The 72,089-nt window shown below is 40.4% G+C and overlaps 2 protein-coding genes across 3 annotated transcripts; one reads left to right on the top strand and one right to left on the bottom strand.

The window, feature by feature from the left end:
• Nucleotides 1-17,920: 17,920 nt before the first annotated feature.
• LOC105463008 lies at nt 17,921-22,887 on the bottom strand. 2 transcript variants are annotated; one of them, XM_011709999.1, is made up of 6 exons: nt 22,843-22,887; nt 21,512-21,819; nt 20,750-20,900; nt 20,589-20,671; nt 19,926-20,070; nt 17,921-19,357 (listed from the first exon to the last, which is right to left on the bottom strand). In XM_011709999.1, exons 2-6 carry the CDS (start codon nt 21,581-21,583, stop codon nt 19,149-19,151), a joined length of 660 nt encoding a protein of 219 aa, XP_011708301.1. In that variant the 5' UTR covers nt 21,584-21,819; nt 22,843-22,887; the 3' UTR covers nt 17,921-19,148. The 2 variants fall into 2 exon arrangements, with proteins under 2 accessions (XP_011708301.1, XP_011708300.1); XM_011709998.1 differs by lacking the exon at nt 22,843-22,887 and having other exon boundaries at nt 21,512-21,950.
• A 12-nt stretch (nt 22,888-22,899) lies between these two features.
• LOC105463009 (probable ATP-dependent RNA helicase DDX31) lies at nt 22,900-38,295 on the top strand. Its single transcript, XM_011710000.1, has 9 exons — nt 22,900-23,103; nt 23,270-24,385; nt 24,462-24,728; nt 24,804-25,024; nt 25,220-25,796; nt 25,907-26,137; nt 30,349-30,691; nt 34,526-34,727; nt 37,496-38,295. The coding sequence occupies exons 1-9, from the start codon at nt 23,059-23,061 to the stop codon at nt 37,629-37,631; spliced, it is 3,138 nt and encodes a 1,045-aa protein (XP_011708302.1). The 5' UTR covers nt 22,900-23,058; the 3' UTR covers nt 37,632-38,295.
• The last annotated feature ends 33,794 nt before the right edge of the window (nt 38,296-72,089 follow it).

The following is a 72,089-nucleotide window of genomic DNA, read 5'->3' as shown; positions in this document are numbered from 1 at the left end:
ATCTCGTCACGCGGTCTCCCCGAATGAATGATCGTTAGCACAATTCGCGCGACTCGCCGAATCCTTTGGCCGTGTCGAATCGGATCGAGGGAGGTATGTGTCGAAGCCGATTTCAGCGTAATTTTTGGAAAGTACAGCCGGTCGCGTATCGACGCGCGCGCGGGCGCGCGCGCGATAATCCGTCGCAGCGACCATTGTCGACGTGAAATTGTATTTCGTCAATTAGATTTTCGGCGTTTACGGTTGGTTTAATCCAACGCGCCGGGGCCCACAATGGGCGCACGCCACGTGGACAGCTGTACACGTCGCGATACATACTTCTGCTCGCGCCAGATCACCCACCCTCAGGGACTTCGGCCGATTCTCGCATTATTATAATGTGGCCTCGGGCCTAATTTTACCAGATCACGAGCCCGTGCCTAATTCATTGTCCGTATTCAGGGTCGCGACGAGTGCGAGATCAGTCAGTGGATCCGGATAATTGGTGGCTATTCCACTTCGACTAATTCGCGATGATTGAAACGAGAGGCGTAGAATGATTCAAATATTTGTTTATTCCGATTGAATGTAGCAAGTAGAACCGAACAAGACCTTTAGTATAATATACTGATCATGAATTTAATGATAAATATTACCAATCTAATTTATTAAAACTGGTAAATCTGTACAATCTGAAGAAACGTTGAAACATATATATTTTTTTCGGGCTATTTATATAGCGAAGGTATTATAAGATTTTTCTCGTGATGCGCGGTTTCGTTATTTATCTCGTTTACCTCGTTCGTAATTTACGGTAGTGAAGTGTTTAATACGATTTCAAATCGGGATATTAAGGATCGAGATCGAATAAAAATTCCTCGAGAGAATTTCCTCCTGTCGAGACGTTCGACAGCGAAAGAAAAGCACCGACGAGTCCTTCGGCGGCACTTTGCTCTTAATTGAAATGCCTCGAAGATCGTCGCCCGAACGGACGGCGGATTTGAATATTCCTTCGGCTAATTCCCGACCGACAAAAGATGTTATTCTCCCTCCCCCCCCCCCTCCGGTCTCGAACTCGCGAACCTCTTCCTCGCTCTTTCGTCCCGTGTTCCCTAGGGGGGAGTCGAAGTTTGCGCCGAGCGTCTTGGTTAATCACTATAATTGATATTCCGCTGATATCACCGTCGCGAGTAACGGAGTAACGCGGTAACGAAGTAACCCGATTAAAGGGGGCCTCTTATTGGCTCGCTCGCTCATTCTCTTGGATTGAATTATATTATTACCGCCGGGATAGAGCGAGAAGGAGAAAGAGAAAACGGGTGAGACAGTTTCCTGTCGCGAACTAGACTACGATCTTCGAATCGCAGAATACCGGCGAACAAACACTTGATGAGGTCGACGTCGTATTCCCATTGATGCCCTCGCCTGCAGTTTATTATTCACAAAATGTGCTGATTCACTCGATATAAATCGACAGAGAAATTGAACGGATCATTGCAAGAGAACATATATATGAGAGCATATTTTTGTTAAAAGCTAATGTAAAGAAGTATTGTACCTAATTTAACGTAAATAATTAAATATTTATATTTTAAATAATTAAATATTTGTGTTTAAATAATTGTGATCAAGGAATTAATCACAGAAAAGATGTAAATAAAGTATAACTGTATCTTAACATAATATAAAATGGCACTGTAAATAGAAAATTACAATTAATGCAGTTTTTCCACTTTTTTAATAAAACTATGCATTGTTTCGAACGTCAATTACCTGTTTGCGTAATAATGCTTTAATTTACTACGCTAAATAATCGATAACACGATGCCATCTATCGTAACGACAGCATTATCCTTGACTATAACAATGTCACTATTATCTTCAGAGTGAAATATAGAGCGATCGCATTTACGAACCGAAAATGATCATTATCCCGAAGCCGGGCTCGCGCGTTTCCAAGAGCCGAGACAAAGGTGTCGTGACACCCGTTCTTTCCGGCAGCAGCGATTCGTTTAGCAGGAACAATGACGTATCGGCGACTTCCGGCACGCGGGGCCGACCGCCGGAATCCTCTGCGCGCGGCGTACAGGACTCCATTGCGGCAGATCCTGGGGAACCGCATCACGCAAGGGCGGTTACGAGTACGGGCCGCTGATTTCCGACGTTAATGACATATTTGCGACAATAATGTTCTGTGTAAACGAGTATATTATATAATGGCGAAATGTGCGCCGCCGCGGGAAACCGAGAGGTGCGCTCAGGCTCGGACTAAAAAAAATCTTTTAATAAAATATATATACATATATGTATGTATATATAAATCTTTAACTTGAATAATACCAATATATATAAATTTAAATTATATATATAAAAACGAGATAATGGATATAAAAATTAAATTTTTTATACCGATTTTTTTTAGTCGAGTTTTTACATATAAATATAAGACATTAGATAATCCAATGAAAATTCTAGATACGCCTGCAAGTTCTAATTTTAATTTTTAATTTTTTGAGAATGATATACTTGCTATTATTATTATTATTCTAAATTTAGTTACTTTAAATTGAAGAATTTTCATTTAATTTCTAAAATATTGATACTATTGCAGCTCGTAATTTTAAGAATGAAAAAGAAACTGCAAACATTATAAATAAGAGTAAATAATTATTTACTCTTATTATATATTTTATATTAATTTCAACATTTCTAAGATGCGTTTTTAATATATTACAAAATTTACATTTTTGATATTACGTATGTTGCTGAGTTCGCAATTCAGCTTAAAATTTGCAATTTGCGTAATACAGAATAAAGAGATACACGAACGCGAGTAATGTCGCGTTGCTTCTGATGTCGTTGAAAAATTTCTCATTACACTGTCTGTCCAGTCCGACCCTGAATGCGTTTATGAAACGTACGCGTGTGGACGTGCGCAGGTCGTTACATACCGGTCGTGTACATATCGTGCACACGAAGTACCACTCGTGCGTGTACACGCACGGGCCGACACGCGTGCGTTTTCCTTGCCGCGCCGCAGCGTGGGTGGAAGATACTCACGGTCGCAGGAAACAGCGCATCATGGTAATAACCGTCATCAAACGACAACCACTTAGAACCGGGTCGAGTTCCACGTGGAAAATTCGTTGTTTTACATCCGAATGCATGGGCACGATGCACCGTGAATCGCTGAAAAGCAACGCGGGAAAGCAGTTGCAAAGTTTTACCAATGCTTTAATTTTTGCATTAAAAGACAATTACGAAACAATATAATCGTAACATAATTTTTTAATGATTAAAATATTAATAAATAATTAACAATCGATATCGTAATGCTGTAAACAATTTTAAACGCAGTAAGTGTACGTAAGAAATATTTCATTGTCATGACTAATTGGCTGAAACAAGCTGCAATTTTACGAATCAATTATTTTTGCTTCTTTTCAAAATTATGTTGATAGATTTTTTATTAGTATTATATTAATAATTTTTTAAAGTCATTAAGTTGAAGCTATATTAAAATGTTTCAACTCTCACATATTTTGTATTATTTAGTGACCTTATTTAAATAATTGATTCTGGAAGCTGCTCGATTCGTTTCCGCTTTTTAAACTGTCTTCAGATAATCAAAAAAAGACTCATATTCAGGATGTGAATAGAGCACTTTTTTCAGATAATAGATAATAAGTAAGCAGGCAGCAATAAGCTCCCTCCCCCAGTCACGTTCTCAGCTCGCATCCAAAAATAATCGAAAAAAAGGTGATAATTTAATGACACACTTCGATTTGACGTTTATTGCCTTTTTGCGGGAATATCTGTAATTCCAAGCATGGAATGCCGTGTTGATTTTGTACCAGACATGCTCGTTCACGGACGCAGGAAACGGCGCATCATGGTAATAACCGTCATCACACGGCAACCAGTTAGAGCCGAGATAGGAAGATTCGCGGAAAATTCACCACAGCTACTACGGTGAAACAATATTTCAAAATAATCTAACAGAGATATATCCCCAATTGAAATAAGACAGTTTAAAATAGAGATATCCGTATATCTAACGGTTATTGCGTAATTTATTTTTTGTTAGAAACATACTTCAAATTTCATGCATTTCTCATAGTAGAAGAGAGAGAAAAGAGAGTTAGAGAACTCAAATGTATAGCCGCATGCTAACAATCTGGTTTTTTGTTAGAAACATACTTTAAATTTTATGCATTTCTCATAGGAGAGAGAGAGAGAGAGTTAGAGAACTCAAATTTATAGTCGCATGTTAACAATATAAATTCTAGGTTTTTTTCGAGCTTATTTAAATATAATTTTATATGCAGCATTCAACATATAATATAACTTTATTCAAATTCTACTTTCCCGCGTGACATACCACAAGCAAAATTCTTGATAATAAACCATGTTTAAGTCTTTTTCTTAAATCAAAATTAACATGATGATTTGAAAAAGTTATTGCAAAGATAATAAATTAAGGCTGCGGTTGCAGTCGAATATAAAAGTCATCGACAATAAGTCGCCGAGAGCAGAAACGAGTAAACTGATAAACCCATCAGTTGGTTAATGTCACTAGCTGATTACGCGAAACCCACAAGGTGAATTTGATTTAACTGAAGCATCGTTCGCTAACGAGCGGTCGTGATGTTGGCGCGGCATTAAACTGTCCGCGATATCCGCCATTTGAAAACGGGCCGCGAACGAAATAGGGGAACAAAAAGAAAAAATGAGAGCGGGATAGAGACCCCCGCGAGGGAAGAGAGAAAGAGAAAACGAGACGGGACGGACGGACAGAGAAATTACAGCCGCATGCTGCATTCAGGAAACGGCGCATTCTATTGTGCTTTTGTCATAGTTAAACTGTCAGGCCGATTCTGCGTCAAGCCAATTTATGCTCACGTGTCCCGATTCGCCCGCGATCCTCTTGCTGCTACACGTACCGGCGCGCGGCGCGGCGCACGTTATGCTGCCCCGCATAATTCCACGGAATTTTCTGCGGCTGCATACGAGACGTAACAAAAAAGAAACGGCGAACAACGGTGCTCGACATTGCGGAACAATTTGCGTGGGTGCCAAGTGCTCGTTCACACTCGCACGGTAATTTCTTTTGCGCAGGATTGCACAGATATTCATTTATCATTCCATGATTGGATTAATAATTTGTGAAACTAGCAAAATGTCGTCCCAATAAAAAAAAAGTAAATTCTTGCTCGTAAATTTGCAGATATATAATGTATATACATATACACTATACGCATAGCCTTTTAATAAATTTCCATTTAAATACAATTTTTATATATCTACTATTTATACAACTATAAAAATATAGCAAATACTATAATTATAATTATAAAAAATGCTTGTACATCTCAATCAACACAAACATTTAAAACAGACATCTAATAGACGTTTGAAAAACGTCTTAAAAGTTAGAAATATTTTCATCATTTTTCTGATATTTTTCTTAAATATTTCTAATCCTGACATTTTCTATGGTAAAAAATATTATAGGACATTTTTAATGAAAAATGTTCGAGTAACGTTTTAAAAACATGAAAAGAAGATTATACAACGAGCAAGAAAAATGTGGTGATATCAAAAAAATTGCGACTACGGCAATTTGCATAATGTTCGGGTAAATTAATTAGCGCATTGCTACCTAGCGACGATGATCACATCCGAGCGAGCCCGATTCGTTTGGTACCCGCGAAGTTTATTCCAGCTTAACGATCGCCGCTCCCCCGGACGGCTCGCAAATCGCAAGAGGCCGGGACTCGGCGGCGGGCAATTAGCGTAATTAAATAATAATTGAAAGGAGAGAACGGTTGGTCGAGAGCTAGTAATCGAGCCACGCCCCGAGCGTTCGTGATATGCCGACCAATCGGGCAGGACGACAATTTCCTCCCGACTTGTCTTGATCGAAACTTCATAAAGAGTGTGCTCTTCCAACAAGAGCACTCTCTAAATCCAATAAGCTTCATTCGCGAGCCTCACGGTCGCTAACTAGTTGAACTGAACTTTTTAAATTATGCATTAGGTAATGATTATAGCTTCATAACTATGTCTATTGATCGTCGTATTTATTGTATAAAGAATGAACTATTCTAAAATTAATAATCATGACATGATTTGATCGATAAGCGGTAAATAAATTAACGAATTAATCAAATCTATCTGAACTTTAGACATTCGAATAAATAATAAACAATTTATTAATTTTGAGAAAAGACTTAGATTAAAATTTAATTATAGTTATTATAGGAGTTTTAATAAAAATGTAATGCTATAGAAATTTTTAATTATAAATTTTAGTGGAGAACGATTCTCTCAAGAAAACATTTATTGCAATTTGTTCGTAAATATCTTTTATGATTCAATTCTCTTGCAGTTATTAAAACACGTTTTATTATTCTCTTGCAGTTATTAAAATCCGCTTCATTATTCGAAATTCGATGAATTGGGCAGGATGGAGGGGAGATTTGCTCCTATACTGTACATATTTTAAATTATTCCCTGAAATAAATTGCAACACCGCGAAAGTATCGGAAGTGCGAAACGATCAGCAGAGACTTTCATTCGCGGCACGTAACCAGGCAATTAGTCGAGGTGCTAAAATATTCTATGGTTTCAAGGAAAAGTGGTTTATACGCACATAAATATAGGCGATTCTGCTCGGCCGACGCTTTCGATGGACGCGATGTGCATGAATAAAACATTATTTCAAGGGGTTCAAGAAACAGACAAGCTTTAAAAAAACACTACTTCTCAAAAGTAACATAATTCCTTCCGCGCGTTAATAGCTACATAATATCACGATTACATCATATAGGTATCATGTATATCTACGAGGTATCTACATAATGTATCAAAAACATTGCAATTTCCTGTCAGTTTTTTTGTTACAGTCGATTCTTTTTTAACAAAATTTAATGGCAGAAATATGTCGGCGAGTGACTCAATCATTAAAAACCTTAAACTAAATATCTCAAATTTTAAAAATGCATTTTTACTTATCTATACTTTTTAAACTTAATTCACAAAAATTTCTCAATTTTTTGATATCACGTAATTTAATAATTCTTGTAATATCAACGCTGAAATAGCAATTATTCTTTTAATGTGATGCTTAGAAGAATCTTTCATGGAATAAAATTCTATCTCGTGTATCATATATCATATTGATAAATGAGTGATATCGCTTAAAGTAGGTCGGAGGAACAATTATGATTTGAGTAACATCCAATGGTTTTAAACGTGTAACGAAACAAATATATGACGACTATCGCAAAGGGTGGGCTTCGACATCTAGACACCCGGTTCAGGAAATTACGTTGTGCCAGCGGGATACCTGTGATTGTAGTCGATGACGTCAGCAGCATCGGTCGTATAATGGAATATTCCAGTGTATGGCGTGCATTAACGATTCCATCAAAGCATTAGTCGAGGAGTTTACCTTCGTATAATGCAGACGTAACGGTCCGAAATTCTTGAAAATTATTGTCATAAAAGGTTATTTTAGTTATTTATGTAAAATAATTTTGTAGCAAAAAATTATCTTAGGACCATTTAGCATTTAGAAAAATAAACAGTCAGTTTCTCTTTAAAAACATTAAAATAAAAAAAATACGAAGAAATGCTAAAATTATTTTCTCAAAAGTAAGTATAATGTTTAGTTCAAAAGCATTTCTGCTTCTGAATAGAAATCCTATGTAATGGTATAAAAATAACAATCAAAAATGAAGAACGGCTCATTGTCAGTTGCTTGATGTAGCGGCGACTTGCAGGTTCGCGAGAATATACAAGAATTGCTACGTTGTACATTCTCACGGTTAATTGACTTTTATTGGCGTTACGTCATCCGAATGTATACGGAAATGCGATCGCTGCTTATTTCTCGGTCTTAAGGTTTCTAAGGATTTCACGGGCCCGGAGCCCGTGCTCGTTTCCCGGGAGAAAAACGGAACGATAAAGTGTCTTCACGACCATTTTGGTGGCGCGCGCGGGTGGCAATTGTTTGGGTATAAAGTATACGCTCTCTTTTCTAGTGTCTCCGGTGATTGCCGGGGGTGCCGAAGTACCCCAGGCGACGATGACGACGGCAACGACAGGCGATGGGTGAGTGGGTGGGTGGCCCTCGTGTGTGCGGTATGGTGTGCGTGTGGCTCTTCGAGCGGCACCAGGATCTTCCAATGAAATCGCAGCGCATATATACATCGGGTGGTACGACCCGGCGCAGACGCGTTAGACAAGCCGAACCGGGCGGGAGAGGGTGCGTACTTCCACCCTCTCGACTTGGTGTGGCGGTGCCGTCGCCGTCGCTGCCGCTGCCGCCGCCGCCGCGGCCGGGGTGTGAAAATCAGGAGCGCGAGCTGCGGAGGAGCGAGATGAGGTTGGCGGGGAGTACCGACGGTGAGTGAGAAACTGAAACACCCTCCGGGGTCCAGTGGACTGTGGGAGTAGGCGAGGGACGTGGGTAGGAAAGGGGGTAGTGGGAGCGGGAAGAGGGAGGATGAGGACGCGGGGGATGGTTGGCGGCCGCTCGAGTGAGAGGGAGAGATTGCCGCCATTTTACAGTGGCGCGGATCTGCATAACGATCAGAGACTGTCGTGTTTATCAAAGCTTTTCTCCGCCATCTGCATAATTTTCTGCCGCGCCGGGGATGGCGAGAAGGGGCGGCTGGATGGGAGGGAGCGAGAACGGCGCGACGGGATAGAGAGGTGGCGCGAGGGGGGAGAACGGGGGGGTGGACACTCTTACTCTCCATTCTCGACTGCATTTTATGTGCACGACTTATGAAACTTTAACGCCCTTACGAATAAATTACGCGGGTAAGCACCAACCGCTGCACCAACCCCCCTCCCTTCCCCCGCGTCCCCCCTTCTCTCCCCGAACGCGTGATTGAGCCATTTGCATTCGAAGCGAAAACAGAGTTAGTAAAAAAAATATATACTCGGCCTTAAATGTAGGAACTATCTTTATGTAAAGCTTTGATCTGGTTTTAGCGACCTGATAAAACTAACGTAGGAACGGTTTTTATTCATCGCGCGTTGTCTCAGAAAAAGTACAGAGCAAAGTACAAATTTTCCTTAATCTTCACAGTTTACATCTTGGGAAATATATTTTCAGTCGAAAGAAATAAATATCTCAAAATTATCAATAAGCTAAAATATATTATTACGTTTAACGTGAGAATAATCTTAACAAATTAAAAAGATATATCTGATTTCAACGCACCTTTGAATGAAGTGGTTAGGCAAAATTTAACTTATCTGAATCTTTTTTATCAAGTATCAAAAACATGAAAATCGATCTTTGTCGAAAATAAGCCGTCAGTCGAGGACATATGCGTCACGGCATCACGGACGAATTCCCAGAGCAGCCGTTGAGGAAGAAAAATATTTAGTGACAGTCCCCACATACCGAAGGGGTGGGGTACCCGTTATTAGGGCTCTTATTAGCCCAGCATATGGACCAGAAGGGCGACTTCCGATAGCGATCGCGCCAGTTCGGCCCTCTTAGCGATCGCAGATATATACAAGCAGCAGTTTACAGTAACAGGTCCTATTTCAAGGGATTACAGATAGTCGCGTAATCTGCATCGGCCATCTTCCGCCTTTCGATCCGGTCGGGAGAGAAATGCAAATGCGCGCTCCTTTCCGACCGCAAGGGACGACAGGAGAAAAAAAAATGAAATAAAACCGCGACGAGAGAGTAACGTTACACTTCATCCCCCTGGTGGTGTATCGTTTCGTATATTCCGAGATCCGTCGATCGCGACGATAAAACATACTTGATATTTCATAACGTCATCGGGCAATACGAGTCACTTGCATTGCAAGCCGGTGCGTCATATTTTGGATGAATCACTTCGTTAACCGGCAATAGCTCTTGTAATTTTTACTTTGACAGTTAAAAAGAAAAAAGGTCCTTCGTATAATAAAGATTTTTGGAACCTCTATTTTTGTAATCCTGCATTTTTATCCACTATAAAAGATAAACACATTTTATGATAGATAAAAATAATATCTTAAGTAGTACATAATGTCACTTTATATCGAAGAGAATGAAACAAAAACATTTTGTTATATTTATTTAGAATTTTATGATTTTATTGAAGCCCATAAAGACAGTTACTTTACTTTGTAATGTTTGATTATTCACTCTGTGTATCCTACTTTTATATCGACAAAAGGGAAGCTGGAAATAGAAGCTTGACCGGTTTATCGAACGAAAAGGTGTCAAGGCCCCTAATACGCACATAATGGCGTGAACAAATTCAAATTAAACCACTAGGGTGTTTATCGGCGAACCCGAACGAACGGAACGGTCGAACGGTTACCGCGTTAGTTCACCTGATTTGGAGGCTTAATGAGCCCGTTGACACTTTGATGCAGGGCGTACCCCGCGTACCGCGTGTCGCCGGGGAATTGCCAGCTCAATAATTCAGAGCCGGCCGTAATGGAACTTGTCCGCGGGACTCGATCTATCATAGGAAATTGCACGGAGCCCTTTTACCGGCGCTCATAAGAAACATACATATTAGAGGAATAACGGCCAGCTCGCTCGCCTCGCTTGCTCGTAACCCGCTCGTCTGTCGTTTCGCCTTCCGAGAATTGATTAGATCCCGGAAATCAAACGAACTAACGTGTGGGTGCATTCGCGCGCGCCCGCGCTCGCATGGGTGTGTACGTAAGCCCAAAGAACGGTTTTCTGCGAAAAACGTAATATCGATGAAAAATACAACGTGTATCGTTGATACACTTGCAGTATAACGTGATACGCCCTCGCAAATCATGACGCGCATATAATACACCTAACATTTCGTCTAAAGTGAAGTCTATCTGAAATTAAATGAAAAATAAGAAAGTTGCATATTTCCAAGTTAATTTCTACAAATCCTTAGATTTCCAGACGCACATATCATTCGAGAACAACGCATCTTGAAAAAATCTTCTTCTGTAGCTTTTTGCTACGAATAAATCGAATCGGAATTGACGAAAGCGTCCGCATGTGAAAAGACGTGGTGCGAAGCCGGAGCGCTTCTCTCTGTAGCGCGCTCCATCTCGACCGAAGCCGAAGTCGACCAGACTTTAGCGACACACCTCTCCCGCCCGTCGACAGCGCGAAATGCCTCGGCATCAAAAGCAAAGCTCAGAGGCAATCATGAGCTTTCGAATGCAAAACAGCAGCTTTCGCCTAGCGGCACTCGGCACTTTTACATTTAAATGTAAACTTGCTGAGTGCGCGCCGCAGAGCCGCCTCGCCGTATCCTCCTTCCCCTTCTGGGGCAGCTTCCAACCCCTTTCCGCTCTCTTCTATCGCCCTCTCCCCTTCCTCCGCTCTCACCGTCTCTCTTTCTCTCTCGTTTCCTCTATCCTCCTCCCAGCCGAGGACGTAGGCGATATGGCGGAGGCGCCTGGATTTAATATTTTACACCTCAAATGTTCGGCGCGCGCGCGAGAAATGCAAAACAGCCCGACAGCCACCCTTCTATTCCCTTTCCCCCCGCGCGTTCTCGTTCCCATCCCCCCGCGCGGCATAGCCATCCACAACGACTCCCCCTTTCAGCACGGATTGGATTTAAAACGCGCTAATTTGTCGAGCACGACACGACCCACGCTTACAGACTCTTACGTGTGGCCCCGCGTGGGTTTCGCGCGCGCCACACGAACGCGTGCATGCGCGCGGCGCGACGCGGCGCGGCGCGGCAGCGCGGGCGCGGGCGTGTGTAGATGGGCCACAGTGGGCCGCATCTAAATTTAAAATCTGCTTTGCATAATGCCCGACCCCGTCGCTGCGCCCGTCGTCGACCCCGGGACCGCCTAATTGCGGGCTCGTTCGAGCCTCGTGTCCCTTCGACACCTACGGCGGCAGCCGTTCCCGAAAAACCGGCTCCTTCCGCCTCCGCCCCCCCCCTCCCCTCCGGCTCACTTCCGTCGCTTTGAATCGCCAGGCGAGATAACGCCAGTGTCTTTCTGTCTTTTACGTGGTATAATCGATACGTGCCCCTCCGCGAGGGGCGAAAACTCGAGCGTTAAGTAAGTGACCGATGTGCTTACTTAACACCCAGATTCTTGTAAGTTTCAGTTTGTTCTGCAAGTGTGCGTAGCATATTTGACTGCATTGATCTTTTCTTGGTGCTTTCTGTGAGCGATTGCTTTGTCTAACAAAAACTAAAATGGAATTGTGATTTAATTAATTGCTAATAAATGTTAATATCGCTATTTTGAATTGTTACAACTTATGATACAATGCGTGATGGAAATCATTCTATTGCGTCTCGAGAACTATTAGACTACTGGCTGCGCCAATTGCGGAATAAACAAGGCGCTATTAGAAGCGTTTCGATAACAGAGTCTTTACATCAAATTGATGGCAAACATTTCTGGCCTGGTGTTCATTGCGATTCAATTCGCACGCACGCGCACTCGGGCGATCGCGTGAAAGCCTGGTAGCGATTTTTACGCTAATTTCCAGCATAGCATCGCGCGTAATGGCAATGCGCCATTGAATGGTAATTAAAATTGCTCGCTGAATATTCAGAGCGACCGCTTTAAAGGTGAATTTGCCGTCGGACACGGTACGCCGCCCCATAATTTACATCCATATAAGTGCGTCATTGGCGCGCGATATTGCGCGGCCAATTGCCAACAATTACCAATTACCAATTACGTAGCGCGGTAACGAGGCGGAGCGCGTGCAATTGCTCAAACTGCCGCAAACCGGCGTACGTGCGAGAACGTCGATGCCTCCTTTGCTCCTCGAGAGGCCGGAAGTCGATCGAAGGAAACTCATTTCGAACAGTTCTTTCCTGCCCGGAGGATAACGATTGCGGCAATTTGGTCCGACGTTGCAACGCAATCTAAACTGATACATCGAGTACGTATTATACGCCGATACGTCGTAGATCAAGATACAGTATTTCCTCGTAATTGAACGCAAAGAAAGAACTTGTTTCTCCTTTACGGAACGGCGTAGCGTATCATTTTCAAGTGATTACGGCGAGTTGAAGCCAAATATTTGCTTCTACATTTGTTCGCGATTTTATGAACGGTAAAACGGTAGATGTGTTTGATATTAGTTCTTCGAAGCAATTGACAATTTTTATTTCCTGGCGCGACGCGGAAATTTAGCTTCATTCAATGTAAATAAGTTGATAATCTTACCGAGCAATTCCGGCAAACTTACTGATCTTTAATATTATTGACCGAATACGTTGACTGCGTTATCTGAAGATTAATGCTGATTACTTTGACGATCCAATTAAACTATCGTTGTTATCAAATCATTGCAAACCTTTTCATTCCAGTCATAAAATACTTAGTATTGCTAATGCTCGGAAAAATTTCAAGATAATGAATATATACTCTGCTCCAAAATTAAACTCAAGAAAATATATTTAAAAAAATATTTGTTTTTCAAATCTTTACTACGCTTTAATTTGTTGCTTGATTTCTAATTAATAGAAATTTGATCAAAATACAGTTAATAAATATACACGGTCAACAATAATTTTTGCACACGCCCGTAAGATTTTCATCCCTCTGTGGGGGACGCGTGTCCGGATGTGATCATTGTGTCCTGCTGTCCAAGGAAAAGTTCGTCACGGCGGTCACGACCGAGGTCATTCCGCGATGTGCTTAATGTACTATTAAACGCAGCCATTGTGTCGGCGGCCGTCCATCGCGCTCACAAATTTACTTCCGCCGCACCCCCTCCGCCCCTTCCACATTCGTCCTGTAGGTCCGTTCTTATACATACGGCCTTGAAGGACAAAGATAAAGAAAATGAGCACGTGCCATCCTCATTCCAACGATGGAGATACACCCGAGATTCTCCCCACCCCGTGTTCACCAAACTTCCGGTCATCAGTCCGCGTTTTCGAATTTCCATTCACGGGGGAATGGGGAAAAAATCGTATATCTCGCGGGACAGAGGCGGCATTCATATGCTAAGGCGTTTGGCTGAAATCTCTGGACGGTCCTTGCAGAACGAACTTTTCGACACGGGACTCGCGCAATTTTATTTTATTTCGTAAACTAAAATTTTCCCTACTTCTTTTGCGGAATTTATTTATGGATTATTCTTATATTTATCGATATTAAATGTCAGATTTATGTTTTTGTATTCTTAATTGTTCTTGTAACTTAATGTTATGTTGCTTAATGCAATGTTAAAAATGCGCAGAAAAACCGATAAGAAAAGATTTCTCTATCAGTAATGTCATAACAGTTCCAACGTCTAACAAAAATTTTATCTTAATTCTTACCAGTAGAATGGCATTCTGGTGCACGAGAGAAATTACTATAATATAATCAGAATTCAAAATATAGTGAAATTTTTCTTTACTGTATCTACTTGTAAACATGGTATTTCGGTGTGTGTCGAAGATTTTTGCTTTTTGATGAAATAAAAATCGCTAACAGCCGAAATTAACAAAATTATTAAGAAAGTTGCCAGTAAGAATGATATATCTCTCTCCCAAAACACAGAACGATGATGATCCAATGTTAAACGCATTAACAAACCAGAAATTACCGGAAATTATGTATTATAGACAGAGTATATCCTGACAATTAAACGTTGACAAATTTTTGATTTCCCAAAAATTCAAGAAACCTGACACATTCTTTAATGAAAAGAACTACCCCCCCCCCCAGCTGTATAAGTCGCATATAGTAATAGCCAGATGAAAGTCCAATGTAATGTTGCAATTTTTATTTTGCCGTAAGTTATTGAATCTTGCAAATTTCTCGAAGTCGTTCAGCGGACAATCACTGAATAGAGGCAAAGCGGAGAACGCTAATGTAGCATCGCAAATGCTGCAATTACCGAGTCGATGATGAATCGACTTTCATAAGCGGGAAAAGATGAGCATTGCCGAAGGAAATAGAGATTTGCACACGGAAGTTTGTTCAACGGAAGTTTATCCGTTAAAACGTATTATCATTAGCTATTTGGTAATAACGTAAGCCTTTTACAACGTTATTATAGCAATATTAATTTTTTTATAATCTCTAATTGTGTAAATTATATGAAATCATTTTCGACAATCTTTAATTTAGTTGATTAACTGATTGACTTATTCCGTATAAAAATTAACAATAAAATTTTTTATTTTTGTAAAATATAATCGTTTAAATATTTTGCATAATTTAGACTTGTTTCTGCGCGCGATCGCTATACGATCGACAGCCTTCGGTTTACATCAAGCATCGTGTTATCGATTCAAGACGCGAATACACAGTTTCCTCTCGTTCGTCTATAAATTAGTAATCTCGGCTCAGCGTTACGAATATCAATTTAGTGGCGAGCGACGCGCGATAAAACTGAAATAAGGGAGAGCCGGACGGTACGTCCGCGATGGCGCATCGAGGAGAGTGCATACCTCTTGCCACCGTTACTGGCAGTTTCCTGCGATAACCCCAGCATTATTCTCATCGTCCCCGGCGTACGGGACGAGGGGGGAGGGAAGGATTCACAATAGTCCACAATGACTGGGCCAACATTACGAATTAGGCTCGGTTACGCGTTTATTGCCGATTCCGGTCCGGGCCAGCGGCGTCGGTGCGTCCTTCCCCGCCGACGTCGTGGCGAATCGACGGCCGGGCGTCGCGCCGCCCGGCACCGACGCCACTGCCGAGACGAGAAGTATTAGCATTGGTTAGCTTTATGGGGCGTTCAGTTCCGCCGTTCTCTCTCGGCTCTGACTCCGCGGCCCTCACTCGTTCGCGAGAGCGAGATGGAAGAAGGGAGAGAAAGAGAGAGAGAGAGAGAGAGAGAGCCGCCACGGTGCACAGATCAATAAAATCTGTCTGTCTAGAAAAGTAATGCCAAATCGGCTCTTCGCTCTCCCGGCACGTATAAATGCCACAAAGAAAGCGGAACAACGAGCGATGGTTTAAATTTTGTCGATAAAACGCCGATTTCAACGCGGAATTTTTGCCGCCCATTCCGGAAATTCCGGATATAATTTATACCTCGTTTGAAAAAATATTTTATCGAAAAAGAGGAGAAAGGAATTAAGTGTACCTATATATTCTGAGAAAAATCTCCTTGAATGAACAGAGAACGCGGCAAAATATAAAAATATGATTAATTATAAACAAAATAATAATATTTAGGCCCAAATAATATTTATGCCCAAAATAACAGAAAATTAATCGCTATCGAATTAAGGTAACGAACGAATATTGTGGAACTGCGAACCTTACCGGATGCGTGTGTTTTTGCAAGATTATTGATGCTCTTTTTTCTTTAATTCTCCCTCTCTCTCTCTCTCTCTCCTCGCTCTCTCGTTATAGTGACTGGCGAGAGTCCGAGAGGGTGGAAATTGGGGCGCGGTAATTATTAATCAATTTCCGTATTAATTGTTTTCTGGGCGGCGGGCTTAAGTGGTATGTTGTGTTCTGGTTCTTGGCAAGCTCTGCCCCGTAACCAGCTAAAGTGTCATGCGAGAAGATTAATTACGTAGCGGCTACGTTTTATGTGTGTCATACGAGCGGGTACTCTCTTCTTCGGCCGCTCGATACGACTCGAAGTAGGCGAGGTCACGTAAAATCCGTTTTGAAGGAAAATCGCCCAGGAAGGACGGTGAAGTTTCGAGATGTAGAAATGTTACGGGATGCAGAAAGATTCTGGAATGTGGCAACTCCAGATCAGAATTAATATCAGTCATAATCACAATAAATATTATGCAATATGAATATTAATCATCCATTACGTTTTTATAATTAAATTACATTTTCTAGCACGTTTAATCCATTTGCGCATTTAATGCCGCTAATTGTGAATAAACCTTTTAAAACAATGTTTCATTGCAATATTAAAACGAGCAATTGATATTTGCAATTAATACTTTCTATTGTAGTTACATGATGCAATGCTATATATGATATTTCTCTGAACGGGAAGATGCTGACTAATTATAACTCGAAATAAAAAGATAAAGGGTTGCAATACTTTTAGCGACTAAGCATGAATCCCGTAAGACGAAGGTCTCATTAAGCTTTCTGCGCAGGGCAAACATTTTATTCAAACAGACATGACTCGCTGATCGTACTCAACAACCGTCCGCGGCTCCCTTCGTTGCGCAGAGGGAGGGGGGGGGGATGAATAAAAAAAAGGGGTACACGAAAATAAAAGAGATCCGCGGGAATGAGATTTCGCCGGTACTCCCGTTCCCGAGCCACGAAAGAGCCAAGTTAGTTTTATTTTACAATCCATCGGCTGCCGCGACACGCAGGGGTGGGCTCCGGTCCTTCATCGGTAGCGCGGTTGAGCGGGGACGAAGGGGGAAAGAGAGATCGAGAGAGAGGCGGAAGGAAAGAGAAGGAGAGAGACGGAGGAATCCTTCAGGATGGTTGGACGGGCGTCGCGACGGGGGTGGAACGGCTGTCAACTAGTGTTTTAAAAGTTTGCGACAGCCTACAAATTGACTCGCTCAGTTCTTTTTAAAAGCAGCGGCAACCAACCACGTCGCGCAACCCGCTTTCCGTCTGTCCCCGGCGCCAGGACCGTGTCGACGACTGAAAAATCCAGAAGTATTACTCCACGTCACGGCGGAGAGATGATTTAACAAAATATCAAACGCAGATTGTTTAATAAAAAACATTAGTTTTTCTCTCGTCTTACACTTAATCGTTACTTGCTTTAGTTTACTTCCTTCAGCAACAGAAAATAAATACGTTTGATAAGTTTTGTTGGCAAAAAATTTGTTTCTCATAAATTCCTACAAATAAGATTACAAACATAAAAATAGAAATGTTCTTTATTGACAGCTTATGACTAAATATAATAGTGAATATAATAATTAACAAAGCTAGTCCTCTTGTATATAAATGTTTCAGTTGAAATCAATCAAGATTTAAACAATTATCTATTTCTAGAGCCGAAAATAAAAAGATCAACTTATTAAACAAAATTTTAAATTTCACATTTACTTTTGAAATAACATAAGATTCAATAAAATAAAAGAGAGATTGACCTCATTTCCAATATATGTATCATATAGATGTTACATATATGTGCTATTATTAGAGTATACCTCCTTGCAAACATAGATGTATATGTTATATGAAATCGATACGACAAAATATCTCCAATAAATTGTATCGAGAGCTTTTCTCTATCATCTATTGTACACTCGATCACCATTCTCAAGAGTATTGCGAAAAGTTGCGGCCATTCTCGGACAAATCGACCTCTATCCAAAGAGACGGTCGGATCCTGTATAGCGAATATGCTCGCGTGCAATCCGAATCCAGGAAGTTTAAAAGTATTTCGACGTAAAACGTGGCCATTTCTCATATTTTCTATGCAAGCACGCTCCGCCGGGGGCGCATTTGATACACTCTATTAGTCGCATCTCCTGACTGATTTATGAAGTTACTCTCCGCATTATTATACATTTTCCCCGTTTCCGAAACCGGGATTTACCGTAGTGAAGTTTAGTGACTCGCGTACGTTCCATTAGGCAAGGAAGATCAATAGGGTATTCCGCCGGCTTAACGTCTAAATTCTCAGAAATACGCACGCCACGATGTAGCGCACGAATAAATGCATTAAGATCAATAATCTTGACTGACTAATCAAATATTTTTGGAATAAAAATTTTAACATGCCTTATTTGGAATTTAGAGTGCTTCAAACATTTCGTTAGATTCAATTTCACATTCAAGAATAAAGACACATTCATCAATGTGTCTTTGCTCTTTATTAAAATTTTGCCTTATTGATATTTTTCACGCACGCGTTGCAATAAACTTTACTATACAATATTATAAGAGGACTATTTATGTTACCGATAATAAATTGCTAAATTAAACGTGTAAAAATTATATTAACGAAATAATATAATCTTATGACAATCTCATAGAAAAATGTTCATCGCGCAGTTTAAACACGAGAGATGTTTATAAGTAGATATTTATTACAAAATATATGAGCTAGTTCATATTTAGTAAATAAATATACTATATATATAGCGCATGAGTCTTAAGTTAGGATGGCAAATAATGGAATATTAAGAAAGAAATTTCTCAGTCTTCCTCTCACATTGTTCTGTAAATATTATCCTCCTGTAAGTTCTGGCAACAGTTCGCCTCAGGCGGCAAGTCTATCAGGATCGTTTCAGAGTTAGCCATGCTTCCTCATGGACTTCCTGCTATTTAGGCAGAATCGTCGACGGACGCGGTGATTCGAACATCGAAAAATTTTGCGAGAGGAAGGACGGTGACTTTAGATCGCTACTCGTGGGCGTTATTGCTAATTCAAAATCCAACATGCTCGGTTCGCAATTCGCAATTCGATTCCGCTCGTTGTACCATTGATTTCGAGCTGATTCCACAACCATCCAGAAATACACGCTCAAAACTGTAATTGTCAAGTGTAATTATTGCCTCTCTACACTCTAAATCTTGCATACCAAGAATGTACCATACTTTTTTATAGTTTAGTAAAATCAATTTATCTTTACAAAAGATTTAGTAACAGATCATTATATATTGCAACTCTTAGATTAATAACGTTAAATACTCTTTTTATTAAACGCTTCCTACGAGATTTCTTTTAAAGTAAAGTTACTTTGATATTAATCGAAAAGGATATGTCTTTTTATCTATAATGCATACGACACATCAAACAACTAATTTTATAATTTTTATTTTAAGGACAAATTAGATTAACAGCGACTTGCTCGCATTTAATTGCAAGCATATATTGTAATTCGCAGAGATAATTCAGGATATGTTTATATTTAGAAGTCAGTGATTGGAATGCATTGAAGAATAATAATTTATTTCTATAAAAGTGTTTTTCTGCAAAGGATACGCTACGGTGATTCGTTCATGAAAGGAGGAGGATGTGCTAACTTGGCACGAGACGCTACCGCATCTCTTGATTTACGTTGAATCACAAAAACAGATTAGAAACATATACTTACTCAAATAGACGCTGCATACCGTAGTGTACCACAAATATAAGGTAGACTGTTGGTCATGTATTATATGATTAGATAGCGACACAGTCTGATCTATCACGCTAATCATTTGCAAATACATCCAAGGCACGGCGCTGGTGTGTCTCTTCTGTGAACGTACGCGGAAGTTAACGCGGTCGTTAGCGAGTTGAGAGACAAGGCTGTTACGTGCCCGAAATACATCTCGCGGATAAAGAAGGTTTGACGAATTTGTATTCGATCGGCGGTGTCACTGCGACCTTTACCGTAAGAAAATAACAAAAACCATGCACTTCGATCGCGAGCAGAGTATTGTAATACAAGATTTCTATACTTTGCTGCTAGATATATTGCGAAGAAAGAAATTCAAAGGAATTCGCAAAATTACTAACACTTATAATAATTTAATAATTTTTCAAATTAACTCAAGTTAATCAAATTAATATAAAGATGAAAGATGAAATGTGGTAAACTAAACCAACTTTTCCCTTTCATTCGACCGTTTGCTTCTTTATCCACGTGACGTTACAAACTAAATAGTTCAGATATATGTATATTTAAAATCTATTAGATTATGTAGTTATTTAAAAATAATTACATAAAGTAGTTATTTAAAAATAACTACATAATTTTCTTTTAAACACTCACCGATAGCGATCCTATAGTGAGATATCCGCTGGCCACCAGAAACGAGACGGCATATATGAGGAAACATATCAAGGCGGCTTGCGCTGAAATGTACAACGTTACGTACGTTATACCGTCCGTTTACAGTAATAATTCGCGCAATAAGTGTGATCGAGCCTTACCTTTTTTCTGGAGCTGCGTGTATCTCTGTATTGCCTGCATCCAATTCAATCCCAGTATAGCCCAAGTCTTGACGGATTCGAAAAAGTCGTCATCACTGTCCCTTGAGAAGAAGCTGCTTACCAACACGTTTATTAATAAAATTGAAGTAGACTGGAAAAAGAATTAACAAATAAATAAAACTGAATATCTACAAATAAATATAAAAATAAATTAATGTAGCGATCGATACAAATTTTCAAAACGGCATGTGTATCTGAAAATATTTGATCAACTATTTATGGATTACTCCTATAATCTACTATATTTTGCTTATTTTTTAATAAAATAATTGATTCAATATGAATCACGAAAAAATATCTAACATAAAAGTAATTTATCTTAAAATAATAACTTTACGCCTAGACTCCAGATTTAAAATGACGTAGAAAATATGCATGATCATTTATTTGATTTTGAATTCAACAATAATATCGCTATTGACAGCCTCGGCACCGGAAACATGATGTGTACGTGCTCACATCAAAGGAAATCGCAAAACATACAGGTCTTATATTCCCCATTGGACATATTTGTGTGTAATTATTATAATAATGTGTTGTTATTATAAACATAAACACTCGTGTTTTTCGATGTCACGTCTACCGCGCATTTCTTTGACACGATTGCAACACATTCGATATCTATCAATTAATGTAACGCGCGAATCAGACGGTTCCTCGAATGAAAAGAATTCGGAGTAGAACGGATGAAACTGCACTTACCATCGTGTATGCCCCAATTATCCTCGTCGCGAACGACACGCCGATGCAACATAAGCTACGGCTCGTCGCCATGACGAAATGAACTTTTCGTCTGATCGCTTTGCCTCACGGACGCAAAATGAAGCCCGCGGTCTCACCGGCGTCACTTTTCGTGTTACCTTGCCAGACGACACTTGTACGATACGTTGTAAAAAATGTAAACACACATGGACGGAGGTAAATAGACGTTTAGAGTGACAATCTCCAAAATTAATCTCGCGCACACCGTTGTACCGCGCGGCCGAGACCCCACGTAACAATTGCAGAACCTGTTAACGAATAATTAACGCTCCGTTCCGTCCGTCGAATAATGTGACGACTGTCGGGCAGGAGTCTGACTTCAACAGGCGCCACGGAAGAACAGAATCGTTTCGTATTGTACGACTGTCGCAGCGACAATGTTGCCATAGCTGTTTCAAACTCGAAGAGACGCGTTTATTGATACACGGTTGTAATCATGATAATCAAACACGTCAGCGTTTTATCGTGTTTCTCAACAGGGTCGTTTCAATTTATCAAGAGAAAAAAACAGTCATATTTATTAAAATACATTTTGTTTAATAATTGATACAAGTCCTGAGATTGATGTACGCGTGAACGCGCGTGCATCAATAATTTTCAGTTATAAAAACTGAATTCTGACTAATCGTTTTTATTACATTATAAAAATTGTATGGATAAGAGAAATATTATATATAATTCCTTAAATTTTTAAATCAATTTTCATTTTATTTTATTCCCAGAACAAATATAAATTTAACATTAAATAAGAAATATATGTATAGTTAGTTTAATATTAACAACAAGTAATAAGCTTTAGTCTTTGAAAAATATAAATTAGTAATAAATTTACACTTATATATTATATTTACTTAATATTAAATTTATATATATATTTATTAATTTTTATTTATTTAAAATAATAATTTCGTAGTTAAAAATTTAATATTTTTCACGTATATATTCATGTATAATACATATTCCTTCACTTATCATATGTTAAAAATATATTAGATACATAGGTATATATATATATATATATATAAATTTAATATTAAGTAAATATAATATGTAAGTGTAAATTTATTACTCATTTATATTTTTCAAAGAATAAAGCTTATTACTTGTTAATATTAAATTAACTATACATATATTTCTTATTTAATAATATTGTATATATATTATACATATAGCAGCTTCTCAATATAAAATTGTATATTAATCGCACACTAATACAATGCATAATTAATATCAATTTTAATAAAATTAAGAAATATATATTTCATACAAACACTTGTCACACACGGAAATTGCTCCGCTCTGAAATGTGCGCATGCGCCAGCACTCGCGCAGTTCGCCACATGTTCCACTGTCCACGTTTCAGAACATGTTGGATGCGTGTTTATAACGTTATCTTATGATTTTTACGCGCCCTTTTTTCCGCGTGTTGTATATATAAGAAGAAAAGTGATTTGTAGTAAACAAGCTTACCAATAACGATTCAAGACATGGACATCTGTTTAAATGTAACGGCGGATCCAGTCACGAGGAAGGTAGGTGCTTGGTTAGATTAGGTTAGGAAGCTCTGTACATTAGGAAACACTCCACATGTGTGCAAAGAATTTGCACAAATTTTATGCAATTGTGTATAGAACAACTGAACAAAAAACGTAAGAGAGATAGATTGGCGAGTAACGTAAAATAAATGTTTGTGCTCAGAACACGCCGAGACGAACCGAGTCTTTCAAAACCTCAATTAAAAGATTAAAGAGTCCTTTCCACAAAGATGCAGTACCAGGTAGCAGGGAGTCAAAGAGACACGCGAACACGCAAGAGATGGGGCACAAGAAAAGAATTAAACAGAAGTCACTATCAGCTATCTTTTCCAGGAAGTTGAATGAAGCAAACACTGCCAGTCGAAACGTACAGCAGCCTCAAGTTCCATCTCAGGGTAAAGGCGTAACAGCGAAAGCTGCAGAGTCAAAAAAAATTGAACAGTTTGATGCAACAAACAAGAAGAATGTGAAATCTGATAAGATTTCTTCTACTGTGACCTCTGATTCTACAAATGAATCAACTGTATCTTTTACAAAAGCAACAAAAGGACATGGTAGAGTGCCATTGGCGAAAAAGAGAGATAACTCAACGGTTCTACCGAAGAGATCAGTTTCTCCTATATTTTCAAGTCAACTAAAAAAACTGAATAAATCAGATATACTAAATTTGACTAAAAAACACGACATTCCTAAAAGTAATTTTAAATCGAGCAAGAAATCCAAAGTAGCTAAGGAGGAGCCACCAGTTTTAAAATCTGACAAGATTCTTCCCACTGTAAACTCTGATTCCACAAATGAACCAACTGTATCTTTTACAAAGGCGACAAAAGAACATGTTGGTAGAACACTATTGGCGAAAAAGAGAGATGAGTCAAAGGGTGAATCGAAGAAATCACTTTCTGACATATTTTCGAGTCAGTCAAAAAATCAGAATGAATCAGATACTCCAAATTTAACTCAAAAAGATGATACTTCTAAAGATAATTTCAAATCAAATAAGAAACACAAAGTAGTGGCTAAGGAATTACCTGTTTCAAAAAACACAAAAGAGACAGATATCTCGAATAAAAAGAAAGAAATAAAACATAAAAAGAAAATTGTAAATAATAAAGAATCAGTCAAAACTTCAAAATTAATGAACAAAGCTAGTGGAAAAATTTTTTCCTTGTTCGGCAATAATCCCGATGTACCAACCATAGGCCAGCGATTTGTAAAACCAGTAAATGAAACAGTTTTTACAGAAATTACTTTCGCACATCTCAATATTCATCCGTTTATGGTTAGTATTTCCATGTAGGTAACATTTGTAGTGAAAATGTTTGTAGCAAAGTAATAATTTATACCTCTTCTCATAGATATCGAATTTAGAGCAAAATATGGGCAAAACTAAAATGACAACAGTTCAACAAAAAGCGATCCCTCAAATATTCTCAATTAAGGATGTTTTAATAAGATCCCAGACAGGATCTGGAAAAACGTTAGCGTATGCTTTACCCATTGTTGAACTGTTACACAAAATTAGGCCAAAATTAAATAGAAATAGCGGTTTATCGGCCCTCGTTGTTGTTCCGACAAGAGAATTGGCCTTGCAGACGTACGAATGTTTTATAAAACTAGTTAAAGTGAGTTCGACAAAATATATATATTTTGCGTACATTAGTATTTATTAGACGTAATTACATTTTAAATAATTTTAGCCTTTTACGTGGATCGTACCAGGCTACATAATTGGTGGAGAAAAGAGGAAAGCAGAAAAAGCTCGGTTACGAAAGGGATGTAATATATTAATCTCTACTCCCGGTAGATTATTAGATCACATCAAGCATACAAAGGCGTTGAGATTAAATGACGTTAAATATTTCGTGTTAGATGAAGCTGATAGAATGCTTGATATGGGATACGAAATGGATATTTCTGGGTAGGTTTTGTACTTTTCTTTATTTTGCAAAAGAATTTTGCGGATTTTTTATAAATTTTATATGTAGATTAATGTTATATATATAGATTAATGCAATTATTATTTCATAATTTATATTAGCTATAAGAAAGTGTAAATCTGAATATAATTATAATAACTAAAAAATTTATTGATAATATATGTTATGCAATTTAGGATAGTAAGTGCTTTGAAAGTATCTTGCTCTAATAATGAATCAGGATACGACGCTATGAAAATATTTAAGCAAAATAGTAAGAAAACAGATAAAGAAATTGAAGAAAATTTAAATGAAGATGATGTGAAATCGAAAATAGAAAAAAATAATACCGATAGTAAGAAACAGAAACAAACAAATCATTCGAGTGACGACAGCGACAACGATCAGGCAGCTAATATCATTCTGTCGAAAAAAAGAAAAAAAAATACAAAGCACTTCGGTATCAATCAAGAAACGAAAGCGGAAAATGTGAAAGTGGAAAACATCGATCAGGATTGTGAAAATCAATTGAGAAGGCAAACAATTTTGTTGTCCGCGACTTTGACACATGCCGTGGAAAAATTGGCGGGTCTCACGATGCACGATCCGATTTTCGTTGACGCGGCTAAAGAGAATTTAGAGGCGAGCGGGGGAGACACTGAGACGATTAACGAAGACCTAATAGTTCCGCAAAGCGTAATTCAGAATTACATAGTCACCCCGCCCAAATTAAGAATGGTCACTCTAAGCGCTTACATCGCCGGGAGATGTCAGGTAGGAAAATCTTCCAGTCTCCAATTTCTTACAATCAGAAACAATGCAACGTTGTTGTGTCGACTTACGATTTGTGCGCAAGTAGAATTTTTCTTTTTTTTTCTCTTTAGACTTCTGGGCAGCATAAAATGCTGATTTTTATGGCCACACAAGACATGGTAGATTATCACACCGAAATATTGTCTTCTGTCCTTACGAAACCAGTAGACGACGATGACGAGGACTCCGATCCGCTGGTTGACGTAGAATTCTTTAAATTACACGGCAATATGACGCAGAAAGAAAGGACAGAGGTCTTCAGAACTTTCAGTCAAGCGAATAGTGGAGTACTACTGTGCACGGTAAGTCATTTATTTTATTGAAAAGTCAAGTGCTTCGAATGTCTGCGAATACTCTCTAAATCTGAATCAGTGGAAAAGAACTGAAAAAAAATTGATTGCGTCTATCTATAATTTAACTATAATTTCATTAATAACCCATAATTAAATTATTAATATTAATCTATAAATTTTCTTTTATTACCAGTGAAATACTTAGGACTGATGCATTTAATGAATAACCATTGATAATCAGTCACTATGCATTGAGTCAGATTTAGAGAGTACATTGTGGGCACGATTAAATTTTTATTTCTTTGCACGTTATAAATTTCTTTATTCGCTTACTCTGATACAGTCAAAGAACTGTTTTGCTGGAAGATCTAAAAAATTTTTTTTAATATAGATCTAAAAATAATTTTGTTACAAATTCAAACTATAGTTGCTAAGATATCGAAACGTTTTATAGAAATGCCCATCATTTTTTAGTTGATAGTTTAACAAAATATTTAATAATACATTTTTAGAGCTTTTAGCAAAATCGTCCTTTTCATGTAAATATACATTCCACGTCCTAAAATATTTTACTTGAGAGCTGACATACACTTAAAAAAATTAAATATTATATAAATATAAAAAAAAAATAAGATAAAAGAGAGTGAAAAATTAAGAGAGAACAGCGACGAAAGACTAACAACGAAAGAAAAGCCAGGGATATCTGTCGGCACTCCCTGAGCTGTAAATTACTTCGTGGCTTATTCTTTCAAGAGGGAATTTAATACCTTTGGACCCACGCTGTGTTCGGAGGTTAAAAATTATGCAGGCGCATGAAGCCTTCATAATGAGTATAATTACGATCATTTGTCTGTTCCTCGTATCTGTGCTTTCTTTCGCGAAGCAATTGTTTAGAAACGCGAACATTTTGTGCAACAATATTCCTTTTCTGTTAATAATTACTCTCCTATGAAACGAATCGCGCGTCACTTTTCAATAAAATCCCTAATGGAAAGATATTTCTCATTCGAGTCGTAGTAAACGCAAAATATTCACCTGTTTGCGATACGTCCAAACAGAAGTGCCTGTTCTGCTAATTGCATTCCACGAACGGCATAATTAATCATGACGCGATAATGTTTGCGAAGTAACGGATAACTTTCTTTCTCCCCGCCGCTAATTACATTCGTATTACATCGGCCGAATTAATCTGATGTCGAATAACAGAGCAACTTTCTGATTCGCATTGAACTCTCGGCGACTACTTTAACTGCCGTAATTACCAGTGAAAGCGATCGATTTCGTCATTAGACGCGGGGATAGAGGCTATTTTATTTTCGGCAGCCGAAAATAAAACGACGCCGGGTCCTCGTTTCTTCATCGACCAATTTAGATTTTTTTAACGTGAAATACTGTTGTGGCGCTTTCACGTGTCTGAAAGTATCGCGTATGTCGGAAGAACGCGTGCAAAAGAAGAAAAAAAAAGAGAAAAAAATATTAAATTGCGGCAGGATTTGCAAATTGTTGACTTCACGATCGGCGTCACGCAAACGAATGACAGCTTACGCACCGTGAAAATTAATTCTTTTCAGGCGATCTCTGTTTTTCTCTTTCTCTCTCTCGAGTAGAGTCGATGTTCGATTCGAAAATTCCGAAGTCTCGCCGCGGGTTCTCGTTATCCTTTCTACTACCCTCGTTAAGTCCTATACATTGGCGATTAATTGACGACCGCTCTTTCGAATTGCGTCTCAAACTCGTGTCACGATTCGCCCAGTGCAAAGAAGAACAAGATCATAATCTACAAAATTGATTCTGAATATAACGAACATACGTTTCGTCAGACTTTATAGCTTTCTTTTCTCACAACTTTATTCACTCTGGGATTTCGCGTACGCTATAATTTCTCCGGCAAAACAAATTTGAATCGAAAGAAATTACCCGCGTGAATTTAATAATAATACTTGCTGCGATGAAGCGTGGCCATTAACATGTAAAAAGATTAAAATTACGATCGAATATATTTTGTACTTCTGTCGAAGCACGCGTATGTATATGATGGTTACAAATTCGCAGCATTTAACGGCGATATAAACATTGATCAATTTATATATGTATAACATTCTAATTATTGTTCTAGCTAGGAACTAATTTTTTTTTCCTGAATAATGTAATATCTATTTGATATTCTAAATTATTTTTTACATGATTTTTATTTTAGTTGCGTTATGCTAATAAGATTTAACAATCTTCAATGCATAATTCTTCATTATAAGAAATGCTTATATATTTTATTTTTATATTGTTTATTAATCCCGCGAATTATTTTTTAATTTTTAACATTTTTGAAACTCGAATTTAATTAATTTCAAATTTGCTAAATTTGCTTTACTCATTTTGAATACTTAATTATCTAAAAACAGGTGGATTTATCAAAACCATTAAAATATAAAAAGCCAAAGTATTAAAAATACATGAATAATTGCGCTGCTAAGAACATGCCATGCATTTACTAAAGTTGTTTATGAATCGATGAATCCCGGTCGTGCGAAGGTATTGATGTGATGTTGCCAACGTTGGTAAAAGCACGAGAAGGAAAAGGAAGAAAGCGGAATAATTTACTGTGTACTTAGAGAGACGTCGGGCATATTTAACTTTTTAATGTTGATTCGGCGGAATGCGCGATGGCAACCGCCCACGTTTTACAGCGTCGCTACCACGTAGGTTTTACGGGCCGCGTTATTAATTTCCACGTTGAAAAGCCACGAGGGCACCCGCGGCCGGAATGTTCCGCGGCTCTCAGCGGTGGTGGATCCGGATCCACGATGTGATCTATGGCCCGAGTGAGATGTTTTGAGCGGGCGATCCGTTCTCGATCCCGCGGCTTGCGCGTTCTCCGGTCCCTTTCTTAAACGATCGTTTGTCTTAATCGCCGCCATCGATCGCTCTTCAGCGCTCTGCTCTCTTTACGTATGTTGAAACCGGTGGCAGGTGGTCGTGCTTGTATCGTTTTAATGTGCCAAGTGCACTTGCTCTGATTACGAGCGCCGTGATTACAGACTTACGTTAGAGAAATATTCTTTGGCAAAGTCAATTCAAAATGATAATTTAAACCGTGATAATATTAGTTAACGTTAAACATTAAAAAGCTAAAGTTATTTTTATATTATTTATTTTCTACATAATAAACAATCTGGGATTATTCGTGAAAGCTATGTAAATCACTTGATGTGCTTTTGTAACTCTTTTTAGCTTTGTGGATATTATGTTGTACAAAATTTCATATCGCAAACATTAACTTCTTCTTTCGTTTTATTTCTTTTTCTCCTTTTGCTCTCATTAATTATTCTTAATCGCACGAATTAAAATAGCTAAAAGAAAAAATTAAAATTGCTTTATCGATCATCAAGCGATAAGAGGTAACGGAATCACGGGGCGAGCTCAAGAGGATTCGGCCCGATCAACATTTATTTCGATTGGGCCGGGGAGGTTCTCTTCTCGTATTCCTTCACGCTGGCGCCCGGCTCGCGCCGTCGTCGACGTATGTTGAATTAATAGCAGGAAAAGATGTAATAAGAATACACGGATACACATCCGTATCGTGCCGCGAAAGAATTCCGGGGTGCCGCGACGCCCCCCACTGGTGGTCTGGGATTAGTCCCCGGGGCCCGTCAAGCGGAGAGACCCGGTGGAAGGCTCTCGCCGCGGTAAATCATCGACTAGCCGAACGTAGGAAATCAGGGCCGTGCTCAAACGTTCGCCGTTGGGGTCTCGCAGCGGGCGCCCGCTGCCAGCCGCGCGCATTCACGTCGCCACAAAACGAGAAATCGCCGCGGTTTGTAAGACATTTGTACCAGCAGGTCGCAGACTCGCCGTTGCCGCTCTTGTTCGTGGAACGAGCCACTTCTCGTATAGAGTTGGAGCGCGATAACTACCGAGAACATTGTTCCGGACAAATTGCGGCGGAATGACGAGGTTTCGGTTCTCATCCGATCGAATTGTTTAATATCAAGTTCGAGATGCTTCGTACCTTCGTCTAGAAAAGATCTAAAGCTACGCCTTTTTTTATAGAATCCGCGTGGAGTAATTTATGAACGGTTGCAATAATCATTGACTAAATAGTGGATTTAAATAGTTTTGTTATTATATTCTTATCTATATTTATAATAACAAAGGCTCGTTGGAAGATATTCGACGTGCAAATCGCCATATGTAAGGTATATTTCTTCTTTTCATTTATCCAGGATGTCGCAGCTCGAGGATTAGATATGCCGAAAGTAGACTGCGTCGTTCAGTATACCGGTCCGATTTCGGCTAGAGATTACGTTCACCGAATCGGTAGAACCGCGCGCGCGGGCTGCTCCGGCACGGCGACAATCTTCCTGACGCCCGCGGAAATCGAGTTCGTGCGGATGCTCGAGTCGAGGCGCATCAGAATCAAGCAGCAGGACATGAACGATGTCCTGAACAAGCTGCTGGGGCCCCTTTCCAGGCACAGCTCCGTGCAGGCAGCGGCTGTCGCCCTCCAAAACGACTTCGAAGATTTAGTGTTGGAGAATCAGCAACTTGGCGCGAACGCGTGTAAAGGTAAGTGCAATATTTTACGATTTGCGCCACATAATACAAAACGTACATACACTTCTTCTTTTGATTTTATAAGCTTATCAATCATTATCGAGATTGAAAACCGGATGTATATTTATAAATTTAACATATTGACTGAAGTTTAATAATAATAAGGCAAACTATCGCATAGTAAATTACTCTGCTACACAAATAGTTACGTAATTCCCTTCCTAAGTTATTAGCATATATATTTGCGCGTATATTTTGTAAGAGGTGCGCGTGCAATAAAAGCTTAAATCTTTGCTTTCGTGAGAGAGGCAAAGTGTTGATGAGGAGTTGCGAAGGATGAGCGAACATCTACTTTGACGCAGTTGGATTGTAACGAAAGCGAGCTGACTTTCAGGGTAGACTAAGCCAATTCCAGCGAGCACCCCACTTGCATATAAAGCAACCCCTACGCGTACACGTTATGGGGCTCTTATTCCGTCTCCCTTCACATTTCGCCTCGTTCGCCACTTGGATATTTACATAGTCTACGGACGAGGAGGGATGATCCTGTTTGCTATGCCACGGTTACTCTATTAGGGTCGTTACGGAGAAGAATTTATTTGCTGCAATAATAAATCCATTATACCCCGGTCTAATACTCGTGAAGTGAAGACATTAGCCCTCTTCACATTCACGATGACTCTTTTTTTCCCCGCAAATCTATTTGCTTTTCCGTATAAATATCGTTAACTTGTTGCTTTCATAAACTACTTCTCGATTACTTTATTCAACGCGCTTATGAATACGGATACGTAAAATCGGATACATAATTCCAAGTTTTTTTTTTTTTCTTATTAAACTTGAGTAACTTTAGTAAAATGTCTGCTTTTTACTGAGACGCAATAACAACAATGTAAACGAATCTCGCTTATCTTGCGAAGATTTACTTTTACGAAAGTGCATTAACGACTGGATGTTACGTCGATTGCCATAACTGCGCGAACGACGAGCATTTCCCAAAAAGGAAATTCGGGACCATTAATCTTTTTAAGAGGTTTTCGAGCTTCGAAATTGTCCCGCATCAGCCGAGGCTTTACACGAAGGTTAGCCACGGTTTTTGAGCGCTTAGCCGCCCCAGATTTGAGTGACGTTACACAGCTAACCACTTGACCGTTCCTCCGCACGTACCGAGTGATTGATAGATTAATTGCTGCCGCCGTTCGTGACCTCGGTATTGCACTTTTCGCATGGAAACCGGGGGAGCGAATCAGAGGTAAGCAGGAAGTGGATAACAAATTAGTTAACATCTCTGGATATATCTATCTGGGACCATTTGCATTTACTGTCTGTCATTCGTTTGTTCTAATATGTGCCTATATCGACAAAGATAATTCAGAATGTTTGGGAAAATCTCTTTTAACAAAGAGGAAAATAATATCTATAAATATTTTTATTATGAAATACTTTTATTTATCTTAAGGATAATAACGTACGCGTTGCGCTTACTGAAATTATATAATTGACTAAGAATAATTTTTTTGATACAAGTAAAAATTATTTTCCCAAAATTATATTTCATATGTTCCAATATTCTTTTCTATTTGCATTTTTATTGCAATTTTATGTAATTATACATCTAATATCAGCTTTACTTTATATTTTACACAATTAGGCTGAAAAAATCAGCTATATTTATATGACAGCGTCGTATATCGGACATAATACAAGGCATAGTGTTGGAATTAAGATCGTAAAAATGTTTCATACAATAAAAGCACAACAATGGCAAATAGTGCAGCACGTGGACGCGTTCTGCGTTCTTCGCGACAATTCCAAAATTTATTTAATTCACAACTGATGCGGAGACCGGTCGGAGAAGTGGAAATCTCGCTAATTCGTAACATTATCACCCCAATAGAGCCGAACAGCCTTCAATAGCAAGTACAGTTCTATAGAACGACCCCCCCGAGCTGCGACCCTCGCCACTAACCTGAGGGATTCATCCCTCACTCCTATCCCATATATACGATTTGAGCCTCGTGTCGGTCGCTCGGCTATATTCCATTCGTCATAATTCTCTGTAAATATTTTTTTTAATATTATAACTTAACAGAAAAATAGCACAATATAGATAATAATCGAATAACAATCGGACCTATTTTATCTCATTTGTTCGATCATCAAATGAATTTATTTGATTTACACTCGAGATAAAAAGTAAATTGAAATATTTGCATTGATGAATCGCATTTGTATGAATTTGAGATGGTCTCGCATGTGTTTTATATTTTTATATCACTTCATCGAGCTTTTAAAACATTTATCTAAAAAAAAGCAATATTTTGCTAATTATTACCGCAACAATCGTGACGCTGCTGAGCCAATCTCACGCACTCGTCGCGAGTTAGATCGAATTCGCTGTATATCGTTCGCGCGCCTTTCACAGAGGGTGGCCGACACAATCCAACCACTGAATGTGACTTCCGCCAAAACCACTTACGCTTTGTGGCGAGAGACTCTTAACAATGCGATACAGGATACAAATACAATAAGACGCAGTTACATCACTTAGGAACAATGCTACCCCACTCTTACATTCCCCCTCCCCCATTCTTCCCGCCGCGCCGGCTTCTCAGTTAGACACCGCCCCCACGTGTGATTTATGTGCTAAATGGAGAAAAACATTTCTCCCTTTTCAACGCTGACACCAAGCCGCAAGAAAGATTCCAGCAGCGTTTCTTATGCGCGGAAGGGAGGAGCCGAGATTGGAAGCAGACGGAAATCAGAACGGAAAATGTTGAGATATAAATCCTGTCGCGAGAGAATTATGAAAATTAGAGATACTTGCAGGGGATTCAAGTGGAACATGTAACTAAATCTATTCAGCCACATATAAATTGCGCCCATTATATTTCAAGAGAAATATAAATGCCGCGATTAGACACAAAGAATACGTCCAAACAGCATTTAATTTATTTGAGAAATTGACAGGTGAAATACACGAGATAATTTTTCCTGTTTCGTATCTCGTTCCACTATTATATAATTATTGACGTAATAGTCATCATTTTACGCGAAATGTCTTTGCTGCTAGAATACAGAAATTTAAGCAATTTGTGACGCTCGGTACGAATAACCGGAGGCCAAATTCGTACCGTTCTATCAGACCGAGAGATTTTTCACACGGAACGCCAGCGGTGTGTGCACATGTCGAGTTCTCTTAGGACCAGAGATCCCCCGGGTTTCTCACCCGTGCGCGCAGGCAAGAGGACGTTAAGAAGGGACGCGAGGGTGACTATTAGCTGCAGCACTTGACTCGACTACCCCCTCCTCACCGCTAATGCCTCTTAATAGCCCGCCACGGGGCGCGCACACACCCCACGGAATCGCGCGGTCCAACCCCCGCAGAACCACCTAATGGAACTGCGATTAATAAGGGCGCACTACATGTAACTGATCATTACATCCGAGAGTTGCACGTGACCTCTTAAACGTAGACGAGATAAGTGTGCTTGATGGTGGCACCTCTCCATTTTATCCGCATTTCAGGACGTTACTCCGTCTTGAGAGACTATACACGAAACATTTAATTGACATTTAATGTTTTACTATTAATTTCAACAGACATTTGCGTAATAATTCATTTAACAATGCCAAAAGTCGGGGTTAATTTGAAACAAAATACACATTTATTTCTCCAAGCGTAATTATTGTACATCACGAGAATAATTGTGCTACATTTTTTATCATACTTAACGTGTCCGTAAATAATCTGATGCATACATCTACAATTAGAACGAATGGATGGGAAGGTAATTGTTTTATTTTACATAAAGAATACATTTTACATCTTTCCCCTCCATATAGCCTACGTCTCCTGGGTGCGTTTCTATTCAAGTTATACGCGCGATATGCGCGAGATATTCAATCGAAAGGAGCTTCATTTGGGTCACTATGCCAAGAGTTTCGCGTTGAGGGATCCGCCGCAACGAATCGGCGGAATCGGCAAGAAGCTACACGAGAAAGAAATCTCGAGACCAAGACACAATAACCGTCTATCGAACAAGCCGTAAGTATCAGTAATTTCCTATCTTTTTTTTTTCTAATTTACGAGACGTGAATGTATTTCGCGGAGCTATATCACCCGGATTAATCTTTACGCTCTGGAATGTACGTATGAAAGTCGCGATCGACACGTTCTCTAAGTCCCGTTTTGTTCCTATCGAGGCGTCACGTATACGCCATGGATACACAACTTCGGAAGCGCGCACTTGGCGTCACGCACAGTTGCGGTAGACAATATGCTCCCATTTTGGGAGAGGACATCACGAATGGTCCGGCTGTTGACCCGCTCAGCTGACGTTTCAGCCGCGCGATCGCGAAGCCCATCGTCTCCGGAGTGACGGTATTAATGACGGATTCACGCGTGGCTTGGCGTGTTAACCGCGGCGCACATCCCCGGCCCTCCACCTCGTCCTCCTCCTCCTCCTCTTCGCCGCCTACCCCCGCGCGCGCATATACAGGCGTAGGGCACGCACACGCCTGTACACGGGATAGCTCGGTGCGGCTCCTGGAGAGGTTGGACGCATCAAAACTGTCGCTCTGTGTCATCCGTCATGTACGACGAACGGGCGGACGTGTGTTCTACGGTGGCCGGCAGCCATAAGCCATACGGCTCTCATCGTGCTCGTCCTCGTTGTGGTCGCCGTTCTCCCCCGGGCCGCGCGCGCGTTCCCTCCATTTCACTCCATCCAAACTCACGTCGTCTCGCTCGCTCGCGACAAATGTGTCTCGTTCCTTCTCTCGCTGCTCTCTGCCTCCTCTATCTTTCTCTCTCCCTCTTTCTATCTCTATCTCACGTTCTATCTTCATGCGGTGTGCATTTCACATGGCACTCTGCTGGCTTCTGCCCTTCTCCAGGCTTCTCCGTCTCTCCTTCTCTCTCTCTCTCTTTCTCCCTCTCTATCTCTCCATTGTTCATAATTATACAATACGGCTATTAAACAGACTGATGCGACCGCCACTTCCGGTCGTGGCTGCGCCATTTACGGAAACCACGGGACGAGCACGAGCCTCTCCCTCCTCTCTTTGCCCCCGTCGTTCCGTCTCGCTCGCGTTCTCGAAATCCTGAAACTGTCACCTACCTGCCCGCTCGCATACTTCTTCCCCCCCGCTCGCGTGTGCCCTCTTGCGTGCCCTGATTTTTTTGACACGAACACTTCCCGCCCTCCATTCATGCATTATTCTGCTTTTAATTTCAGTGAACGTACAATAATTTCTAATATAAACATGAAAAGATATATACTCTACAAGTTCTTCCTGTTTTCATTTTAAATGTGAATTTGTTACAATTGTGATCATATCTAGTTTTATCACAGTTAAATCACAGTTATTTTATCTGTTGTTATGCTTTGATTTACATATATATATATACATATATATATATATATATACACATAAACCGGAGCGCACACACGCACACAAATACTTTTAGTCCATTGCTCCTTTTCACGGCCGCAAACGAGCCAAGTCCAACCACCACGGGCACTGTACTTCGTAATTTCTACGTCCCTTCTGCTTCATGTATCATGTCGTCTACATCACACGAGTACCTCCCGCGTTTTTTACCGAGCTTTATAATTCCTGTGTTCTCCGGCGATCATTTGCCTGCGCTGCCATATTCACGTTCTCTGTTTCTCTCTTTCTCTCTCTTTCCTTCCACATCGTCTCCTCTATGTGCCCTTTTTTTCGCGTTACGCGCGGCGAATCTTTTTCCCCGAGACCGGCATTACGCATTAACGTGTTTAATGCGATTTGAATGGGCGTGCTTTGGGTGAGCACGACGGGCAACCGACTGGTGCCCTCCGCACGGGGAGAGAACGAGTCAGTTTTAATGGGTGAAAGGCGGGCACTGAGCTGACGGTCCAATGGATCGAGAGACGACCACGGTATACGCCTCTGTGGGTGCGATTACCTGTACGTTTGTGTGCGTATCTTAGTCCAAGTGCGTTTGTATGTATGCACTCGTGTGCTTGACGCGGTTTCACGTCGTCCTCCTTGCAGTCCACTGCAAGGACCGTTGTAAAATCGGCGAAAATTTTCATGATTTCGTATATCGATATATGAAACGATCAATGTCATTCTGAAACTGAGAGAGATAAAATATATAATCAATATTTTATATTTACATCTTTTTTTCTATTTTTAGTTTATAGAATTTGATTGAGTACTTATACTTGTATCTAGTTCCGGAAACAGCTTTATTTAAATTAATCGAACTAAATTTCCTAAGTTACTTTATTTATATATGTTGTTTGTATATATTTTTTTTTATTAAATAAATAGATATGATATGATGCGATATATTTTAAATTAACTTTATATTTTTTTCTTATACATAATATATTACTTGATATATGTGTAATCTGTAGTTAAAAATTGTAGTTAAAAATATCGTGTCAAGATCACTACTGCAAAGTTAATGGCAAAACTTACATGTGAATTATCGGGTTAAACGGGAGCTGCCATTGTAGACCATAAAGCATGATAACGCGCACTTCGTGCGTGACGCGCAGCGGTGGACAAAAACGTAGTGGCGGACATGAAATTCGGTACGGCAGTTGGTGGAAGCCCACCTCCGTTCGTCCGCGGGGTGTATCGTCGCATTTTGATGCGCGCGCGCGTCCTGTTTTCTTTTTTATTTTACTTTTTTTTACCTCAATTTCCGATTACCGCGCTCTGTCCTCACCACATGTCGTTTACGTCGAATTATCGAAAATTGCGGGTTAGTCCTAATGTGCGAGAATTAAAGTGCGCGCCGGCTATTCTCACTTCCAGATCTGACGGGGTGCCGCAAAAGAAGCAGAGGACCGGCGACGGCGGGCAAAGAACGGGGTTGTTGAAGAGGGTCAGAATGCTCAACACCTCCGAATACGATAGCGGCCTCGAACCCCCGAAGAAGCCAAAGAAGTAGTCCCCGTCGCGATTGTACATTGGCTCGATTGTACATGTGTAAACAGGAACAGCGATTTCACGTTTATGATTCGCTCCCTGTGAACACTCGCAACACTCGCATGTTTTAACTTTCTTTGCGTAAAAATTTTTTGGTTGTCTTGGTTTTTAGTATTTTTTAAACGATAGGAAAATGAAAGGTTACGGAATTCAGAGAGTAAGAAAGCTTCTTCGCTTCGAAAAGAGGAGAAAGGGGAAAAAAAATTCTTGATCGATCGATTGGATCGACATGGAGATCGTTGGCGGGAAATCTCGACGGGTATACTCGAAGATAACAGTGTGTTTCAAACGATTCCAAAGTCGGAGAAAGGAGGGAAAAGTACTTCTCATAGTATTAAAGAGGAGAAGTTCAGAACAATAGTAATGATAGAGGAAGAACTTTATAGTTGTTTATAGATAGCTTCGTGCTCGTATCAGCTCTTGATTCACACACGAGTACTCCTCTCGACAACGAGCTAATACATTTGATCAACATTGGCGCAGGATATCAAATACAAGACCCAGAATACAAGGTAAGAATTTTTTACGCAAAGAAAGTTACGCGGTATTATTGTAAAGATAGAAAGTTGCGATTAGTTAGCGATAACTATTCAGAAATTGAATAAACGAGAGATAAAGATGAGAAAGGAGGAAAGTCTATACATTTATTTTGTTATATATATATATATCACGATGCTATACAAGCAAGCATGCTAAAGTTTCAATATTCGTTTGACCAACTTGTACTTTTTACATTTCAAATGTATATTAACAATTGCAATGTGTACTTGATATAAAAATTTTCTTGTCGAGAGGAAAAAACTTTTGGGCACACCATGTCTAATCATCGCCACAGCAATCGGCTGGGCAGCATCCGGTCGGCCGGAGAACGATGCAGTTTTTAAGGGTGCATCATGCGTTACACATTCATTATGTTAATAAATATTAAATGTTTTAACCTAATTTACATTTGTATTATTTATCTTTTCATATACTCAGATATTTTTGTAATATTTTTAATATTTTTCTTGCGTCTATTAGGACTATTAAATAATATTTGTCTTTTTTACTATTTTGAATACTCTAGTGGAATTATTTTTTTTTATTAAATACCAAGAATTTTCACGTTTTAATGCTCATACCAGCTGACATTTTAACGAATTAACAAATTTTATAATTAATAACAATTTGATCTTTATTTAACTGCAGTTTATATTCTTCTTACACTATATATTTTTTTATGTCATTTAAGATCGTTCTTGTAACGTTCTTCAGTTTTCCGCAATTGTTACTAATTGGTGGCAAATACGCTGCGGCAAAATGCAGTACGACGGAAAATGCCCGGTTTAGAGGAAATTAACTGTAATGATATCGCCGCTAATCGCACGGTATGACTACGGCTACGTCGAATACGCTTTCGTGGTCACGAGATCGCGCAACGTTTTAACTCCCTTTTTCGCTGCCCGCGGCTCCGCTTATCTCATTCTCCTCACGATAATTAGCAATCGCCTTCTGATAGTACGTACTTACAAAACCGCCATTTCGCCGGCGTCATAACGATATCACGCTAATTGCGCTTTCGTTTCCACTCCAGCATACCTTCCTACCGTGGTCACGAAATTGCGACTCACTCTTTTGTTAGAATTGAACTCAATCGACCATTAAGAACGTTAGTATTTTATGTTTTGCAGTGTTAAATATTATTTTACTCCTTACCTTCTGTCGAAGTATCTCACAGTTCGACAAAAGTTCAAACTTGTATTATCTACTATTTTCATTATTTCAAGAACATCTATTCGTTTATTACTACAACTCGACATACAGCTCAAGATTTTTTAACTTTTTAATGTTCCGATGAATGCATTTTGCATTTTGATATCAAATTCAAGTGCCAGTCTTGCTCTTATATTAATAGTAAATGGACATATAAATATTAAATGATTACATTTAATTTGGAGCCTAGTGCACTTTGGGGTCGGTGTAAAACCGTGCTGGCAGCAATGTCGGAAAGCTTACGCTGCATACATCGCATGTAACACCTACGTACGTGCTAACATGTGTATTGCGATGGAATTAGGAGTTTCGTCGCCGAGGCTAATTTGCCAAAGGGTGCTAAAGAGCTAACGCGTCCTGCGGTGCTTCTTTCCCGGCTTCCTCGGACTCGATTTCAGGCAGTGCATGGGCGCCTGAGAGAGACGCGTACACATACACACATACAAATTTACACACATGTACCACAAAGGATCTCGGCACGTGATTGCACAGCTATGCGCCGGCAACGAACGGGAACGCATTTTTGCGGAGAAGGGAGGGAGAGAAGAGGGTAGCATCGGACACGGGGCATGTCGACGAGGGGGGCCCCCTCGAAAGGACCCCTCGCGGAGGACGAGCGGCGAGGAGAGACGTCACGAGGACGATGGGAGGAGGGAGGCGCGGGCACGCGGAGGGTATGATTAATACGCGAGCATTATTTTCGGATTTTTTGCCGCGCGATCCGCGAGCGCAAATTGCTTGCAAATAAAGGCGGCGTCGGGCGACTATCGCCGCCGGTAGGACGGCAGCGGCGGCGGCGGCGGCGGCGGCTGTGGTGGCGGCGGGAAGGACGGAAAGGAAGTCACGGAAGGAGGCCGAGAGAGGAGAGCTCTCGTCCCGAGCTTAATTTAATTTAATTATGCCCTCTTTCTTCGCTACCAGCGCGCCCGAAGATAGATGGCGGCCACGGAATCTCGCACGTCTCGCCTCGGCACGTTGCGCCGCGCCGCCCCGTGCAAGCGTAACCGCGATTTCCGCGACATAATTCGATCTCCATCCAAATTAACGCGAATCTCAAATTAACAGCGAAGTCCTTGGGCTTTTCCTTTTGTTTCGTATAAATTCCACGGGTCGAGAAGGGAAACTATATATATTCCTCGGAAACGATTACTTTTGGAAGAAATATAATTTAACAAATTGTAATTTATATTATTTTTTTACCCTTTTTTTCATAATATCTCTAATTACTTCCGACCGATATTTTCTATCGGCGAGTGCCCGTCGATTGAGTTAAAATTTATTTATTTATTTTTTTCATTGTAAGGCAAAAGCAACAATACATCTTCGGATCTTGAATCTGCTTTGTCAAGAAACGTTGCACTGTTCTTGTTGCATAACGCCGTACGATCGCGCGTTGGCGCGTCCGATTCGCGTTTCACCATGTTCGCGGCGGCGGCACGCGATTTAATTCAATCGCGCGGGTTTCCGCGTTGACGGATACGTTTTCGAGCGCCGCCTAGAGCGCGTTGTTACGCGGTTTGGCGCTTAAACGCCGCGCGAATTAAGGCGGACGCGTGATTGATCGCGGTGATAAATCGATCGTCTTGGGCAACATCACCGCCGACATATGTTTATCGCGCGATCTGATGAAAAGCCGCGCGTACGCAATTTAATTTAATCGCGCGCGTTATTTCGCGCCGACCGCCGCGTGCGCACATTTTCGAAACCCACCCAAGTGGCCATCTGCGAGCGGCCGCATTAGACGCGCGAGCGGAGCAAAGAGTGCGATATTTATTCGTAATGCGCATCGCAATTCGTCGTGCCGCGGCATCAGTCATAGTCATCGCGAGCGAGCGTGCGCGCGCTCATAATGAACCGTACGATTAGGATATCCCGTTCATTCGTTCGTTCGTTCGGCGAGCGCGTTCCAGGGGAGTAAGCGCGACTCTCGTGGGGACCGAATAAAAAGATGTCTCACGGAAACAGGGGCGGATTTATTTGTAAACTAATAAAACGGCCAACTGTCGAGAACTTTCATCAAATAATTCTAATAATAATTCGGAAATATTTATTTCAATCTTTGAAAGTTAGAATAATAGCATAAGATTTACTTTGATATAATAAGGCAGGTAACATTATTTTCTAATTTTTTGGAATAAATGTAATGATTTTTTATTGCATTTTAATTAAACGAGAAAATGACTTATCTATATAGGTAAGCAGATCTTTATAGAGGTAAGAGATAAATAGAGATAAGAATAAAGATAGAGTTAAATAATGGCAACTATAACATATCTATTATATAAATGGGTAGAAATATAAAATATTAGATCAGAATATACACGAGACAGAATAAAATAATTTGATGTCATGAGGATGTGTTATTTTGATGTTATAGAAAAATGTCATATGTTCTTCATTACTAAAAAATATAAAAGTGTAAAAAATATTGAACATAATGGATACTCATACTCCGGAAAATTCTAACTTCATGGATGAAATCAAAATACTTCCAATTTCTCGTTTATATCATCTCCTTTATACGCAAGGCCCTAAAGGTCAGCTTCAGACCTTCGAGGTCTGTCGTTATCCGCCCCTGCGCGGAAAGAGGATAATCCTCATTACCGCGAGATATGCGCAGCTTGAGTCCGATTAACGCGACGAGAAAAAGGAGGGCCGCTGGGACCCTGGGCAAGGCAAGAAAGGGCCCCACTGCGGGGACTGACTATATAACAGCCCTACGCCCGCTCGTCGACGCGACCGCTTCTTACGCGTGAAACACCCGCGGTGACGCGTCGCGCGCTCGCGCACACGGCTCTTTCTAATACGGGGCACAAAAACGTAAGCACTTATAAGAGGCGTCGATTATTCCACGTGATTACCGATTTCCGACCAGTTAACGACTTTTTCGAGTCGCTTACACCGCCGCGCTCCGGACGCTTATTACGAGTCATTACCGCACGTATCCCGGCTTGTTGCCTTTGAATTTCACGCCTCGAATCGGCATCGATCCCCCGCCCGTGTTATTCGTTCGAAATCGAGGTCGAAATGCGCGAGGACTGTAACGAATCTTTGACGTACTACCTCGGCACTCTTATCTTCCCTTCGCCGTCGCGTAATTGTTTCGCAACGTTTTATTAACTGGTCAGACTTTGGTTCTCAAGTCCTTACTCAATGGAGTTTCTGGATTTCCTTAATCGCGCTGCTACCAATGAAAAATATTAGATAATTAGAAAATCCTATTTTTCATCTCTTTTTTTTGTCCAGATAAATGATTGCTGTAAATCTTACGGCGCGCTTGTAATGTTTTTAAGAAAGAAAGCAGAAGAATAGGCCTATGCGGTCGTGCATTTGCTTTAATCGCAATACTTTCCTAGGAAATCAACGTTTTATCCGCAGATATGTTTGTGTCGTATGACGTACTATTTACTCAGACAAAAGATATTGCAAACGTTACGGATGTTAAAACAACATGCAGCTTGCGTGACCATGTTGCTTCTTAAGCATTCCAAGGTGTAAAGTCTTCATCGTTTTCCGATTTCACGCTCAGAATTAACGGCAATTTATTACGAAAATTGCCCGCCGCGCCGTGGTTCGCCGGGAGCCTCTCACTTTTTCCCGTTCGAAAGCACTTTTTCGATAACTCCTTGCACAATTTCTAACAGGCCGAATTAACTTCCATTACCAATACGAAAACAATTGACGCAACGAACGTCTCGCTTCAAACATTTTCTCATGCGATCGGCGCGCATTTTATGCGCCAATTAATTTATAATTACATTGAATTAGGGATCCAGAAACAAAATTCGTTCCCGCGAGTACTTTCGCGCTTTATGACGGTCATTAAACCTTCTTTTTTTTATACTAAACATGCGGTGATGCGGATTAAATTTCCCTAATACGACCACGTCGCGACTCACCGTTCTCGATTTTCGCAACCGGCGTAATAAGGCGGCGCGAGAGAGAAAGAGAAACTCCGAGCCTGTCGTAGAGCGGCAGGAAGAACGGGGCAACCGTTTCCGTGAAGTCGACGAGTGAAATCCGTTCGAGGACGCGTTAGAATCGGCGCGATTAGCATTTTACGGGCTGCGCATATCCCGTGGAAACGTTTTATTGGCGTGTCGTGCGAAGGAGCCATAGCCTTGCGCTGCCGCCGGCAGCGACGATGGTTGCAGGTTGCCCGTGCAACCTGCACTCTCTTCCCTCGTTATTTTCTCATGTACACGGCCTCTGCATATTGCAGCGCGATTTCGCGCTCTCCGCTACTATCGCTCCTAAATTTTCCGCCATTCGACGGGTGTTGCTCAACGTTCGTATATACTCGGCGTCTGTATTGACGTGTTAATCCGGCGAGATCATGTCGCGTAAGTCGTTTAAAACGCAAAGATTAAAAGCCTCGAGTTTCTTTAATCGAGTTTACGTCCTAGCGTTACTTAAACCAAAAACATACCCTTTACGCTTTTTCGCTTTCGAAATCCCGGAATTTAGTTAGATCTAAAAATCGCAATGTAAATTTTATCTTCAAATATGACTTTTGATATTTTACTGATTTCGAGCTTTGATGCACCGGCTTAATCCATCGTACTGTTACATCTGATAAATTGTGTCACCCCTTTGTTATTTATCGCTCTTTTTAACGCTTGCTCGCGTCGAGCAAGAGAGACAATTTAGTGAAACTAATGAAAAATTACGAGAAACGTGATGCAACGCATGCCACGTTGCGTCGCCACGGATATCATTGTGCACGAATCGTGGTAGATTTGCTGGTCGATAGGATTTCTCGTGCATTAACGCGTTACTGCGCTCGATCGCGATAAGTAACAAGCTGTAAACTACCTTTCCCCGACGCGGCGACGCAGGGACCTGCGCGCGCGATTTTGTTGGACGGCACATACGATAATGGTCCGCGTATAGCGGCAGTTACTTAACGTTCATTATAATTAACACGCTCGATGCGTTTAGCTTTCCCAGGAGGAAAGCGAGAATAATGCGAGCTTGTAATCGTCGGCTCGTAGCATTTAGTTTTTATCGCTTCCTCGTGATATTAATCACCGCGAGAAGATTATGAATCCTGACAAACAATCGGCCAAGGAGCTCCTTTAACCTTCGACACGTATATAAATATGTGCCAAATGAGATTCCCATTAAAGCAAACATGGACTTGGGAGTCCGTTGAAAAATAAGTCTCCTTCCTCGATTGTAAATATCCAAATGAGAGATTCCCATCAGAACAAACCAGACTCGGAGTTCACTGAAAAATAAATTTTCTTTCTCGTTAATATATATCGTTGAGTTAACATCCTTTCAAAATTTCCGCAATTTTCGTACTTCCGCAAATGAGCCTTCCCGAAGATTTTCGCTGCGCGAAAGTCGGATCCGCGTATTCTTTTGAGATATTCAGACGGTTCATTAGTAATCTACCGCGATCAATTATATGGGCGCCTTTCTTTCGTGCAAGCAGTCGTGTGAAAATTCGTGTAAATTTTGCGGCGCATACAGTGAACTTCCGGAACGTGACGAGGTCGCTTAAATACCCTTCGCATGGCCCCGTTCCACTTATCCAAATATCTTCGCTTAAATATTCATCGTGCACACGAGGTTTAACGTCCGTGTGCAGCGGAAGCGAACGGTGGCGGCGGCGGCGGCGGCGGCGGCGGTGGTGGCGATGAACGCGGTGAAAGCAAAGCGATTTCGTACCGACGGATTCCGGGTGTCTTTGATGGCGGCCGCGTTCGCGCGCCGCCCCGCAATGCATCGCGTTCCAGAACAATTAACCGATGGCAATTAAGACATCTAAATTAATTCGTTATAAACAAGAGGCCGGGCTGAATGGAGGCCGGTAATTGCCCGGGTTCTCACAACACAGTCCGGGAGGATACGATAATACACACGGCTGCGCGCATGTGCGCGCATCCGCGCGCATCGGCGACGCACCAATACGCGACGAGGTCGCGCCCGTAATAGCGACAATTACTTTATTTTGCCATCCTTCCCGGTTCCCAAACGAACGCGGCCGCCGCCGCCGCTGCGTCTTGAACATCTCCCCTTCCCACCTGCGTTGGTCCGCGGATTAATGAAACGGCGCGTATCTCGGGGCACACGGCGACTTTCTTTTCTCGCCGAGAAAACCGCGCCCGCGTTCTCTCTCTCTCTCTCTCTCTCTCTCCTGTATCTCTCGCCTCTTTTAGGCGCGCGTCAGAGCGTACGGCTGCGCACTTAAGCTCCTTATCTCTTATTATATTCCGCCGCGGATGGAAATTACTATCCCGAAAACAATGTGCCCCGCTTATCCGCGGGTACATCCGTCGTTATTTGCCGTGCAGCGTGTGTGCGGCTCGCGAGCTAGTTTTTCCCCGAATTGCGCCTCTTGGCGTTACCACGGGAAATTCGAGAAACTCGCGTCACGCGCACGAACGCGATTGTGTCGGGCATTGAAAAAAAAATAGCGTGACACAACGGAAGTAATTAAAATCCGGAATAATTCTCATAAAACTGGAAAAGAAAGTTTATAATTGCTTTACGTATATTCTCTCGCTTTTATCAATTCGTATTGTAAACAACACTGTTAAATATTGAGGGAGCAGGATATAAACCAATTCCTTGAGTTAAATAACATTTCATTATTTTCCACTTCCATGTATATATCAAACTGTATTATTTTAATACAAACATGCGATTAAAAACCAATCATATCTAGTCAACCCGCATTTTTAATTTGTGGTTGAATTGTTTATTGTTAGCTTCAAAGTTAGCAACTTCGTTTTAATGTACACTTAGTAAATAAAATTAAATTTGTGTCAAATTTAATATTTAACATTTCTTGAGTTAAACTGTTTAACTCAATTTTTTTCATTGTTTCAGTTAAATTAGCGACATTATTGAGTAGAAGCAGTGGCGACTTGTAGGAATAATTAACATAACTCAAATTGGATATAATTTGACAATATCGATTTAACAGTGAAACGCACGAAATTATGCCTTCCCTAAGAACATATCCATAAAACTATCCAAAACTGTAATAATAGCAATAGTAATAACAACGAATGAATTGACGGTTTGAAATAATTTTAATAATTCTTCAAATAAACCCATCAAAAAATATAATTAAACCTTTTTATAGTATTATAATATAGTATAATATTATAATATTGTACAAGGCGAATACATGCAAAAAATATTTTTATATTATTTGATTAATATATTTCCTATGCTTTTAATATTTATAAACAGCCTGTACATGCAGTTTAAAACATTTTATGTAATGAATCTACCACACACGAAAGCAGCCAACAGTTGCAGCGTTTTGTCGCGCGATAATTACCACCTTTCGTGTCCGATAAATTTCAAATTTTGTCATCTGCACGAACGCTATAATAAGAATAAAATTCTAACAGCAAAATATATAATGGCACAGATAACTTAAAAAATATATAAAATACGACAGAAATTATAATTCTCTATTGATTTACCGATTCACATTCGAGTATTTCCTGTTTCTGGTTTACCGCCAAATTAACAAACCCGTCGAGATCCCCCGTATTGTCACAAGCGTACAGTCTGCAGGACTTTATGTAACAATTTCGTTATTGCGCGGCTCACGGCAGTTTCCTGATGCGATAACGCCGCGCGTCGCGCGCTAATTGTCGTTTTTCACGTCCGTTTCCTCGTTTTAAACTATCCTGCCTATTCGCCGAGCGACATTTTAGCGCTAACTAGTAGTAGTTTAACGATGCACCGGCAGCTTAATTGGCCGTCGGTCGGTTTATCGTTCCAGCCATTGCTTGTTCTCTTTGTTTCGGTGCCGCCGCAGACTACGCGAATTATCACGGATTAATATACTTCGCGAAAAGCGCGTTGAAAGAAATCCGCCATAATCTTATCTTATTTTGTCATTATCCTCGAAATTCATCGTGGTAGTAAATTTACTCGATCGTAAATTATTAACCTACAATTTCAAGTCTAATAAATATAAATCTAATAAATATAAAATACAAATTTACGATAATTTTAATAATTTTTTTTAATTCTTTCAACTGACGCCTAAATCTATTCTATATATTTACGATGATAATAACGCAAATTTGATCCTGTTTAAAAAAATTCTTATGGACTAGTGATGAAATTAATAAGCTATATTTTATTATTTATTTATAATAATCTGTTACAAATATATTTGAAATGACTGTTGTATTTATATTCTATTTAAAACACATATTTAAAACAGAGGTTGAATTGAGTCGAGAAACGTTTAACCGGCGGCGCAAGTTCCATAAGCTTCGCCGTAAAAACGGTCGAATGAAGTAGAGAGAAAAAAAAAGATATATCATGGAAAAAAAGGAAGAAGGTCTCGCGCGACGGTTCGGAGGGGAAGGGCGCGCTCGAAAATTATTCCGATATGAAACTCATCGCGCGGCGTATCGCGTCAAAGGAGCCAATTTAAAAAAGCCCCTTCCAAGATTATCAGCGCCTCGTTGCGGCGGGATTAAAATACAAAAAGAAGAAACGCCGGCAAGGGGGTTGTTGGGTACGTAGGCGCAGGAAGGGCGGGGTGGAGGGAGGAAAGAGAGTGCGCGGGTGCGAAAAGGGGGATGGCAGAAATGCGTGGGATTGGTAAACTTCCCTGTAATTTGTCCCACCGTCGCTTTGAGCCTCTTTTAAGCGACCGTACGGACCTTTCCCGCATTTTTACCTTTCCTCTTTCTCGCCGTATCGCGGCTCGCGAAAGAGAAAGGAAGAGGTCACCGGTAGCGCTCTGAAAATCGATGGGTATATACGAGACGGATTGTGTGGCGAAGGGAAGCTCGTGATTAAAGACGTTTCAGAGCTCGTTGAATATTTCGCGCGGGATCTCCATTAAGAGATCTCGTTGTGAAAAATTTCATTTCGCAATTATTGATAAAATTGATAAAATTTGCATATCGGTAGCCGCTTTGAATAAGTTTTCACGTGTTTTATTTGAAGTTTATTTCAAGTTTATCAAATCTCGCGCAACCTTTGCGAGACTGTGTAACTCCGTGACTGCTATTTCTGTCGCAGCGTTGACGGGGCGCGAGATACGATGATTTTATCTTCCCTGCATGTCGTTTATGTTGATCGCATCAATGATTGACCAAACAGATTTCGTCATCTATTATGCAGTAGTACAAAATGACTAGCGGGTCTATGACAATCGGTTCTATTAGCCTATTTTGGCCTAATTTACTTTAATAAATAAATTTATTTTCATTGATTTCAAAAATCGATCGATCGAAAAATTGGCCAGACGAAAGATGGATACTCGGTGTGCCTGAGACACCCTATATATTCGCGGCGTCATTATCATCGAGGTGGGCGAACGCATCCGACTACCAAATTAACCGCTAATTCGCGTACGCCGAAGTCGCCGACACCTCGAAGGCACGGTTTGAGGATACCGCCGGAATAAATACCGTGCGATAAACGAATTACGAGAGCTATTCATCGACCGCAAAACTCGTTTACGACGCCTTTAGCGCGGAATTCGCGTTTTCGAGCTTGCGAAGTATCTAAGTGGCGCCGAGATGTTGCGCGATAGAGATGTTGCTTTACCAAAATTTGAGATGTGAGAACAGTGATATAGAAAAGCCTGAAGGCTATGATGATTCCTTTTAAAAACCTTTCATCACTAGGGAAGAGAAATAATTTTTGCATAGATAGAATCAATAGTTTCTTTAAAAAATTGCTCAGTGCTCCGAACAATATCGATTTCTTTAGCCTCAGATTTTTGTGTTTGTTAAGACGAAGATTTTTTTATTTTTTGAAAACATCGAGGACGTACCTATAATGTGTATACCGCTTGTATAGCCACTGCTGCTACATTTCGTTTATCCGGTGTACATATCGAAATTCGATCGCCCGGTATCACCTAAGGTTTCACGACCGTTATTTGTAGACCTCATGATCGCCAGATTGCGTTGAGTTTTACACATTCGGTCATGCATAACGTAAGAACGTATAAGAACATAACAATCCGATGACGGCACTTGTCCACGTTACAGACAAGCTCGCCCTTAAAAATCAATTTCGCACAAAAAGAATTCAATATCTCTGTTTGCATTGTATGCGTTATGCATATTACTTTATAGCATACGTCCTTGTGCAACGAGCCGAGCGGTAGGTGCTTACTCACGAACGTACGCTCGTATGCACTTTGCGTGCGTGCATATATGTGCGCGCGCGCGCGCGTGTGTGCATGTGTTGTGCGCCGCGTTATGGATCCCTCCCCGGAGTCGTTAATTAGAGCGGCGACAACCAGAGGTGCGCGGAGCTTAAGTACTCATGCGTCGCTCGAATCGACTTGATTAATTGATCGATGCGAGGTGGATGATCGCGGTCGTGATTAAAGCACGACGAGGATCGCGCGGGGCGAGTCGAAATATTTGCTACCGGTTATAGCCGCGTCGACTCGCCGACGTCCATTATTATGACGCACCTGCGAAATCGAAATCGCGTTCGAAGCGCGTTGATGGATGGACCTTTTCGGCAAAATGGGAGGCGCCCGACCGAAATCCTTCCGAAAAGCCGAACGTAATTGACTTCGCGTCACACACACCGCCGCGGCATTTCTGCACCCGGCGAGAATTACACGTCATATATTATTGTAATTAACAGAATCCTTCCCTTCACGCACGTGCGTGTGTATACGCAGAAGGCGCGCTTTCTTGAAATTATTTCCTGCTTCCGCTTTCACCTTTACCGCCACGGAACTGCGGAACCGCGTAATTAATTTCGTAATAAAGATTCGTATCTCTAAATGCGCTAAGCTAAATTACGTTTCTTTCCACGAAATCCGGTTCTATGCATTCAAATGCAATCGAGTTTGCAGAAAATATTTTCCCTCTCGGTCGCATGGGCAAGAATTAACATCCTTCGTTTCGGAGGAGTCCTCGAGACACTCCCAGAATTATTTTATATCTTTTCGGAAAATAATGAACTCACTCTCTCTCTCTCTCCTTTTAATCGTCGCAACAATAGATTGTCCTTCCGTTGAGCCCCTCGTTCGAAATTCTCATTGAAATAAAATCCACTCTCCTAAATTCGTCAAAGAATGCGCCATTAAAATTGAATGCGGAGTACGACACCCTGTATACACCGCGGTACGTGGCAGCGTTAGACGTTTGATTAATAGCGTCAGCGCTCATTGGTCACGCTACTAATAAAGGAGCGTTCACATGTATTAAAACCTCGCGCCGCCGCGGCCGCCGCCGCTCGAGCGCGCGGCCACGTCCTCCGAGTTGTGGTCGAGGAACGACGCAATATAACGAGGGAATGGCGTGCCTCGCTCATAATTGAGGCGAGCACCTACAATCCAATCGCTCTTAATCATTCAAATTCATCTCGCCTAGCGAACCGCGGCAGCCATTACCGACCACCGCGCGCGCCGACTTTGCGGAAACCGATCTTTACATCCTGCACAAGGTTTGAAAACTCATTGACACGCGAATATAATTTCGATGCGCTCTCGGCATTGTACGGCGATGCCGTAACAATACCTCCGTGAAACAACGCGATGTTTCACGGAAATAGTATTTACGTATGTATCTCACGAAAGACTCTATCTTGAGAGTACGCTTTTACTATTTTTTTTTACTATTGCTTTGATTTCCGCAATTAATGCATTTTAATTAGATTTAGAAATTAATAATTAATGATGTTTTAGGATTATATATGTAATCATGCTGATTGAAGAAACATTGATCAAAGTTACATTAATTTTCACGTTCTTATCGTACGCGCGATATAGCCTCGCGCGAAAGACGGGATTGCGAGGAGGGCAATTAATTCCGATATCCATTTTTTATTAGTAATTAACGGCAAACCGTGGCATGACTCGCATTCGTGGCGCATCGGGCCGATTAATCTTCCTCTCGCGGATTTTCCGCTCGGCATAAAGGCGCGCGCGCGACCGAATCTCCCAAGAAGTGCGCGCGCCCAGGAAAAACGGGCTGCCCCTCGTAAATTAATTTCGCTCCCGCTTTGCCCGTCTCGCGCGCCAGCGCGCGAAGGGAGCGAATCGCGACGAGCGAAAATGGCGGAGATTACGCGAAATTATGTAAATCCGCGGCATTGTAAATGGGGAGCCGTTTTTCGTTTTATTGGGCTGGGCCCCCGGACCCCCTTGTCCCTTCCCCTCCTGCCCCCCTCGCTTTCTCCGCCTCTCCGGCATCCTCCGGTCATATAACTGAGACAAAAGCCCGCCTAACGCCGAAACAAAGGGTGCAGGGGCGAGTAGAGATCTCTTGAGGGCACACATGCAACGAATTTAACTGCTTCCCCAGACATTACTCTTGCTGAATTTCTTTTATTCGCCCGTATTCCCCTAACTGTGTGTCTCTTTCGTTGTCTACCCTCTCCCCTTCTCTCCCCTCTCCCCTCTCTGCGCTCGTTCGTTATAATATACTTATACTGGTCTTTACAAGGGTTATATCAGATTTTAGCTAGAACAAAAACCATGTATTTAGGACGATAACGCGAAGATCTCCGTGGCATTAAAGTTTCAATATTCATTCATCATTTCGCCTCTTCGACAACATGGGACTGTGTGTATACCGTTGCATCTGTTGTAAAAAAGAAAAGAACTGTTGTAATACTTGTAGTTAACAATCGTCCCATTTGTCGAAGCAATTTTTCTTCCCCCGTACACATAATCGCTATTAATAATAAAAAGATTACCCGCGCCGGTCTGACGGAAAATAGGTATTGTCGTCATTTCGCTCGCGATTATATGAATACAGTGCGCTTTATTGCGACGATTTATGAATCGATGGCAAGCTCAAAAGGGCCTGTTATTCAGAGGACATTCATTATTTCCCGCGCAGCAAGTCGAGCCTTTGCAGCGGCTTTTAAAAGGTGACAAAATCCCCTTAGAGCGCGCCGCCTCGAGAGGGTGGGCTAAGTTACAATTAATTAATTAACTCGAACCCCTGTAATTCATGCGGTAAGTCAAACTTAATTAATTACCGTCTCCGGACTCGTGACGGTAAAGAGGAGAGAACGCGGCGGAAGGCTTTTCGTCTTATAAATCGTGATATTTGCGACAGCTCTCGCCCATCGATCGCGAGATGGAAAAAATGCGTGAGTATAAATTATTCTTTCTGCCTTCGGAAGCGATTGGTCGTCGCGACGCGAGAAAGGAAAGGACGAAAAAGAAACGCACACGCGAGTCTATCGCGCTCGACTCTCGGCGGATGAAAAAGCATTCGGGTTTATTATCCCCTTCGTCTACGCCAATGAGTTATCGGCGAAACGTCACTCCGTGGGAAAGGCTATTAATTACAAACCCCTCCTACTATTGTCCCGCTGCCGATAACTTTTCTATTATCCTTCTAAAAAGGAATTTAGGACAGAGTAGTCCCCGCCCGTGCCGTAGACTTCGACCTTCCGACGCCTCTTTTTCGTCACGTATCATGAATTTGTTAAATACTGCAATTTTCTCAGTATTATTTCTTAAACTTTTTGAACGAGATAGAATGGACTATCTAATTTTTTTTATTCGGAAACTTATACGTTAACGGATATTTTTATTTATTGCGCTTCCTAAAGTTTATAATATATGTATGTATATACAGAGAGATATGTAATATACGCGGTTAATTTCAACTTCCTGAGAAATACAACGGTGATCTTTACATACTACGGCGCGCCACTTCCTGGTTCATAATTAACCAATATTATCATCCGGAATTAATCGTATCGCGAACTATTGTTAGCATTTAGTACAACTTTCTCTTTCTCTGTTTATAATGAGATCGGCAACGATTACAGTTTTAATTGCGATGTTATAATGAGTCCACGTTTTCAAATGCTTGAGGAGTTCGGGTATAACGCTTATAAAGGATAGATTTTATCGATCCAATTTTCATTTCACCAACAATTTTCCTCACGAACCGTTCCGATCTCTTGGCAACTAATTCCATTTATATAACGTTCTTTATACAATAACACATTTTATGTAAAAATTGACAGTGTTATATGAACTGATTGCTTTCTAGATGTTTTCTACAATGCGACTTTGTGAATTTTCTTTTCTTAGCGGACGGTTTTATTTATGAAATAGGGAAGTCTACTGAATCTCAGTACCGACGAGAACAGTAAATTCGGCACGCATGTCTTTGAATAGATTGTTTTTTTAACATTGTTCACGGGAATTAAAAAGTTCTGTATTATTCTTTGGAATATTATCTCTCTAGGGACTTTTGCTTTAACGTACTTATAAACAACAAAGAATATGGTACCAATATGTTTAAGCAAACCTAATGAATGTGTTTAAAAGGGATGTCGTATGTCATAAATGGAAAAGTGCATTATTGATTAGCAGGCAAAATCCTTTTGATCTCTTCGAGTCTATTAGCATTACATTCGTTGTTTATGCAGGATTCCTTTCACTAACACTTCACTAATTTAAGCTTGCAATGAAATTTAGTCGGGCAGATTTTACGGAACGTCAAAAAAAGAAATGGAGACAGAAAAAAAATAAGAAAAACGTCGGGGTCAAAGCACAGCTACCGTGAATTGCTCCGATCTCTAGGGCTGCTGGGCATCGAGGAGCTTCAAAAGGGCCGCTCCGAAGCCGCGGCTGTCCAGAGCTCATTTGTTTCCGCTCGGCGCGAGGCTGACGCATAGAAAGATCGATCGACCGGTGCCTTAACCTCAGACTCCCACGAAATCGTCTGGTTTCGATAAGAAAAATTCTGGGGCATTAATTGGACGGGCGGTAATTGAGTCGTGATGGAAAACTGATAGTCCTCTGGAGCGACTGTAATTTACTGCGCCCTCGCGACGGAAAGCTCGAGATGCGTCGCGTAGAAGTCCCAGTCTCTTCATCCTCCGATGGCTGTCACGTTGAAGATTGGTCGACGGCAATTAAGTTGCGTCGAAGATAAGGCAGTCATTAAACAGAGATTAACTCAATCTGCCTTTTTTTTTCAACCAAAAGCGTAAGGTACTTTGCAACGAAATATTATAGTAATAACGAATATATAAAATTATGATAAAATTATGATGTACGAATAAGAATAAATAGCTGATACAAAACATACCAAAGAATTGCAGTTGTTTTCAAAACGGAGATCATACACACGATAGAAAATATATTTTATGAAAGTTACATTACAATTGCAACGAAACTTTTCTCCGTCTTTTACATTTTCTACATCTGAAAGTTAAAGAAGCGCGTGAGTTTCTCATGGAGGGAAGGGAAGAAATTGCGGAATGCTGTTTAAGATTTTCGAAAAATCGCTCAATGGAGGGAGGGATTCGATACGATGCGATGCGATGTGATGGCAGGCAGATTGGATAGATCTACGAGGAGCCGCGCATACGGTAGTCGAGAAACGAAGTGAAATTATCGATGCGATTGCCACTGAAGCATCTCCGTTCGACGGAGGGCCACCGACAAAGGGTCGATCAACGATTCTCTCCATCTCGCTCCGCGTCGCTCCTACCCCCACCCGGCCCCCCTCCCACTTCTTTTTTACGAAAGATAACCCACGGTGGCCACCTTTTTGTTTGCTCAGCGAGATTGCTTGGCCCTTGCTCGGAAATTGACCGAAGATTGCGGCCGACCGACGTTTGCTCTGCGGCCACGGCCTTAACTTTGCGCCACCGCAAAAATATCATTGGCTTCTCTTTCCTCATCTTCTTCTTCTTCTTCGCCTCCTTCTTCCTGATGCACCACCTTCTTATTCGGTTTCTTCCAACCTGGGAACGAGCCCGAGTGCGTTCTACAGTAGCCCCGTGAGAGACTTCAGGGCGATAGAGAATCGTTTTTATCGCGCCTGCGCTTATCAACACTTTAACCATGTTACGTAATTGACATGTTAGTTTACATTATAACAAAAATTAGATCGCGTTATTGTAGGTACATATCTGATACGATTCTTATCAGTTTATTATTATAAGTTCAGCAAAATGTTTTTTTTTTTATTTTTATTATGTGCGACTTTTATTTGTTGCATTTATTCTTTTTAGCGAACATTTTTATTTATATGTTTTTGAAGTATAAATACATACGTCAGAAAAATAAATATCACGTTATTAAATTGTTTCCATGCTCGAGCGTGGTCAGCGGTGTAGATTCGTGACAGTACTTTATCTAGTGAGATATATCTTCACTTTTTATCAGCAGATCTGACAGCTTAGGTATTGTCTTCTAGAATTATGTCGGAGCCATTTTAACACGCTTTAACCACAAACGTTTCCCCTTCCTCGTCCGACTCAAGGATGACGTCCGGGCTTATTATCGGGTCCTTTCTTCCTATACGTCCCACTCGTAGGACGTGATCGGAGGCGATGGAGCGCGCACGAAGCTAACCGCCCAGAGTATTATATATCGAAAAATATCCGAGAAAACCTCTCTCCTTCGAGGAGCAATGACTTTTGTCCGCAGCGATGCTGTCAGAAGTCATCATTCTTAATGGGTCGTTATTTTGCAGCTACTCGCAATGTGCGAGGGATTATCGTGAAGCAAATTTTTGACATGTGCGCATTTAAGATAGGATAACAATATATTATACATATATTATCGTTTAATGCTATTTAAAACTTTTTTAAAAGGAAAAGAGATTTAATCTCTTAATTAAAAAATTATTAAGAAAAGAGAGCTTGTATCTTTTCTGTAGTTATAGATACAATGTAACTGTCTTGTAACCAAGCAAATCGTGAATTGAAATAACAAAATTTTTAATTCAAAATATGGATCATTTCCGATCAAACACACAGAATCGTATAATTAATTAACACAATAAGGGCTCACGAGTTAGTTAATTGCGATGAAATTGTTAACAAGAGATAAGCTGGGGAATTATATTTTTCTGTATGGACTTAATATATTAGGCGCCAACTACATCGAATTATTTAACGAACAAATCGCTGCTGCTGCTGCCCCATAAGACGACACTTTCATCGACGTTGTATAGTAAATCGGTCGAGGGCGATGACGACAACTGATCGATCGTTCGATCGTTCGATCGATCGGTCGGATCGATCGGGTTACCGGTGCGCACGATCCCCGCCGTACCGCGAATCGTGTCGACGTTATGGGATCGATTACAGAGCGAAAGACGGCAAGAACCTCGACCGGGAGAAGGACGCTATTGAATTACCATAAAACGCCATGATTAATGCAAGGTAAACGAATAGAACGCCGCAGAGACCGCAGTCTGTCCTACAGCAGTTAGCGAGTATCGTGCGGTATGGTTTCCTGTATACTTATATAAACCGCGCTTCACCCTTTATCACACTTTATAATTACGCATCTATAGTATTAAATATTATGCTGTTAAAAATTATAAATTGTTACTGAAAGAAACTCATTCATTGCTTATCAAAGCTAAAAAAAACGAGTACGTTGATTTACGTTTAGATTTAAATTTCATTGGATTTTTCTAAAATTATTACAGTTATTCTTTTATACTGTTACAATTATTCTGTTAATTTTCTTATTGTTAATTTGATATGTAAACATGTTTTTCATAATAAATGTAAATATAAGTTTGGGGTACAAAACGCTTTTAATGGTACACGAAGTGAATGAGAAGCTACTCAGCAACTTTTATGCATGAAATACTCGTACAAGCTGACTCATTCAGTATCCTATATTTAACTTGACAGTAAACAGTGTCTTCAGACTTGTCTGTTAAAAAGAAATTGACATTCGCTAACTTAACGCGTAAACGCGTTTCAATTACGCAACATTATGCAGTCTCATATAATATTATTTCTTTTTACTCCTAATAAGCAATGAGTAAGTCTTTCAGTGTATAATTTTACATAACAAATTTACATAAAAAATGTCAATGTATGATAACTTAATAATCAACAATTTACTTAAAATCAAACGTTAATGCAACTTCCTTACGTAAGTGATATCTTTACCATCGGTTTAAGAAACCGAAAGTAATTTGAATACCTCGGACTCTTGTTGGGTCTTCAGATCTCAGGCTCTTATGCTTTCGCAGAGGAGTATTTTTGCGATCGACTTTTAAGCGGATGACGTGCGTGCATCCGTCGTGAGAATCCGCGCGCGCGTGCGTATGCGTGCGTGTCGACAACATATGATACATATGGGAACCTTAGGCTCTGTGGTTTGAAGCCCGTAACGTGTGGCCGCGGACGATGTTGGCGACTAGAAAACGAGGAACGGAACGCGCGAACGGGCTATCACACGCGATATAGATTATCGTTATATTAGGCAAATATGTCGGCATGCATAACCAAGTTAGCTTAACGACAAGAAGAGATAATACGTTGACATGATATTTTGATAAAATAAAATAACTTCTATTTATAATAGATACAAGAAATCATTAATCTTTTATTTATGCATCGAAATGCGAGATTTAATTAAACTTTTTGATTTACCTCTCGTTGCGCAATGCTTATTGTATTAAAAGGGAATGTATCATTTGATATAATGCGACGATCTACAATAAGACTTAAGATTTAAAAAAATTAGTCGATTATTTATCTCACATGATAATCAATTATGATTGATCAATTTTCTTGAATCTTAAGTCTTATAAGTTTTATTGTAGACAACGCTTAATAACGCAAATTCGTGGAACCCTTTCAAATCTAAGCAGTTACATTCCAGAAATTACAGAATTCCGATTGTGAAACAAAAATCAAATGTATCATAGTATACTTTCTTTAATCATTTTTAATTCGTATCACTTATTTGTATTATTTTCAAATTGTATCGCTATCGGGAAAAGCCACACTCTAATTCTATATACGTAGGGACAAATAATACCCTCGGAGCGTTTGCGTGGTCGCTGCAATGGTCGAGGCCGAAAGGCGGAATACACCGCGCATGAATACACCGCTTGTGTGTCCCGCGCTGATCGACATTGCATAAACTTGCGAAAGAGTCGATCGCTTACTAAGTCTCTCTTGCGGCAAGACCGCATTCCGCCTTTGACCGATCCCCCACGCAGCGTCGGCGCGGCGCTTGGCTGCCCGATCTCGTCGATGAATCCGCCGATCCGATAAAACCCCCGTCGATTTTTATGATCCCTTCGCCCCGGATCGGGCTTCATCGATTGTACCGATTATTCCGGAATGTTTACGTGGGTCAGTGCGACATACTCTATGCAAAATAAGTAGCCCGCATCGTGCACTTGTATAGGGTGCCACGACCCTCATTCAATATTCGGCACGAATGCGAACGAAAGTGGATCGTGTAATTTCTATAATTCGAATATAAGTGTGTTTTTGTGCGCATCTCATAAATATATATTATAAGAGCACAATTACAGAAACATCACTTCAAATACTAATTTCTCAAGCCCAAAGTTATACTTTGAAGTCTCAATTTTTCATATGCCCCGGCTCGTATCCTAATTCCTTCCCTAATGATTTAACGTTACTTTAATATACTAGCACGCACTTATTAAAGCAAGATCACGGCAAAACGGAAGAAATTAGAAATGCGTATGCGCGTTTCCCATCGGGAGGTATTATCCCAATCGCATATCTCTCCGACGTCCCGAGCAGGTCCCGGTATAGGTCATATCGTCGTTATTTCGATTCACGTGCATTCCCAGCGTTTCGCGAGGCGCCGCCGCAGGTTGACTCCTATCCCCCGGCGTGATTGATAAAATGATAGCGAACCCGCGTGCCGGCACGCATCCGTTGCGCGCGTATATATAGGAACGTTGTATACATACCGTATCCTGATGCGCGGTCCTGTTGATATACCGCGTATACGATGCGTCCTGCACGCTCGCACGAGGCTCGATATACACAACGTGGAAGTGGAAATGGATGGAGAAGCCGCGCGCGGTCCAGGGCACGCGTAAATACACACGCATATCGCGTATGGGCATATCTCCTCTCTTGTTACCGTTGCCGTTCCTGCTAATGACGTAATCGTCTCGAACGAGAATTCCAGCCGCACGATCGTGTTTTCCCTCGCAGCTCCGGCGCGCCGCGCCGCCCGTGAAGTCGGTCCATCTCGCTCTCCCTCAATCTCGGTAATCGTTTTAATCCCTCCTCGGAAGGCACCCGGCTAAATTGAGAACTCATTGCCCGCCGCGGTCGCGCTTCTTCGTCCATCGTCCAGTTCTTTCCTCCTTCTTCCCTTTCTTTTTCCTTTCTTCCTTATTTCTTTCTCGCGATCCCTCGGCCGGATCGGACCGTGCTCTTAGTTACTATACCTTTCCTCTCCTCCGCGGAGAAGAGGGATAGCAACCTTCGTCGTATTTGACGCATATTTGCACCGAGCGATTTGCGCTTTAACGCTAACTTAAGTGGCGAGAATGCCAAAACTAAAAAGACTGTTAAGATACTACACATATATTATTACTACATATAAATAAGAAAAAACTAATTTTAAAAATACTACCTTGTTTTGTAATATTTTTAAAAGTAATATTTATTGTTTGGGAAATAATAGACGCTCAATTATATCCAACGACGTTAAATGGAGCTGTTTAAAATATATATCAATGCTTTATTTTGTCTATTAATAACCATCAATACTTGTCTAAGATAGAAATTTTCCTATCGGTATCTTCCATACATGAATATCGCAGTTTACACGATCGTAAAAAAACCAATAAAACATTGCCCGCGTCATTATAAACCGATTAGCGAGTACACGACCGTTTTCTGCAGATTCCTTTTTGCGCAAAAGGCTCCTCGCAATCATAAAGGCGCGCACGGGCGGCTCTCGTCCCTGATGTCCCTCGACCTTCTCAATCTCCCGTGGTACGTCGAACCCGGGAACATTTTCGTATCGTTCTCTCCTGTGTTTTCTGTAATAAATCAAATTAATTCGCGTAATAACGTAACAGGCGCATCGATGCACCGCATCTGAGACGGCAATCAGATCGTTGCCCGAGGAGACGAAAGGATGGCGAGAACGACGCAAAAACGCGCGCGCTCTCTCTCGAAGGACTAATTTTTCATTCGTCTTCTGGGTCTATTTGGTCCCCTCCTCCCCCTCCCGCCCCTACCGCCTCACGCCCTTTCCCTGCGTGCTACCACTTTCGTACGAGATCGGACAAAACATCCATCATGCGCGTGGTGGTGTGGTGGCGACTTCGAGATGCAGAAAAACTTAATTACCTTCATTAAGCGAGGGCCGCGCGTCTGATCGCGGCTGATCAATCGTCCATTTCGTCCGCGGATGCAGCACACTCGCTGACTACTCTCGAGCGAGTCGAAGTCGACTATCGAGTGACGTTAACGGGGTCCTGTGTAATTGCAAACAACTGCGGATATATCTTTTTTTACGCACTTTTGCAATTTCATCTTTTTCAAGATTCCGATCGCATTCGTTACTTATACGTTATTTACGTAAATTCGGTCACTCGAAAAAAATCAGACAAATTTAAAGAGTATACGCCTTGACATTTTTATAAACACGCGTGTGTATAAAATATTACTAATCAATTACGAAAGATATGTTTCGAGATTTCTAACAATAAAATAAATATATTTCTACATTAATAAATACATTAAATAATAATTTTGGTATAAATAATTTTGAATTGTAAATTATATCTGATCTTCAATCAAGTAAATTTTTCATGGCTCGATGATCTGCTGCTATATATACTACGAGCTGGAAGAAACTATTAAAAAATATTTCAACATAATTACGAGGGACTCGCGTTAACTCCGGTACGTCATAAATATTCATCAAACAATTCGCAATATTAGCGAGTGTATTGAGTCCGACTGTCGCTGCAGTCCTCCTTCCCTCCCCCTGCCCACAATCGAAAACAAACACGTAGGACCGGCAATTACGGGCAATTACAGATTTTATTGTTCGACCCGTGCCACTGCATCGCGCGGGCGTGCGCGTGCATGCAACATGCACACGGTGCACCGCGCGTTTCGCCTCTCCCGCGATAACGCACGGGACATTATACAGTGCCCTCCCCCTTTGCCATCGTCAGAACCTTCTCCTCTCTCTTTCTCTCTCTCTCACTCTCTCTTTTACCTCACCCCCATGGACTGCTTAATGACTCGACCACGGTGCCGCCAAAGGGGCGCGCTTCGTGCCGCTTTATTTTTACTTCCGCGGGCGTTCTATAGGCACCCGCTATTAATTGCCGTCGTTCCGCACCGACTTCGCCGCGAATCCATCTACCACCACCAACACCACCATCGCCACGACCACTACCGTCACCATCACCACATCGCCACCTTGCACGCCGAAGAAATCCGCTCGTGTATGCCCGCGGGGTTTCCGCGCTTAAATCCGCGACTGACTGCACTAATTTCTCGCTCGCGGCGCGCGTTCGCTTCGAAAATGCATCTGGATTCGGTCCCGCGACCAACTCGCGTGCTAAATTCGTATGCTGCACAAATTATTCATGGAAAGGCGTAGGTAAGCGGTGATATTATTTTCGAAAAATATTAAATTTCTTTTTAATTTTTTTAAATTTTGTCACTCGTTATTATCACCCTTTCCATGTCTATTTTTATGATTACTTAGGTGTCTCATTTGTTTACTTTTTACTCATTTTAACACATATTTTATTGACAAATGATTTAATTTTTAATGCTATTAATTGTAATGTGAAAAACTGATATACTTTTGACATACAAACGGATTTTTATATTGACTTATAAAATTAATTATAAAAAGAAGGTTCCATTCTGTTTTTCACATTTTTTAAGCATCTTGAAATATTTGCGATTTTCTGCACACAACACACTTAGCAAAAATGTCTATTTTGCTGTGTTTTTAATTTTCTTTACATGTGCGGCTACTTATACAGTCTTATGATTAGTACGTTATGATACCCTGAATGTGCAGTTATCGGGATCATCCTTCATTAGCCTCGTGTTTTCAGCCGTTAAACGATTTCTTTATTCATATGCTCGGAACAATTAAGAACGAGTAACTGTATCGGTTACTGTATTGTCGGCCGGTTCGCGGTTTCTTGCAAAAAGCGTGTGTGCCTAATCCAATGCGAAGATATTACCTGAACGGAGGACACATATGTGTGTGTGGGGGGGGGGACGGACACGCGTGTGTGCAAGCATGTGCGGAGGAACACGTCGATTAAGGAGGTGTCTATGGGAATTTATGCTGGCGTTAATTCACGGCAGCGAGCTCGGTCCCGCTTCATTATTAGTCCTTTGCTCTCGTTTAACGGCGGGCAATAACGAGCGGTGGGCTACCCAGCGACGCGATAATAAAGCAGCGTCTATAATGACGGGCAAGAAGGAGAGCTTCATTGCGCCATTACTCTTATCGTCATCTTCGACGCGCGCGTTCCCATTGTCATGCTCGCGAAATCGCCACGTACAATATTCGCAAAACACGAGGCTCCACCGTTCTTTGAATAACGTTATTGAATATCGTTTTGCAATCGTGATATTAATAATTAAGCTTCTTAATATACATGCATCATGTGCAGAAGTGTTACATAATAATATAAAACATGTGTCAAGCAGTAAGAGTCTTCGATTAATTTACGATCTACGATTTACGATAATTCTCATCGAAAGAATTTGACTAAACAATACTTTGTCTTCGGCACTCTATTTATCTAGTATTGGATTCAATATCAAATTAAGCTTCAAAATCGATGATTCTATATGATATGTATAGAGGTAACTGCTTTCTTCATCTATACATGTCGTTCTAACATTTAGTGCAAACAAACTGTGGCAACGCATGTCAACAGGTTCACATCGCGGGCGCGCTTGCTGAAATATCAATCTAGGTGTGTGCAAGTAAAAAAGTCGACGCAAGGCTGGCGGGTGGCCGCGGCGGAATCCCCTTCGGGGATTTCGACCTTTGTCGGCGGGAATATTTCAGTAGCAATCATATCGGTAATTCGCCGGCTGATTGTCCCTGACCGCAGCTCGATCCACGAGCGGGCAGCGTTCCTTATTTTATTCCGTCCTTATTCGGCCGATGGATAAACTCTAACGGACCCATGACGCCACTTCGCGTAGGCGCGTAAGGAGAGGGAGGGGGCGGGCGAGGGGGAGAGGGCCTGGGAGCGCGAGATCAAAGGATCAGCATAAACGATCCAATCAGTCGGATAATTCGCCGTGATTGCGCGGAATTCGTGCCGCTGTACGATTCTGCTACCGTACGGCTGGCCGTCGCGCGTTGATTGCCTCGGAAAACAATCGTCCGTCCGTTTACTGAGGCCCGCAGAAGTTGCTCACATTCCGCCACTCCCCCCCATTCCCAATGATATTTCGTACTTTTTCTCTACGAAAGATTGATCTCATCGAGAAAAAGAGAGAGAGAGAGAGAGAGAGAATCAATCAGCTTTATATCTACATAAAATTATTTGAGAAGTAGACAAGTAACAATAAGTTAAACAGAGCAAACAGATCGATTCTTATCATGAGAAAATATCAAATTTAATATTGTAGAAATAAAATTTGAAAATATTCATTGTGGTAGAAAGAACTGCAAAGATAAAGTATTTAATGAACGAGAAATAACGTTGAGAAAAAATATTAGACACATGCTTAAAAAAAATGGTAAAGCACAAAAGTGCATTACCACGCTCGATCTTTTGAGGATTTTCAACAGAGAAAACATTATACGTTGAATGATACAGCGTGTCGTGTCTCAGACGATTATGACCTGATGCATGTTTTTAAAGATCATCGACATAGCCGGTATGGTCAATTAGCCATAGGGATCGTCACCCGGGTCCTTACGTATCGTATTTCCAACGTGGGAGGTCCAGTGCGTCTCTCACGGAGGAATGAGCTCGTGGAACTCCGTAAGAGGCTTCCATCACGTGCTATTTTCTTCATCCAGAGAAAAATTTATAAAAAATAATCTATCGAGGCCAATGATTTATAAAGGTATACGTGTCTAAGTTACAAAATACTACAGTACTACAACTAGAGAACTGGATGAGAAAAAATAATAATATATATAATATATATGTATAAGTATATTAAAGTACCATATAATAAGTTTTTTAAATCAATGATTGCATGTTTTACAATTATAATTAAATTAATAATTAATTAATATAATTAATTAGTACACCAATAAATATAAATTAATGTAAATTATGCATCGAGACAAGCTGCTTTAGCCTATAAGCTTTATAATGTCGGCTTTAAAAATATTGTAAGATGCTTTATGACGCTTTATGCAATAAAGAGAGTAATCTCTTCTCCATTACTGATTGGGGTGAGTAAATTACAAGGTGTTGTAATTTCCAATCTTGGATTTGCATTACCATCGGTAAACGATTGCATACCGTAGCTTTCAATTTATCCTGGGAATACCGTGTACCCTGCAAAAGGTTTCTATTACGTTTTCCTTATTGTGACAATTTAGAAGGTGTCTACATGTCGGTGATAATTCGGGTGCGATCATGCAAGAAATCTGGCCGAACGAACTGGAAGGGACGGAGACACCGTAACACGATCGGTGCAGCACGATCACTTTGGTGATCCGGGCACACGTACGTATATACGTGAAGATCGTGACACGAGGTCGTTTCGAGAAACCGGCACGCTTGTCCTGCCTGCATCTCGAGAATGAGATAAGTGTCGAGCTGTCTCGAACGATTAGCGCATTAGCATAATGCGAGATGCCGAATCCGAATTATCACTTAGATTTGGCACCTGGTATAGTTGAAGCGATAAAGAGCGCAGTAACTATTAAAATAATGACAAACGATGAGTTTTTTAAAATAAAAAATATAATGCGATAAATAGAACAATTGCGACGTTAAAGGAACAATTGCGAGGCAGAAAATTGTGCTTGAGATATATTGATTGTCGGAAACACACAAAGAATTGCTCAACGTATTATACGTATAGTTGAAGAATATATAAGTTGAATATATTATACGAATATATAGTTGAGGAGAGAATACTCTATATAACAAATAGTAATCTGGCATGAGATATACGAGATAGAGCCGTAGATTTGCTATTTCTCTGGAGATCGACGAATTCATAAATTTATAGGCAGCTCTAGATCTATACCGATGCATATATTCATAACACGGTAAACCCACAAATTACTATCTTTATATTTGTCTAATATGGAGATTGCATGCAACGTTATCGGGGACTGAAAATCAGACGGCCTACATTTAGTGCTAAATGCAGGATATAAATACAGCCCCTAGATCTACAGACTTTCTCTTTTAATCCATCCGCTGTCATTTCTTTGCAATTCGCTAGTGCGTTAAAAATACAATGTTATATCGCAGTAAAAGAAAATCTAATAAACAATAAAAGTACACTTCAAACAAAATTTGCTCTAATTTTGATAAGAGATATTAACAGGTTGAATTATCCGAATTATGTATATGACATAAAAATGATATGTAATATTATATTACAATAGATGATTATATGAGATCTGTTCGGAAAAACTTCAGCATTTTTAAAATAGTGCAATAAATATATTTAGCGAGGCTTGCTTCTTTAAAACATGGAAGTGATATCCATGCGCTCTCGGTAAGAAGCTGCATCAGTGCTTCTTCAGAAAAAATCATTTTATTTAATAGTCACATTATTTATCTAAAAATTACTGCTAAATGAAACTAATTACGTACTATCGATTTAATTGTAAAGCTTTAATTTCATTGATTAAATGCTTCATGTATATTATAATAAAATAATATATCATAAATCAATATATACTATAAGTATAAATTAATATACACTATAAACAATTAATTATACACTATAGATAAGCATAAATCAGTTATACTGTACAATGCAAAAACTAAACGCATTAACTTAATTCAATATTAATCCTAAAATTAAAACGTTATTACTAATTCATCATATTTTTTACATTTTCATTTTTATTTAGAAAAAATTATGATCTAATCAGCTCAGCTCCCAGCACTTGTCTAAATTCACAATTTTACACAGATAACTGCGAAGACAGATTTCTGATTTTCGAGTCCTCCTGAGTCAGCGCCCGTGAAAACGCCTCTACGTGAAAGAAACACTGGAAAACTAGAAAGGAATATTTTGACTAATCCTCAATAAACATTAGAAAAGTATTAAAAAAAAAAGAATTTTCCAAAGAGAGATCTTGTATGTTAATAATAGATATTTTAGCAAACAAAATCAGTATTTTTTTAATAATAAAGTTAATTCTTGCCTTTAGTTCATCAGGTCCTCAGGGATATAGAAACTAATCATAACAAAGAATCACTGAGCGTTTTCTAACCTGTTCGTATTTGCACATTTTCGAGACATCTTTTCATAGCAATAATAAATCATTAATTCAAAGCCTTAATTAAAAATCAATTCATTTTCAAAAATATTTAAAAAAAAACATAGGTACACATTTCTTAAGAAGAAAAACTGAAAAAAAGAACATGATATATGTATTTAAAAAAAGAATTAATGTATACAATAGAAAGAGTTTCTTCGGTTAAACTCGATTTTTTTGTTATTTCGTTGGAAATGGTTGAACACATTTCGACACAATTTTTTTTTCTTTGGAAGAAGCATCTTAACATCATAAAGGCCACCAGAAATTTTTCTAAGAAGTTTTCGCGACAAAGAAAAGGAACAGGAAGTGCATGATTTTATTTCGTTGACTAAGATTTATTAAGATTTGGTTTCAAATTTCAAATCCATCTTTGTTAGATAATGGGATTAATGATACTTCGTTACCGACAATGAATCGACAAAAATTTCATTGAAATACCTACAAAAGTTTGAATCTATACAGAGAAAATTTCCTTTTAAAATTTATCCAGAAAATCATATTAATCGTGGGACAATATAGTATTTCGGCAAATTCTATGTGATTTTCTCTGTTTTTTTAATGTGCACTACAATAAATTTGTTGTAGTGTATATTTAAAAAAATAGAGAAAATCATATAAATGTTGTCCAAATACTATTTTGTCCTACGAACATAATTTTCAGGGTAAATTTTAAAATAAAATTCTCTTCGTATATGCAAATGCAAAATATGTGATTTATAACGGTTAAAAATACATTTACGAGTAACAGACAAACAATTAACCGGTAGTTTCAAGAAAAGAAAGCTCCTCGACGAGCGAGCGCACTTGCCTGAAAATTTTCGATTCTAAAGTCGCGGTGATTACGAAGAGATAACTAGTTGCGGAAAGTGTGCCGCGATTATTCTACGGTAATGGCTAAACCGATTAGTTTGCGATTGCCAAAGAAAACGGTTATCCAATGAAGTTAACGTTCTGTGACGCACGTAAATGTCAGAAGCTTACGAGTTCGAGTTCATTCTCTTCTCTTTCCGGATAAGATATATATCAGTAGGAAGTATTATAACGAGTCGTCGATTTCTCTCGGTTGTTAAACGTTTATCTTTTTTTTTTTTTGGAAGGAGATGGGGGGGTGAGAGAGAAAAGCGATTGCAGCTGGCATCGAGAAACGTTTATATTTATATTTGGGATATATTATGGACGAGGTACGAACAATGCCTTTTACCCAACACCTGTACCGCTCGATACGGGCCGCAATGTAATGGCGATAAGATCGAAAGTGCACCATCGCGATTCCACGGATTGCAAAGGCCAGGTCCGCGATGATCGACAGAACGATTACGATCGGCACGGTGGATAACAAAGTTACAAATTGCGCGATACCACTCGATGGGACCTGTCCAAAGACTGGGTGAATGTCGTTCAGTTTAAGAATTTGCAATTTAAATCTAGATACAGATCGGGGACGAACATACGGGTCTCTCTCCCGATAACGGTGGCGGTTTGGACGTTTTCGATTGCGACGTAATATTACGGCGATAAGATCGGAAGTACGTATCTGCGGAAGTGCGAGGCGTGCGAGATCGATCGTTTGTGCTAGATAGAAAGGCCGCGATTGCTGCAAAAATAGCATTTCGTCATTTACGGACACGGTGGTAACAACGAGCCTGCCGCTTACCCAGCTTAATGGCGGTGGAACGTGATTGATTATTCCCACGCGTAGATTATTATTTTCTTGAACGTGTCATTCCCCATTTCATAATGCAAATTCATTGTTAAATAATACTACTTTATAACGCGAGAATCGATCATACGAGAGAATCGATAGCAATTTATTGATTTATCGTTAGTCAAAAGCGTTTTACGAATTACGAAACGGATCGTCGTTTACGGTATGCGGAAATCTCGAGTATTTGACAACGATCAATTACGACCAGGCTGTTGTTATGTCCCGTGAGAGAGAACGGCTCGCTGGTTTATTGCATCCGAGATTAGACGTTTACAGATCTTTGATTTCTTCAATAAGAGAAAGGGAGAGAGAAATATACGTCTCTCCACGCGTTTCCGTGTGTGCTTCTATAATATCGCGTTGATAAGATCAAAAGTTCGCGGCTACGGTGTACGCTAGTCTCGAGTCATCCGTAATAGATAGGAAGATTACATTTGCGATTGGCACGCGGGATAATATTTTCCGCGGCGAGTGGCATTAGCAGCGAAATTACAGAGGAACCGTAGAGAGGGGTAGAGAGAGAGAGAGAGAGAGAGAGAGAGAGAGAGAGACGTGCCTGGAAATCGCGGGGTCGCCTTTTGCAAACGGTTCTCGAAAGCGCGTTTCGCCGACCTTGCGAGGGCCGCTCACGAATAGCTTATAATCGAGCCGAACATTTCATTATCGTGCAATAAATGCGTAAACGAAAAGAAAGAGGAAAAGCCTGCAAGAATATCGGGCTTCGAGGTATTTGATTATCACGTTTGGGATAAAATACGCGTGTAGTGTGAACAACAATTAATGAAATTATAGTTAGACTAATTTACGACTTGTGAAGAAAAATCTACCTCTACGATTTCGATCGCGTTTCAAGTCTTCCCTCGCCTTCTCCTTTCTCGCTGCCCCCTTTTTATCCGCACTGCTCACCGCAATTTACCGTCGCCGCGCGGCAAAGCTGTTTCAGCACAATGGAAGCGCAAACGCAACGTAAGCGCCGCGCGTCGTCGTATATGAGAGCCTCTGGGCACAGATGTCCCCGCCTAATTAGGCGAACTCAGAGAGGCGAAATTACACGTTTCGGAGCAACTGAAATGAAACACAATTCATTACCCGGTCCCGTACCTTAAAGCTCGTTGCACGCGGGATGCGCCCGTGACCCGCTCAACTATATCTCTCCACCTTCCACCGTCGGAATACGTATAATTGGCCCTTAGAATTTCAGCGCGCCAGCAGCTGCAGATATATGTCAAAGCAGCGGAGCTGCACGGCGAGCTCTCGTAGCCCACCGTAATCTGGACGACTTCTCTGTAACGTTTCCAGAGAGAGCATAATCCATTAAACAGTAAAAGAAAACGCGTTCGTATGTTTCGTAAGTAATTCACTGTGTCTTTGGCACATTGCCTTCGCTTTGTGGATTACGTACACATGACTGTGTCTTACAATTCGTATATCTTTCCCGATCGACAATTTTCGTTCGCTAATTTTACGAAGATTGTATCATGAGGAATGGAAACCGGTAATTTCGACGAAGTTGGAAAGAATCTATTGTAAGTCGCAGAAACGAACGATGAATTCCACGTTTATTCGCGATAGCTTACCCCTCGCGAAATTAGGGGAGAGATGGATGTGCCAATGTGGAGACGATGCCACCCCACATCTGCCCCGCCGCGCGGAGGGGTATAGAGGCCATTAAGAGAGGTTTGTCCGAGACCCGTTGTTTACGCGGCGGAAGTGGACTATAATCAGACGGTGGTGCACAAAACCGCAAAGCAACGATATTACTGTCATTTGAACGGACTCGCCCCCGCCCGACGAGAGAGCTCTCCCTCGCGCGCCAGTCGACGGGACGCGGCCGGGAGAGTCCCTGGAAATTAAATGCCCGAGATCGTTTGTCATTATCCGGGATGAAAGGGGTAAGGGGGACGATCGCCGGCGATCGGAGTCGGAATCGTGAAAAAAAGCTACTCCCCCTCCCCACCGTCTCCTTCCCTCCGGACTGCGAGCGACTGCGATGTCGCCGGCAGTTCGACCGTACAGGTCGTGATCAATCGCGGAATCCTGGCCCTTATTATATCGAGTCTTTATTATCCGGTCCAGACGAAAGATCGCTTACAGATCGTTGCGGCGAGGGAGGCGAGTCGTTGGGAATTAAATGCCCGCGAGTTCGTGCCGTCATTATGACGAAATATTAGCCTTTTATCAATTGCCTATCCAGACGGACCCGAAAGGGGATCGCATGAAATCGTTGTTACGGGACGGACGACTTTTTTTTGTTTCTGCTGGCAATCGATTTGTGAAATGACCGTACCACAATCAGCGAATTATAACGAATCCCGACAACAGATTGCAACAGTAATACTCGTATAACTCGTCACAGTCTAAACGTAACCTTAGAGGAACAAGGATCATTAAAATAAATCAGGTCATTGTTATTATCCTTAAATTATTATTAAAGCGATCGTCCATCATTATCATTGAGAAGCGTACAGTGTTCCGCGCTGTGTTTCTCTTTTTTTTTATCGATCGCAGAATACCTTTTTTCCCATCATTTCCTTCATAACTCTCTGCATTAAACAGTGCGGTAATTAATACGCTCTCCTCTAATGCCTTGCACTAAACATCGCGGTGATTAATAAGCTTCTCTGTAATTTCCTGATTTGAATAGACTAGTAATCAAGTCATTAAGTCGAATACAATATCACTAAAAAAAAAGTGGAGTACTTAAGAACGGTCTTATTATCGATCGGTACTGCGTAACTTACTAATTCGAGCATAGAAGAACATGGGTTCTAAACTGACTGAATCTATATAAATAATAAATATACAAGGTTGATTCTAGTAACTGGGCTGAATGATAGCTATTTTCTAAAGATAGAAAGTGTAATATCTGCAGTGTCATATTAAGACATAGATTAGGTGAACTGTAGTCCAGGACGGTAAATTTTAGAAAGAATTTTTTTTTTAGTTGAATTTAACTTTTTTTGTTCATATCAAGTCCAATGTTATCACGAGCTTAAATTACAATATTATCGATGAATTTTCTGCATTAAAATATAGAAAAAAAGCATTTTGATTTAATTTATTATATTCTTTAATTTTTGTATTTTTGTTGTGCTTTTTTTTGTTATTTTTGTACTTTAGCTAAAATAAGGGATTTCTTAAAACAAGATCTCGAAAAAATCAATTTTCCAATTGATTTAATATGAAAATAAATTTTCTCAAGTGACATCAAATCTTATAAAAAGATAGCTCGAAATATTTCAGCTCATTTGGGCACAAAACAGATTACCCAGTAGCGAATATTTGTCAAAGTATTTTAATCTTCCAATTATCTTATCCTAATACTTTTATATAAAATAATAAAAAAAAATCGATATGCTAATTAAATCTTCACTACAATCGCTCAATTTTTCTAAATTAATATTAGAGAAAGGTTAATATGAGCTGAAATATAGTTATTAAAAATAAGTGCTTAATTTCATAAATATTAAACGAACGTTTCGACTGTACTAAAGTCTTTGTTAGCCGCAAAATAAAAACAAAATTATTAAGCATAAATTACATACTACAGATAACTCATTGAATAGATTAAAGGAATAAATTATTTGTATACGCGCAGAAAATAATCACATCAAAGGACGAACAAATAAATTAAATAAAAATTAAATAAATTAAAATAAATAAGTAACACATTTTTCGCACGGCAAGTCAAGAATGAAATCCCAGATTAACCGATTCGTCATTAGAAGGCGAAAAAAGTAAAATCATGAAGAAATGAAAATGGCATGTTT

This window comes from Wasmannia auropunctata, unplaced genomic scaffold (genome assembly GCF_000956235.1).
Source record: "Wasmannia auropunctata unplaced genomic scaffold, wasmannia.A_1.0 LD336092.1, whole genome shotgun sequence".
In the NCBI taxonomy this organism is placed as follows: Eukaryota; Metazoa; Arthropoda; class Insecta; order Hymenoptera; family Formicidae; genus Wasmannia; species Wasmannia auropunctata.
This window is presented reverse-complemented; position numbering and strand designations above follow the sequence as displayed.

Coding starts and splice junctions, on each gene's coding strand:
- LOC105463008 (XM_011709999.1), bottom strand. CDS start 21,583: ATGGCGACGAGCCGTAGCTTATGTTGCATCGGCGTGTCGTTCGCGACG. Junction 20,672..20,749: donor CACGCAGCTCCAGAAAAAAG/GTAAGGCTCGAT, acceptor TGTACATTTCAG/CGCAAGCCGCCTTGATATGT. Junction 20,071..20,588: donor TCACTATAGGATCGCTATCG/GTGAGTGTTTAA, acceptor GTACGTTCACAG/AAGAGACACACCAGCGCCGT.
- LOC105463009 (XM_011710000.1), top strand. CDS start 23,059: ATGGACATCTGTTTAAATGTAACGGCGGATCCAGTCACGAGGAAG. Junction 23,104..23,269: donor CGGATCCAGTCACGAGGAAG/GTAGGTGCTTGG, acceptor GTTTGTGCTCAG/AACACGCCGAGACGAACCGA. Junction 24,729..24,803: donor GTTTTATAAAACTAGTTAAA/GTGAGTTCGACA, acceptor AAATAATTTTAG/CCTTTTACGTGGATCGTACC.